At 37.9% G+C, this 72089-nt stretch overlaps 2 protein-coding genes, 1 long non-coding RNA gene and 2 pseudogenes across 4 annotated transcripts; 3 read left to right on the forward strand and 2 right to left on the reverse strand.

Annotated features, from left to right (window-relative positions):
• LOC104593309 (adenosylhomocysteinase pseudogene) overlaps nucleotides 1–1588 on the forward strand; it is a 3821-nt pseudogene extending 2233 nt beyond the window's left edge.
• Nucleotides 1589–8396: 6808 nt separating this feature from the next.
• On the forward strand, nucleotides 8397–24017 carry LOC104593310 (putative LRR receptor-like serine/threonine-protein kinase At4g37250; annotated as a pseudogene).
• A 5555-nt stretch (nucleotides 24018–29572) lies between these two features.
• On the forward strand, nucleotides 29573–32946 carry LOC104593150 (uncharacterized). 2 transcript variants are annotated; one of them, XR_016084186.1, is made up of 3 exons: nucleotides 30040–30185; nucleotides 30258–31879; nucleotides 32932–32946. It is a non-coding gene; the product is annotated as an uncharacterized LOC104593150 (long non-coding RNA). The 2 variants fall into 2 exon arrangements; XR_734541.3 differs by lacking the exon at nucleotides 32932–32946 and having other exon boundaries at nucleotides 29573–30185; nucleotides 30258–31764.
• Nucleotides 32947–37840: 4894 nt separating this feature from the next.
• On the reverse strand, nucleotides 37841–52096 carry TBL2 (trichome birefringence-like protein (DUF828)). The gene is made up of 5 exons (XM_010252869.3): nucleotides 50887–52096; nucleotides 50370–50562; nucleotides 50071–50261; nucleotides 49473–49631; nucleotides 37841–38559 (listed from the first exon to the last, which is right to left on the reverse strand). The coding sequence occupies exons 1-5, from the start codon at nucleotides 51849–51851 to the stop codon at nucleotides 38217–38219; spliced, it is 1851 nt and encodes a 616-aa protein (XP_010251171.1). The 5' UTR covers nucleotides 51852–52096; the 3' UTR covers nucleotides 37841–38216.
• Nucleotides 52097–65437: 13341 nt separating this feature from the next.
• On the reverse strand, nucleotides 65438–71539 carry NIK3 (NSP-interacting kinase 3). Its single transcript, XM_010252872.3, has 12 exons — nucleotides 70952–71539; nucleotides 70658–70857; nucleotides 70043–70175; nucleotides 69829–69900; nucleotides 69509–69652; nucleotides 69243–69314; nucleotides 69071–69130; nucleotides 68884–68981; nucleotides 68645–68794; nucleotides 67487–67828; nucleotides 66472–66863; nucleotides 65438–65993 (listed from the first exon to the last, which is right to left on the reverse strand). The coding sequence occupies exons 2-12, from the start codon at nucleotides 70761–70763 to the stop codon at nucleotides 65676–65678; spliced, it is 1887 nt and encodes a 628-aa protein (XP_010251174.1). The 5' UTR covers nucleotides 70764–70857; nucleotides 70952–71539; the 3' UTR covers nucleotides 65438–65675.
• Nucleotides 71540–72089: the final 550 nt, after the last annotated feature.

Below are 72089 nucleotides of genomic sequence, written 5' to 3' on the forward strand. Positions count from 1 at the left end.
TTGTATTTGTAATTCACTAATTTGTACCATTCAAATTTAAATGAATTAAAATTCCTATTTTTCTTCCAATTTGTTATTCTATCATTCTAATTTTAATTTGGTTAAATGTTTTTTTTTCATTTATGTGTTAAATAACTTTGATTTCTCATTTCTTATTTTTTAAATAGTTCCCAATTCCCAAAGTTCATAGGAAAGTTAAATATTTTAGTATTACAATTTTACTTAGAAAAGAAATCAAAAATTTCCAAAGAAAACAAAAAAAATAAAAAAAAAGTTCAGCCCGGTTCGGCCTAGGCCCAAGGCCCGCACTGTGGCCCAACCCAGCGACACAGCCTATAGCCTGGCCCAACCTAGTCCCGCGTACTGGCACGGCATAGGCCCGCCTGGGCTTGGGCCATGGGCCATGCCAGGCCAACCCCCAAAATTTCCACCGGGGAGGATGGCACGACCCACTTTACACCTCTACACCCTAATGGGTTGGCCCCTTATGACCATCCATATTTATTCTCCCCCTCTTCTAATTTACCTTAAGTTCCGGCCCCTTTCATGAAAATTTCATAGCTCTGCCCTTGCAATTCAGCATGGTTAAAAGATTCACATCTCCTATGGGCTTTCTAAAGATTGTGTTTGTTTGAGGTATAAACAAGAATCGGGATAAATTTTATATCCCGGTCAAATTTTACAAGCGTTTGGTAGAAGTGTTAATATACCTCGTAAATCAATGTAAAAGTCCATTATTGTCAAAATTTACATTGAAAATCAATGAAAAGTTTACATGGATAAACTTTATCTTATTTTTTGTCCAATGGTCTCCTCTCTATACGAACAAGAGCTTTTCTCCTCTTTGTCCTACAACAGTTTCCTGCATCCAACAACCAGAAGAAACACAAGCCGGTGATGGTTGCCAATGAAGCTGACAAAATGTCTGGTTCATTTCGCTCACACATATTCCTAGCCTCGACGAGAGAGTGTGAGAGAGAAAAGAAGAGACAATAAATCTCAACCTTAGATCTATGCAACCATGTCGTTGCTTGTCAAGAAGACCTCCTCTAATCGTCAATACAAGGTCAAAGGAGTTCGGCCTCCCTCAACCCTTCTCAACCTTTCGAGAGAACCAAGATCACTGGCTCGCTCTACATGACGATCTAGACTGTGATTTTGATCAAAACCCTCACCGCCTTCGATGCTGAGATACATGTGTGCTCCTGCAACATCTTCTCTACCCAGGACTACACCATTGTTGCCATTGCTCGCAACAGCGATTCCATATTCAAGTGGAAGGGGGAGACCCTTCTGGAGTACTAGTGTTGTACAGAGAGGGCACTCAATTGGGGTCATGGTGGCGGTCCTTATCTCATCGTCAACAATTGTTGTGATGCTACATTGCTCATCCATGAGGGTGTGAAGACAAAGGAAGAGTACACCAAGATCGGAAAATTGCCAAATTCATCATCAGTGGACAATGTCGAGTTCCAAATCGATAATCAGAGATGGGTTGAAGATGGATATGATGAAGTATCACAAGATGAAAGACAGATTGGTCGGTGTTTCTAAAGAGACAACCACCGGTGTCAGGAGGCTTTACTAGATCAATGACAGAGGGTTTCAAAGCAAAAAGCAAGAAACCTTTCACTTTAACACCGGAACAACCAAACAACTTGAGAGAAAAAGTCCAAAACACCTCGGTTCAATTTTCCATTGATCATGAAACCGGGGTCAAATTTTCTATTGGTATAAATTTGAATTTACACTTAAAAAAAATGCAGCCAAACACATTGAATAAGTACTCACAAAATTTTTGACATTGTGTTCCATAATTATTCTAAATCATCAAAACAAAAAATACAAAGAATCACAAAAATAAATTCTGTACATAAGATATAATGTTATATATAAAAAATAAAATATTTGGTACATATATAATATTATATATTTATTATATTAAACAAAAATAAATATTATACATAAGATATAATTTTATCAATAATGGAAATGTAATACAAATTTAATGCCAACCTAAAAATCAATTTTTTTTTTTTTTGCATCGTGGGTTAGTGATTTAGGTCAAATGGACTAATTGATGATATGATAGTTAAATAATAAATATTTAAAAAGTAATAAAAAAGTACAAATAATCAAAAGAATATATAAAAAATTACATATTAATTATGTCAAACAAAAATTAAGAGTGATAAGTAAAAATTATTTATATAATGTAGATTGAATATATAATTTAAATCTGATCCGAAAGCAAAGTTATTTTCTTATCTAAATGATGGGTCAATGGTCCAACTTTTCAAAGAAATTAATGATGTCATAATTGAATAATAAATATTTAAAAAAAATTGAACACAAAAAATAAAAAGTACATAGTTTTGTCAAAAACATTTCAGAGCATTTCTAATGTTATATAATCATCATATTAAATAAAAATTATTTTTATTTAAGACAGAAATGAAACACAAAATTTAGTAGTGTAGTAGTAGTAGTAACTATTATTATTATTACTACTACTACTATTATTATTGTAATTTAAAATTTTTGTACATGCACATTTAGTATAATATTTAAATTTATTTTTAATCATATTATCACTTTTATTAATTTTTAATTTATATTTTAACTATAATATATCTAAATTTTAAATAATTAATATAAAAAAATCATAAATACAACCCACATGCTTAATTACTAGTTCAACTAAAATGTCATTTTTCTAAAACGGACTTAACCCAGTTTATGATGTAGAAGTTAACTACTACCTGGTTAAGGATGTATGAGGCAGGACCCACTTGAACAGAACATGAACCCTGGAAAGCCCTACTGTCTTTCAAGTTTCAACCACAAATAGGGCTTTCCATTGAAGCTGCTTTTAATAGCGTCACCAAAGCAGCTCAATCCAAGCTTAGGCGCTCCCAAATGGGCCCTCTCTTTATGACAGCTAGGGGAAGCCTTCCATACGCCATAGACCTCACCAATGTTGAGATAGGTGCCCTTCAAATCCTGGAAAGTTCATACGCTAATCTCAAACTATCCCGGCCTGAGCCTAAGGCTGTGTTTGGTTGCTGTGCAATTTTATTTGTACAGTTGTATTAATACAAATACATAGATGTAAAAAATGTAAATTCTTGTTTAATTTTGTTTTATTCATGTCTTGATTTACTTCATTTGTACTACAATCAAACAAAATAGGCTAAAATTTTAAATAAAAATATGTTAGAATTTACACTCAAAATCATTTGCACTGCCATGATTTTTCTTCAGTGCAAATTTATTTGCATTGTATCCAAATACTTCCAAAGGATTAGTTCAGATAAATACAAATATGTAGGGTGTAAAACCTTGTATTTTATATTATTTTGTACAATGTTTTCAAAGTAAGACTAGACTAGATGGTCAGACAGGAAAAATCAGGAAATGGTCACCTAATTGGGTTCTGTTTTACCCTAGGACCACCTTTTGGTAAAAATCTGTTGATTTGGTCAACAAACTGCTGACTCGGGTGGTCAAACCATTCAAACGGTTTTTTACCATTTTTCATTTTTTTTATCAGAACAAGCCATTTATTTGACCCGGGAATCGGACCCTTAAACAATTTATTGTCCGATTTAATTTTAAAAATCTTGATTTTGCATATATTTTTACTATATATATATTATTATTTATACTGTCCAAACTGAAACAAAAGGGAAATTGAGGCCATAATCAGCATCATTTTGTTATCCGCAATCAATTAAAAAAAAGCTAGAAGTATTTATATCTATGTCTGAATCAAAAAACATGAACTAAAATAAGAAATGATTTAAGCATTCATAATTTAATTATGATATAAATGTCAAAACGGGATAAATATAACCAACCCCATATATATAATTGGGAGAAGACTTAGATGATGACAATAACGATATAATGTCCACCCCCAACCATAAAAAACTTGAAAAAAAAAAAATCAAATACGATAAGATGGTGAGAAAAAGTTTTCCATATCCTCACAAGATTAATGCATTCAACAACCATCTCAAGTTTTAAATGGGTCTTGTCTTGTCCTGTACATTTGGTGGTCGGTTGCTTATCGCCGGGGCAACCACTTCTCTTTTCCTCTTTGTACTCTTATCTTGTAATATGAATCGGTGATTTCAGAAAATTCCACCGAATCTATTTCTATCGGATGATAAGTCATTTCATGACCAGGTGTAAGTATTCAAAATGGAGAGTCCATAGTGAGGCAGCGCATGGGGCTCCTCTATTACTTGCACCAACGAGTAAATGACAATGAGCCGGTAGACTCTAAAAGGACGACAATTAATAGAGCATGGCAATCGAGCACTTGAATTTTTGATCGATCAAGCTGGAGTCTGCTTTCCTAGGTGATAAGGATGTAAATGGATCGGATTGGAGTCGATTTAAATCTGATCCGATAGCGTATATTCGAGGTTCAATTCGATCCAAATATCTGATCGGACCGGACCTTACAGTCGGATATCTGAATCTGATCTTATAAGAACTATGAAAATTAAAATAAAAAATATATATATATATTAGAAAAAACATAAAAATTTATATAAAAACAAAAAATATAATATAAATATATTAATATACATATTTTTTATAAATAAGTATATACATATATATATAAATTAGATGAGATCGGATTGGAGATGATCCGTTATCCAATCGAATCTGAAAATTCGGCAGACAACCCGAATCCGATAAAAAAAAAAAAAAAAAGATCGCCATTTGCAGTTTTGCACCGCTACTAGGTGGAGGACAAAGAACATGAAAGTATGGGTAGGAGTGGCAGCTCCATCAAAGTTTACTCCATTATGCATGCGATCGAGTCACTCCATGACTGAGACGTATGGGAATTGGATGGAAGTAAATAAACTTTTGAGTTCCTCGGGTTCCAATCTTTTCACATTCTCAGGATTAAATGAGTTGTCTTCCTCCATCGGACTCTTTTAGTTTACCACTAGAGGAACCCGTGCGATGCACTCATGCACGGGATTTGTTAAAAAAGCTAAATAATAAAATATGAGATTATATAATTGTTTTATATTTTTAATTTTTTAACTAATGATTAATTATTTAAATTTTATAATATTTTTAATATTTTTTTATAATATAAAAAATAACAATAATTTATTTTAGTTAAGTTTGTTCATCGAACTCATAAAATTAACCAATCCGACCAATTCGATCTGAATTGTTCAATTTCTAATATTTTCGGTTGAAATTGGGATCAATTTCACTGTGACCATTTGTAAATTGACCAGAATCGAATGACCCAATCATAGATATATATTGATATTTTTATATTTTAAGTATAATTTTTTTAATACGGGAAAGTGGGGAAATTCCCATATTTCTTAGTCTCAGATATTTTATATTATAAATTTATTTTTTAATAATGATAATGTAATTTTTAAAATTTAAAATTAAGTTTTCAATGTAATCTTTTAAATCAATTGAGCAAACTGAAAATCAACCCAAACCAACACAACCCGATTTAGTTGGAGTTCACTAATGGTCGATAGATTTCGAGTAACAAACTCCCTAACCTGACCATGTCGATTTGGTTGGCCAAATAGCCTACAACCGAACTAAACCAAGCCATGATCAACACTCCTAATTTCATCTAAATTAATGTTTTAATCTCTAATAAGTAAAAGTAATTTAATCTCCAATAGTTATTAAAAATTTATAGCGAAAATGCACAATAATTGAAAATGTATTGATAATGAAAACAAAATAAATAACTAATAAAAATAAAATAATTACAACAATTACAAAAATACTAAAAAATATATTAAGTTAGTCAATAAATTTTGTAATCTAAAAAATACAATAAATACAGTAAGTATAATAAATTAAATTTAAAAAGTTAAATAACAACAGTTTAGGGCTAGCCAACACACCTCGGACCTCGACGAGACATTTGGGGTACTAAGAAAGTACAACATGAAGTTGAACCCTATCAAATGCGTATTTGGGGTCACCTCGGGGAAATTCTTGGGTTTTGTAGTCACCCAACGAGGCATAGAGGCTAACCCTAAGAAGATACAAGTGATACTAGACATGGAGCCCCCTCCATCAATCAAATAAACCTAGAGACTCACCAATCGAGTCGTGGTTGGGGATGGGGTAGTTAGCTCATGAGGCCCCTCCCAGGAGAAACCTTATTCTTGTACCTCTCGGTTGGGGATGCGGCAGTTAGCTCGGTGTTGGTTCGGGATGACAAGGGAGTTCAGAGGCCAATATATAACGTCAACAAGGTGCTCCATGAAGTTGAGACCAGAGACCCAAAAGTAGAGAAAATGGCCTTTGCACTAGTGATCTCGGCTAGGTAACTAAGGCCTTACGTTCAAGCCCATCACATCTCAGTGTTGAGCAACCAGCCCCTCAAGTTGGTCCTTTCAAAGCCCGAGACCTCGAGTCGGCTAACCAAATGGGCCATTGAGTTGTCGGAGTTCTACCTGCACTATCAACTAAGGCATAAAGGCGCAAGCATTTATAGACTTCTTGGTTGATTTCACCTTCAACCACGACCACAACCAAGCCCTCGAGAATGAGGAGGAGTAGTTGTCGACTTGGACTTTGTTCGTAGATAGATCCTCCAATGCCAAGGGAAGCGGAGCTGGTCTCATACTTCTCACCTCAGATGATGACGTGTTGGAATGTGCACTGTGGTATGGTTTTCCAGCTTCCAACAAAAAAGCAGAGTACGAGGCCTTGCTAGTCGGCCTCCATCTTGCAAAAGACCTCAGAGGAAAGCACATTGTGGCCTTTGCAAAAGACTTCAGAGCTAACCAGCCACTTCTAGCACATCGCTCTAAACCAGGTCCCACGGGCCGAGAACACACGAGCAGACGCCCTGTCAATACTTGCAAGCTATTTAGGGTCGGCTCTCATCCGCACTTTGCACACCGAGAGCTTGACACATCCCAACATTGAAGAGGGGCAAGTGTGTTACGTCCAAATTGAACATTGTTGGATGGATCCCATTTTCGCCACTAGCAACATGAGCTGTTACCATTCGACAGGAATGAGACAAGGGGAGTCTAGCGACAGTTGGCACGGTATGCCGTACTTAAAGGCAAGTTATACAGAAGATCCTTCGCCCTACCTTACCTTAGATGCCTCCACCGAGAGGAAGACGAGTATGTGCTAAGAGAGATTCATGAAGGCATTTGTGGTAATCATCTAGGGGGGAGAGCCCTGGCATAGAAAGCACTCAAGCAAGGATACTTTTGGTCGACCATCCAAAAAGACACTATTGACTTGGTATAAAAGTACGATTGATGCCAAAGGCACTCCAACATCCTCCATTGGCCTATGATGACCCCCTCGGCCTTGAACAGCCCTTGACCCTTCACAAAGTGGGGAATGAACCTCCTTGTGCCTTTCTCCCTGGCCATCGAGAATAAGAGATACCTTGTCATGGCAGTAAACTACTTCACTAAGTGCGTCGAAACTGATGCCATGGCAACTATTACAGCCAAGACAATTCAAAACTTCTTCTGGAAAAGTATCATTTGTTGATTTGGCATCGCATACATGCTAGTCACCAACAATGGCTGACAGTTTGACGACTCCAACTTCAAAGAATGGTGTGGAAGCATAAGGATAAGGCAGCAGTACACCTCAATCGGCTACCCTCAAACTAGCGGGTTAGCTAAGGTCACCAATAGGACGATCCTAGACGGATTAAAGGCAATATTTGACAGAGCCAAAGGGCTTTGGGCAGATGGGTTGTACTGCATTCTATGGGCCTACCAAACGACATTTTGGACTGCCATGAGTGAAACTCCCTTCAACTTAACATACAGGACTAAGGCTATCATCCCAGCCAAGGTCGGCCAGTCGATACCTCGTACCGAGGCATACCAGGAAGTCGAGAACAGTGAAGAGTTAAGGAACAACCTCGACCTATTGGAAGTTGTTCGAGAGTAGGGGTGGAAAATGGGTGGGTTGGATTAGGTAAGGGTTGAATGCCAACTCGCCCATATTGACAAACCAACCCACCATGACCCATCATCAATGCTTCTTAAGGGGTCATAACCAACCCTAACCCAAGATCACCCAAACCCACCCATATTGTCCTACTTGACCCACCCCTATTGACCCTTACCCACCCTTAACTATACTAACCCACCTACCATCACCTATAAATACAGAAATGAGTGGGGTCAATCCACGTACCAAAAAAAAAAACTTTTGAGAGAACGAACTCTCTCGAGTCTACCACGTGCTATAAACGGGTCAGTTCGACCCGTAAACCCGAAAATAACATTTTTTAAAAGAATTATCTCTCAAGGCCGCCACGTGACATAAACAAATTGCTAGGAGTACCCTAGTTAGGGAGGTTATAAGCCTTACAACCAGAATCCGATGTTGACATGTTGGAGACAGGAACTCTTTACCCAAAGATGTTAGTTAAAGAGGGTCTAAGAGATTGGTTGTTTATAGCCAAGATGTCCTCAGTAGCTCTAAGGCAAAAGGTTTTGAGCAAATGGTGAAGAGTCGCTCAACCACCCCCCCTTTTTAAAGAAGAATGTACGACTCAGATCCAATTGATCCAACGACTGTGGACCTGCTAACTTGACAGCCCGAACCGATAGGCTCCACATGGCACCGACCTTGGGAGATAAAACAATGCCAAGAGGTGGGGTTAGTTCTCTCGTCGACTCCGGCTCAAGGATACACCAAACCGGGCCCCTGTGCCGTCTCGTATGGGGCACGGATAACGGACGCGGATAGCCTACACCTTCACGGGCCAAAGTCACATCCCCTCGATTTAGGATGGTCCTTTACTAACACAAAGGGTGAATAGAGGAGTAGTTGTCACACAACCGCTGAGAAGTGCTCTACAACTAAGACCGATGCCTCTACGCGTATCTACCATACTCTCTTCGGCCAAAGACGTGGCTTCCGTACAATTCGCCAACTGGCCTCGACCACTATGGCCTTGAAAGTGGGGGCAAGTGGTGTAGGAGTATCTGGCCAACTTGGGCATCTTGACACGTGGCATCAACTAGATGTATCTAGGTCATTCATCACCAACCACTGCCAACCGCCGCCACCTACTCTTCCTCTAAGGCAACTCCGAGAATAAAAAAGGGACTCCTACAATGAGATAAACATTCTCTGGAACTTAAACTCTAAGTCCCCTTTCTTGCTTGATCTGACCTCTCGTAGCCTTATGCTAATTTGACCGTTGGAGTCTTCGCCCCTGGGATAAGTCGTGGGACCTCTGACATCTTCTTTCTCTTAACAAATTGAACCCGTTGGCCTCAGATGCTAGAAATTACGTTGCTGCTCTCGACTCCATATTTGGCAGCAACAGCTTTAGACTAAAAGTAGCATCAATCGATGGATAAGTACAACTTTATTTATTTATTTATTTCCTCGTTGAAGCGTGAAAAAATATATTATATTAGAACTACGAAGTAACTTAGAAAATTAAGTAGGTTAAAATAATTAATGATTTTCCTGAAAAAGTGATTCTTTAGAAGAAGCCATTTGATAGTGGATATTGTTCATTTACACAGGGAAGATATGTGGAGGTTGAGGAGAATGCTCTAGTAGATTTTATTATGATAAGGGAGATGCTTGGAAATACATATTAAAAGTGCTTCTTATATATAAACCGATTGACATGTTTGAAAGTAGTGGGGATAGGAGTAGAATGTGGGTCAGATTAATCCAAATTCAACATGTAAAAGTAGGTTGGGTGGAGTAGGGTTGGAGTCCGATCAAGTTAGTAGGGTTGAAAAGAAATGATATAAAACAAAAGACCGTAACAGTCTTTGTAGTATATAAATAAGACAAATATCAGCGATCCCTTATCTTTAATATCCCTTTCAATATAGGATGCATCCATGCATCGTATATCATCCAAACATAAAAAATCCTCATTACTTATAAGTCATTTATTCCCCTTTGTTATTGTCTTAATTTGGCGATACAAGAGAGATAACTCGTACGTACGTTAAATTTGGTGGTGGTGGCGGTATAATTTATCTCCATATGCACGGAATTAAGTGGGATAAATTATAATTCTTCTGGGATGTTTAGACTTTGGTGGAATAAATTATTATTTAGTTGGATTTTCCCTTCACCGTAGTGTTTGGATGTATAAACTTACGCTGTAGGATGGAGTGTTCATCCAATTGTTGATCAGAGAAAGAGAAACTAGTAGCAGTAAAGCCCATTAAGTAGATTTGGGTGTGGGCGGAGGATAGCGGATCTGCTGGTGACAAATAATGCTATTGCTAACTCTGTGCCACTTGTCCATCATATATACTTTATACATCACAAATTGACAAATTGCATCTCATCAGAAACACATGGCATGTCATTTATAAGGGGTAATTTGTCATTTCCTCTCACTTTTGTATTTTGTAGCTTTCTGATAGTTGGTATAACCAACTTGTAACGTGTTTTCCTAAAATTAGAATCTACATATTCTTCTCATTCTACTAGTCTCATCAAAGCATTACATGAATCTTGATGATTATCATCTGATGATGCGCAATTCGGCCGGTCTTAGCTGTCAATGACTTTGCCTCTGAACTGAGTAGTGGGGAACCTGAAACGGAGGAGATGAGGAAACTCCGGGGAGAACCCGGAGTAAAGGCTCCGAAGTTTAAGTTAGAATTCTTTCAAAGGCAAGATAAAACCAGATAGTGCAAAGTTTGCATACCTCCTCTTTGAGGGGGTGGAGAGCCTTTTATAACTACCTCGCGCACTCACTCCTAGACTTCTATCAGGTCGGGAATGATTATTTCCGTGCTTCTGCCAGTTCGGGCGTCATTGCCTCTGCTGGGACAGAACCGCCACTGCTCTTTTTGTCGGAGCCGTCTCTGTAACTGGAGATGGCGGTGGCAGGTGACGGTGGCAGGTGGCCGTTGAAGTGTGGCCGTCAAGCGTCAGATCCCAGGTCAGTCAAGTGCGCTGCCCCTGGATACGGACTCCTTCGGTGTCAGGTACGGTGTGGTTCGTCCAGTTCAAGGCTCTGGAGGCGAAGTGCCTGGAGCGGTGCGTGAGGCGAAGTCTTGAGTTCGGATAGGGGGTGTCCCGAACTGTCATAAGACGGGCCAGTTCGGGTCTCTGCTTTGTGTGACTCGGTGCCAAAGGGAGGGTTCGGGCTCCTCGCAGGGAGTTCGAGCTCTAAGTAGGGAGTTCGGGCCCCTTGTAGGGAGTTTGGGCTCTAAGTAGGGAGTTCGGGTAGGTTCTTCACTTAGAGATTCTTATCTTGCTGTCTTTCTTGCTTTTTACTGATGGCAAACTTCTTTTCGTAGGTGTGATGGATTCTCGAGGGACCCGGGGTGGACACTTGTTCCAAGGCATGAAGAGGAGAAAGCGGGTTGCCAAGCGAAGTCGCGCTGAGATGCCCCGGGATGCGGAGCCCGAGGTGCCGGACTATCAGCCAGAAGATCTGCCCAGGGAACCCGAGATGGTCCCTCCAATGCAGGAGCCAGCAGGGGGCCCTTATGCTAAGACTACATACACAGGGGCTCCTACATACTTCGGTGCTCCTGCTTACTCCGGGTCTGCTTATACGCGAGCTGGGCCCTCGGGCTCGGGGGCCCCGAGGGATTTCAGGAGTGTGTTGTCGCCGACCCATGCTCTTCAAAAGAGTAAGGAGGCTATCTTCCCTGAGGAGTTGGCGGCATGGACTAATCTCCCCGTGCATCAAGTGGCCTGCCGTGCCGTTACCCATGCCATGGTGGTAAGTGTTCTCCCTTTTTTAGAGCTCTTTGCCTTTTGTTTTGTTGGTTCTTTTGATCACTCGGTTCCTTTTGGTAGGTGAATTCCTCTATTCACGCCTTGGCGGCTCAGGTGGAGAGGAGCTCGAGGCAGGCACGAGCTGCCGAAGAGGCTCGTCGTGCCGTCGAGGAGGCTGCTCGTGCTGCCGAAGAGACTGCTCGTTTTTCACTGATCAGGCAGGTGAGGTCTCAGAGAGATGCCAAGGCCATGGGAGTGGTGGTGAAGCACATGGCGGACTTGAGGCTGGGTCTGCAGCATCAGGTCGAGTATCTTCAGGAGGACATCAGGGAGAGGACGCAGATCTTTTCTCAAGGTATCGAAGATGCCAAGAAGAAGGCCGTCGATGAGTACATTGCTTCGTCGAGCTTTGATGATCTGATGGTGGATTCATATAGGAGGGGTTTTAAACTAAGCCGGTGGATGATCCGGAATACGTACCCCGAGCTCGGTGTTAGCGCCATATCCACTTCGCGCATAACTCAGGAGATGGCCAATGCTGCTGACGCCGAGCCAGACTCCGAGGGCGAGGCGGGGCCTTCGGGTATTGTTGAAGTGCCTTCTGATGGTGAAGAAATAGCTCCGGGCTTGTAAATATATATATATATATATATATATATATTTTATGTACTACCTTACTTTTGAAATGGAATGACTTTTGTTTAAGTGTTGGTTGTTCTTTCTCCCGAACTGAGCATATTTTCCGAACTAATCATGCGTCTGATCTGTTTCCTGTCCGGGCTACCGCACTTGCGTGCCCTGTTTTGGTGGTGATTTTATCCACTTTGCTCGGCGGTCTATAGGTAGTATCGCATTAGGTTGACAATGTTCCATGCTCGGGGTACTTGTTTTCTCTCTAGGGTTTCGAGCTCGTATGCCCCCCCGAGTGCTTTCTTTACTCTGTAGGGCCCTTCCCAATTTGGTCCGAGTTTTCCTACGCCGGGTTCGGGTACCATGATCTTACGGAGAACCAGGTCGCCGACGCGGAAGTTCCTCTTCTTTACTCTGGCGTTATAGTACCGAGCTACCTTTTGCTGGTAGGCCGCAGTTCGGATGTGCGCGAGGTCTCTCACCTCGTCCAGTAGGTCGAGGTTGGTGCGTAACTCATCTTCGTTTGCCTGCTCGTCGTATGCTTCTAGTCGCAGCGTAGGTACTTCGATTTCCGTCGGGATTACCGCTTCGGTGCCGTAGGTGAGGTTAAAGGGGGTCTCTCCTGTGGCGGTTTTTTTCGTGGTTCGGTGAGCCCATAGAACACTTGGTAGCTCGTCCGCCCACAACCCTTTAGCTCGGTCTAGTCGTGCTTTCGGTCCGCGGAGGATGGCTCTGTTCATTACTTCTGTTTGACCGTTTGCCTGCGGGTGTGCGACCGACGTGAAGTTCTGACTAATTCCCATACTTTGGCACAATTCTTTGAACTTGATATCCTCAAACTGTTTGCCGTTGTCGGAGATCAGTACCCGAGGTAGCCCGAAGCGACATACTATGTTCTTCCAAAAGAAGTTCTGTATGTTTCGAGCTGTAACTGTTGCTGGAGGTTCAGCTTCTATCCACTTTGTGAAGTAATCTACTGTCACCACTAGGAATTTTCTCTCACCTGTTGCTGGCGGGAATGACCCTAGAAGGTCGATGCCCCATTGTGCAATGGGCCATGGACTGGTGAGGTACTTGAGGTCGGCAGCAGGTTGATGGTGGATATTGGCATGCTTCTGACACTTGTCGCACTTTCTGACAAGCTCGACGGCCTCTGTCTTCATCGTTGGCCAGTAGTATCCTTGTCGAATTGCCTTTTGAGTGAGGGCTCTGCCCCCCAGGTGTCCGCCGCACAAGCCTTCATGAGTGTCGCGGAGTACGAGCTCGGCTTCGGCAGGTCGCAAGCATCGCAGGTAGGGGAGCGTGTAGGATCGTCGGTACAACCGTTCGTCTATTATGACGTATTTGGCTGCCTGGCGCTGTACCCTCTTGGTTGCATTGCAGTCCGCAGGGAGGGTTCCATCTAGCAAGAAGCTCGCGAGTGGGTCGATCCAGCTCGGCTCTGCTTCGGAGACGGGAGTGACCTCTTCTGCCCCATCGAGAATGCTGGGCCGAGGTAAGTCCTCTATGTACACGGTTCTCATGGCATTGTGACTCGTGCTGGCTAGCCGGGATAGGGCGTCGGCCTCAGTGTTCTCTGACCTCGGGATTTGCCTGATTAAGTGTGACTAGAAGTTGAGCAGAGCCTTCTTTACTTTTGCCAAATATGCAATCATAGTGAGCTCGCGTGCTTCGTACTTGCCTGTAACTTGGTTGACAACGAGCTGGGAATCACTGCAGATAACAACGTGCTTTGCTCCGACCTTCTGTGCTAGGTTCAGCCCAGCTATCAGTGCCTCGTACTCCGCCTCGTTGTTGGATGCCGCGAACTCAAAGCGTAGTGCGTATTCCAACTTTGTTCCGCTCGGGCCACGTAGCACTATTCCAGCCCCGCTGCCCTGCTGGTTTGAGGAGCCATCTACGTGAAGGATCCAGGGCTCCACATCCCAGTTCGCGTTTGGTCTAACCAGGAGAGATGCTACACTGGCTGCTACTTCACGGGGTTCAGATTCTATTGGCTAGGGAGCTTTGAGCTCGCCCGAACAGGGGATCTCGGGCTCGACCAACTCAGGGGCTTCGAGGCTAAACGTGCACTCGGCGATAAAATCTACCAAGGCTTGGGCCTTAATAGTGGTTCTTGGCTTGTACTGGAGGTCGTACTCTCTGAGTTCGATGGCCCATTTCGTCAGTCGACCGGAAACCTCGGGTTTGAGTAAAACTTGTCTCAGAGGTTTGTTAATCAGGACGATGACGATGTGAGCCTAGAAGTACGGGCGGAGTTTCCGAGCTGCTATCACCAGTGCGTATGCTAGCTTTTCTATTTGCGGGTACCTTGTCTCTGCTCCCTGCAAAATTTTACTAACATAATAGATGGGTCGTTGGACCCGGTTTGTTTCTTTTATTAGTACCGAACTGACCACCTCGTCGCTTGCCGAGAGGTACAATTCTAAGACCTCGCCCTCCTCTGGCCGGGCTAAGGTTGGCACACTAGCGAGGTAACCTTTTAGCTTGTCAAACGCGAGCTGGCAGTCTTGGGTCCACTCGAACCTTTTGCCTTTGATTGCTTTGAAGAAAGGTAGGCAGCGGTCTGCTGATTTGGACATGAAGTGGCTTAGAGCGGCTATGCGGCTGTTTAGCCTCTGAACTACTTTTACTTTCTGAGGTGGTCTCATATCTAGGGTGGCTTTTATCTTGTTCGGGTTGGCCTCAATACCGCGCCGATTGACAATGTAGCATAGGAATTTGCCCGAGGTGACGCCGAAGACACATTTGTTGGGGTTCAATTTAATGCTAAATTGATGCGGGATTTGGAAGACAGAATCTAAGTCTTGTATTAATTCTTGTGAAAACTGTGTCAAGACGACCATGTCGTCTCTTCCCTTTGGTGTTTGTACCCTCGGTACGCTGTTTTAAGTGCCGAGCTACTTATTTTTTGCCACGTGGCGTGACTTGTGAGGTCGGGCCAAATCTTCCTTCATCTGGTCATATTATTATTTTTTTAAATGTTTTAAAGTACTGATTCATTGGATGCCAATTTTTTATAGGATATCTTTCGGGTATCTTAGTGGAACGTTTTTTTTCTTAATAATGGCAAATGCGAAAACACTGTTAATTAATGAATGAAAAAAAAAATCAGATTTCTCACTTTTAGTGATGATGGTAGGACCCTTGAGCCATTACCCAAATTAAAAAGATCGACTTTGGTCAGAGTACTCACACCGTCCCCACAGCCTCTTTCAACCTTGTATTAGGAATATCACCCTATGAAATAAATCACATAAGTAAAGAGCTATTTTTAATGCAAGGCTGTAAAGATCGAAAGTTTTTATTGGACAACTCAATCACAGTATTGAGAACTAGCTTCCTTTTTTTTCCTTTTTTGAAGCTGATCTGATTTCAAATCAGCCGATGTATTAGAAGCATCTCCGGACGATGATATCATCATTTTTATATTATCATTAGGAGATATTCTCAATATGTGGTGGGAATGTGCTGCAGAACGTTATAGGGGACAATCCTATGGGGTACTGATTTGAGTTGAGCTGATCCAAGTATCACACCTCATTATTTCCTCGGTTTTGTATAATTGTATTCTTTCAAGCTAATAATATCGATCCAAAGAAAACTTTGATGAAAATGCTATGCAAGATTTAAAATATTGATATATTAACATGTATCGATCAATATATATCGGATTTTAAGATCCCGATACACTAAATACAATGATTTAAGACAAATGGCCATATCAACGGTAAATAGCCTTCCCAAAGATGGCCTGATCCAAAGCCTGTAACCTAAAACCTTTTTTATATGCATTTTGGCCCTTTTAAATCGCATGATACCAAAACATTGAATATCATATTATCGCATGGAAACATATCATAAAGTGATAAGAATCACTTATTTCTCAAATGCCCTTTTGCTAAGCAAATTTGGTTCGGTGCAAACATTTCGATTCGTTATGACAAATTCAGAAAGGAGTTTGCCGGGTTGGATCACAACCTAGATAAGGTTCTTTAAATCAAGGTGCACCAGTGATGTTGATTTACTAAAACTCATATTTCTTCTTTGACATATTTGGCTTGCAAGGAATGCGCTAATTTTTAAGGTTCTTTAAATCAAGGTGCACCAGTGATGTTGATTTACTAAAACTCATATTTCTTCTTTGACATATTTGGCTTGCAAGAAATGCGCTAATTTTTAAGAACAGGCCTGGGACTCCTCATTATATTTCTCATCATACCACCAATTTAGCTCATCATAACTTTTTGATCTTTTCTAATTATCATGATAACTTGATGGATCATGCAAGCAACATATTGGTGCAGCCAGTGCAAAGGACAAAACCCCCCAATGGCTTTTTAAAAATCAACTTTGATGGCCTAATTCCTCTCAAAAGTCAAGTGTGGGTTTTGTTGTGAGAGACCATACAGGTTCTATTCCTATCGATCTCTACCCTCCCATTGTTTCTAAAGCCACTACTCTTTTGGAAAGTACAGAATTCGCCATTTTCATTGGTTTTTCTCATACCATCTTTGAAAGTGATAATGAATCAATTAACAAGTTCTTGTTGGAGGAAAACTCTCATCCTCCTTGGAGTATTCTTACTCTTTTGTCTAGTTGCAGAAGTCTCCTCAATCACCATGGTGGTTCCTCAATTATTTTTACTCCGTGATCTAAGTAACTAGGTAACTCACCACATAGCCAAATTTGCTCTTACTTGTCACTTTACTCAAACCTGGTCCTCTACTCCTAAGTTTATTTCTTCTGTATTGATCAATGATGTAACTGAGATTGAAAGTTGAATGCAGTTGCCTAAGGGCTTTCAAAAAGAAAAAAAAGAAGCATGCCAATTCATTGGGAGGGGGGGGGTATCCAAAATTCGATTGGCATTAGGGATCTAAAATCTGGTTCTCATACTATCAAACTCAAATCAGATCCAATCAGGTGTTATTTATTAAAATTCATGGGTGGGTTTTAATTGGTCAAAACTCTTAGAATACCAGGTCTTTTCTACATCATAGATTTTTCCTATAAAATTATATATTTTTATATTTATATAATTATATAACATCATATTAGTATCTAATATAAAATAATTGGACTCCAATTTTAATAGATTGAATGGGATAAATGTACATCCAATTCAATTATTAATCATTGTAAAATCTGAATCTAATTGATTATGCAAATAGATCACCCAAATCCAAAATAATTGAATCAGGTTTTAGATTCTCCGAGTTCATTAAGGGATTAACAGCCCTAACGGGGTGTGAGTGGCTCATAATCATTTTCATATCATATGGGAAAAGCTTTTTTCCCACACACTGACATTTGCTGTTTGTTTTTAAACAGAAATAGTAGTAGAAGAAAACTCTTAGCCCCTATTTGGCATCAATTATAGAAAATTCTAAGAATTCATTACTTTCTAAAAAAAACGAATTCTTGGTTTTTCAATTTCTATATAAGCGTCTGGCACTTCAAGTTTTTTAGAATCTAGAAGCACCAAAAGGATCTTCTTCTTCTTCTTCTTCTTCTTCTTGTGAAACTCAATTGATTGGGGTCAGGGATCCCTATTAATCCCCACCCCCATCTTCAACCTTGAGGGTGTTGGTCTTCTCGGTGAGGGTTTTTCACAAATATCTACATCTTCATCCTCACAGGCATCTTCTTCTTTGTTTCTCCTCCCCCTCCTCTCTCAATCCTATTCTCAAATATTTTGTTGAGGAGGGATGAAGAGGAGAGTGGAGTGGTGGGTTTTAACTAGGGGTGGATTCGAGCTAAGTCGAGCTGAATACTTGGCTATTCGAGCTCGACTCACTAAAATTGTGTTAGGCTCGAGCTTAAGCTTGAGCTTGATTTGAGCTAGAGACTTGAACTGAAGCTCGAGTCGGTTTAAAGCTCGCAAGTTTGAGCTTGACTCGGTTCAAAGCTTGCAAGTTTGAGCTCGATTGCAAGCTAAGTTTTTTTTCTAAACAATAAAAATTATAAATATAAAAATATTTTTTATTTTACATATAAAATAATAAGAATTATAAAAATTATTTTCTTTTATATCTAACAAATAAAAATATTGTTATATATATAATAAACATTATTTATTATATATATATATTCATATATTTATATGCATATAATAAAAAGTATTTATTTATTATACTAGGCTCGCGAACCTCACGAGTTGAGCTTCACTGGGCTCGAACTCGGCTCGATTAGCAAATGATCATATATATCAGACTCTAGGTCAGTTTAAACCGACCCGAGCCAAACTTTTCATAAGCCAAAGTTCGAATAGCTTTATGAAAAGAGCATGGTCACCCCCAATTTTTTTTAATAATAAAAAATATCTTATAAATTTCCCAAAAAACTAAACTTTGAAAAAAAAAAGTATGTATCGACCGTTTCTAAGTACCGATACGTCGATACTTTGAACCTTGAGCAAGAGAAGAATAAGAACGATAATAATTTTTTGTCTTCTTCTAATTTTAAGTTGAAAAGACCTTACTACCCCTGCTCTCACGTGTACTTTGGGCACACGTGTTCATTAAATTAAAAGGACGTGGCGAGAATTGCCAAGATGAAAGAACCCTCCATCCTCATAAGTGAAGAAATGGGAATCTAGAGCGACTTTTTCATCCAGATGGAATGAAATTTCAAGAAAGAGCACCGCCAAATGGCATTCTCATCTGAAAAATCGCCCAAACCAATTTTCCGGAGTGATACCAAATGGGGCCTTAATTAACTTAAAATTAAAATATAATGAGAAAGGATAAAGGGAATGTTGTTCCTTAGAATCATGGTCAAATTACTTGCTTGATTATGCTCCTTGCTCCTTGTCTCTTGTCTCCAGTATTTATTTATTTTTTTGAAAAAGGGCAAAGAGAATCTGTCTTCTTTTGACTCTCAGAACAATATAAAGCATCAATGCTCCAAAGGAACTTCATATATATTTGGTTGCGTTTAAAGTTCCAAGGGATAACTTTTTCCAATTTAAGAGAAATATTACATTGAACACTGGAAACGCAAGTAATCAAACTTCGCACTGCTGTTCTGTAATGCATATGCTTGTGTAAAAATCATCGTCCATTTGGGTTATGTTTGGTTGGAATGTAATCAATTAATTTGCACTGATGCAAAATCATGGCAGTGAAAATGCTTTGAGTGTAAATTCTGACCTATTTTTTGTTTTAAATTTTAATTTAATTTTGTTTGGTTATAGTATAAATAAAGTAAATAAAATAAAATTTAAAACAAAATTAAACAAGGATTTGCACTCTCATATATTTGTAGTAGTGCAAATAAAATCGCACTGCAACGAAACACAGCCTTAGTGTAATGAAACCATACATTCAGATAAAGTTATTGCAATTCAAATTACGGAAATTGATTGTTCATTGCCAATATGAAGCAAGACCGAATCAGTCCCTCACAACACTGCTCCCCACGACATCGCACAGCACATCCCCGCTGTATATTAGGAACATTTCCTGATGATAACATTATTATTCTTGATATTATCATTGTGAGATATTCCTAATACATAGTGGAAATGTGCTGTGGGAAGTTGTGGAGCGGCTGATTTGAACTGATATGAAGCCTCCAAAAATATTTCTGAACGTTCTGTTTAATTTGCAATGCATAATTCGTTTGTACTAATACAAATGGATAGGAGTATGTGAGAATTTTGTGAAGCTTGTTTTGTTTCTGCTTTGGGTTTTACTTTAGTTTGCTTTGCCTGCACTGCAAACACGTATTTGCACTCATCCCGTAATTTGGAACGAAAGCGTGTTGAACACGTTAGGGATGAAGAAGTTTATTGACTTATTCGGTGTTGGCACTACTCCTGCCGTTAATTAGAGAGTATTAGGCTATTAACACCACTGCTGTTACAGAAACTTCAGCTTTTTTGTAAGGCATTGTACCGCGTCGTCAATATTGCTCAAGTACAATAAGGCCTTTGTGCGCAAAAACTAAAAAGGGATGACTGCTGGCTGCTGCACTGCACGTCGAGATGAGGCCCCTTGGACCTTGGTTTTCGTTTTCTTTCTGTTGTTTTTTTCTGCTTGTCCGAAGAAGAAGAAGAAGAAGAAGAAGAGTAAGAGTTGAACAGAGAGGGTGGGGGTTGCTCGGCCCAATGGGTCATTGGAGGTGTTTTGCTTCCCGTGGGCCAATGGAGGTGGCTACTTATTAGAGATATGGCATGCGTCCCAAAGCCAAAATATCAGTCATAACTGGTACTACTGAATCCTATTTGGCCGAAACTGTGCTTCATCAATTGCACAGAACTGACTTGCCACCTATCCCAATTTCCAAGAATCAGGACCAAACCATTACATGAATTTCCTCAATCAAAACTGTGGCTGTACCACAATCATCAGATTGATAGGGCAGGGTGATGAGTTTATCAGAGGAGGATTGATTAACTTTAACTTCTAGGCCATCTTTCTAAGTAGGGCCCATCAAAGTTTTGGGTTCTCTGATGTTCCAAAAACATGTGTCCCCAGAACCCAACTTTAGCAGTTTAGCAATAGCAAATAAATGGGTTTGCCACAAAAATAGAAATACTGAGCGGGCAAAGGGTTTTTGAAGCATGAGATGAAATTGATGGACATGGTTAGGTTGTGGATGTCCCCAAGGTGGCCCATCATCTTACATACTGAAGTAGGCCCAGATCCAAAACAAGACCCTCCTAGTCCTATGGAATGCCTTGAAATTCTGGAACAGCTACCATAAGTTTGGGGGGAACTGAGGTAGAATAGAAACTGAGAAAGAGCTCCCCCCAACTGACTCTAATACTACTTATATGAATCAACAACAGATTAGCTACTGACTTGGCGTCAGAAATGTCTTTTGCACTCGTGACTGCACTGCCGGAGTACACCAATTTTCTTTGTTTGTTTTTGATTGATTATCTATTTGTCCTCTAACACACGGGACCCATCTACGTTCATAACTCACGTGTCTGTTCGCTATTGGTCTACATTGAGTACTGTACTTGGAACACTAGTCGGTTTGCTAAAGAGTCGTGTCGTGAATGGCGTCGTCCTCTTTACTCTTTAGTCTTTACGAGGAGGACAACTGAAACTGAGGTTGTGAGCTTGTTTGGGTCGACCGACCTGTTTCCTGTTTGCATGCTTTTAGTGCATTCTCATGCTTTGGCTTTATTACAGTCACCACTGTTGTGTGTTAGACCCGATAAAGGGGGTTCGTATATCTTGTCCAATCCTACGTCTCACTTCTTTCTGTTTCTGGGTACTTCACAGTTCACACGAGGAAGAGGAAACCGACTATAGTCTCTAGTCTCAATCTAACGGTTCAACACATGCTATCAGCCTTTCAGATAAATGAAATCTCAATCCAACGGCCGTGGCATGACGCATGACCCACTGATATTACATATTTACATTTAAGTGTAGATTTTTATAAATAAACTATTACACTTTCATAGGGTAAAATACAAAAATTTCTCCTATAATTTTATTTTAGCAAAAAATTCCCCTTTATTTTTTATAAAATTAATAAATATCTTCCTATGACCAAGAGAGAAAATGTTAAAGAGAGGTTGTTTTTTTTTCAAAATACCTATTTTACCCTTTCTCGAACACTGTTCATCTTCTTCTCGATTCGAACCCAAAAGCAGAGGTAGCGGCGACACCCCTCTAAATCGGATCTCTTCCTCTTCGCTCATCTTCTTCGGCTTCTTCTTCTTTTCCGTTCTTCTTCTTCTTATTCTTCTGGCATTGTTCCATTCCATCGCCCTTTCCGCCATTCTCTCCCTCTCAATCTCTCTTTCCTATTACCCCTCTCCCCCTCAACATAAATCAATTGAAAATGCACTATTCCTCCCCTTCCCCGTTTGAACCCAGAATCCGAGCAACGGCGGCGACAACCCCTCTCAGCCACTCCCTTCCTCCCTCTCTCCCTTTCTCTCATTTTCTTCTTTTTCTTCTTCTAGTTAGTTGGAAATACGCCCTGTTCTTTCCAACAACGTAATTTCAGACGCATTACCGGAGAAATCGGAGGGCTGAAGAACCTTGAGTTTCTTAACCTTTCTGCTAATGCTTTGGTGGGAAGGATTCCTCAGAACCTCATTGCTCTTCGAAATCTTACTGTCGTTTCCTTGAGCAACAATTACTTATCTGGCGGTGTTCCAAGTGTGTTCGAAGCCGTTCAAGTTTTAGATCTGTCTTCCAATCTGATTAACGGGTCGTTGCCGCCAGATTTCGGTGGAGTCAGCCTTCGTTACTTGAACCTTTCGTACAATAGGCTCGTCAAAAGGATTCCACCGGAATTTGGGTAGCAAATTCTAGGGAATGTCACGCTTGACCTCTCGTTCAATAATCTCACAGGAGAAATCCCGGAAAACATAGCTTTTCTCAATCAGAAAATGGAATTGTTCGCTAGCAACCCGGATCTATGCAGGAAGCCACTGAAGAACCTGTGTGTCGTGACTTCCGTTCTTTCTGCTCCACCCAATGTCTCTGAAATTACTTCTCCTCCTGCATTTGCAGCTAATCCGAACACCATAGACTCGACACCTATAACTGGGTGATCTGGAACGATGAATGGGACTCAACAGCAAAGGCAGAGGGGTCTCAGACCAGGAACAATTGCAGGCATCATCTTAGGGGATTTGGCTAGTATCCGAGTTCTGGCTACGATATTCTGTTATGTTTACCAAGTAAGGAAGAGAAGGAAGAAGGTGGTCAGTAGTACAAGATGCGTAGAGAAGAAAGATGAAATGGACGGGAAAGATATCTGGCCTTTGTCATCAACGGAACCGAAAGGGTCGGCGTGTTGGTGCCTGGGAAAGAAAAATGACGACGGTGAAGAGATGTCCGAGACGATGAGCATTGATAGTGATGAAGATGAAGAGGAAAAGGTGGGTGATGAATAGCAAAAAAAGTATCAAGAACAGAAGGGAGGGTCTCTTGTAATTGTAGACAGAGAAATGTTGTTGGAGCTGGAGACTCTGCTGAAAGCATCGGCTTATATATTGGGAGCGACTAGTTCGAGCATAGTATACAAGGCTGTGCTGGAGGATAGGATGACGCTGGCGGTGCGAAGGATCGGTGAGAGTGGTATAGAGATATACGGAGATTTCGAGAATCAGGTCAGGCTTATAACTAATTGCGCCATCCCAATCTGGTGTGCATACGAGGGTTCTACTGGGGTTCCAAGGAGAAACTCGTCATCAACGATTACGTCCCTTGTGGCTGCCTCACCAACTTCAGTTACACCAAGTTCCTTCTCTTTCTCTCCTCGTCTGATTGTCTTTCTCAGTTTGTTTGGTGCATAGTAGCAAAAACCAGTAAGGTTGTACTAAAATGCACGGTAATGTTGGTTTCGCTGTGTAAAGGCGCAACCGTAGAACTGAGAAGTTATTCTCAATGCTCGGAAAGCCAACTGCCCGTGGTAGGCCGTTGGCCAGGCTTTGCAAAGCCTTCTGCGGCTAACAATAGTGAAAAGTTTATGATTATCAAAAAATGAAATGCAATGCCGCCCATTACAAGATAATCTGGGCTGATTGGTAATCTGTTCCGTTTTCATTGGAAATGCATTGCTCTTTCTCATGTCCTAATGGACCGCCATACCGCTGTCACTGGTGCCGCCGCTGCCCCTCTGCTTTTGGGTTTGAATGGAGAAGATGAATAGTGTTTAAGAATAAATAAAATAAGTATTTTAAAAAAAATTATCTTTTCTTTAACCTTTTCTGTCTTATTCATCAACAAAAGGAAGGTATTTGTTAATTTTATAAAAAATAGAGGAAAGATTTTTGCTAAAATAAAATTATAGGAAAGATTTTTATGTTTGTCAGAAACTCGAAGGGAGGTTTTTGTATTTTACCCTACTTTCATATAACATTGAAAACAAATAAGTCTACCGAGGATCCCAAAGTCGGTGAAGTGCATCCGGGCAACCCATAGTCGGATTGATAAAGATTTGTGTTTAAAACCCTTTTATTTTAATCAGAGGTTTTGCCACGTGTATTGAAAAGAAGCAGGCAAGCAGGCTGCTTGCCTGTATGATATTGATATGATAGTTGGACTATGGCTATCAGTTCGATTCCTTAACAGGTTAGAGCAGGCTAGACCCATTCAGTAATGGCCCAGTTAATATTAATAGTATTGGGTCTCAGAAATGGACCCAGAATGGACACATCAGAACAGGGATTTGTCCCAGACGCTACATGGTATGTGATATATTGTGGGATTGGATGGGGTCTACGAGTTCAATGATTCAATCCCATCGGTAGTCCTATTGACATGTGCTTTGTCCCAAAAATTATCATCAATGTCTTATACAACCGATACCTCTAAACTGGCACCAGTTGTGTTTGTCCCTACCATCGACTCAACTAGAGAGCAAGTTACACTGCTCAAAGTACTAACAACATTATTACACTCTCATGGTGCACATAATTTTATTTACCTGGGCAAGTTTATCAGGTAAAACTTGCCCTAGGAAGTGAGGTTTTGGTGTTCTTATACGTTACAAGTTATAGGGTAAAGAGAGCCATAAGAGGGAGAAAACATATCGGCTTACATATAAGTTGTTCACCCACCTTTTTAGGAGCGAGGGCATCAGTAGTTATCCGGGTAGCTATGCCAATGTTTTAAAATCCGGTCTGGAGGTCAAATCGTTTTTGCCTCCGGGTTGTGAGTCACCGGTTTGACCGGTTGGGTTTAAGGTTCTGACCATCTCACGTCATCGCATATATATGTCTGTGTATATATAAATATATATTTTAGCAATAAATAATGTATAAATATAGTTAGATATGTTATATGTATTATTTTATATTTAACTTATATTTTTTAATTTTTTATTCATAAAAATATTAAAAATTGCTATTTGAGACTAAAAAAGGCTTTTTTTTTTGCAAAAATTGCAGGGCAAGGCACCTATGGCTCCGCATAGATCTCGAAAAGTTACCCAAAAAAAATCACCCCAATCGAATATCGGAATGTAAAGTTATGGCCTCCAACAGTTTGTATGCATTGATTATGTAACTCGCAACCTGGTCACCAGATCGAATAGGTCAACAACCGAACCAACTAAGTCAATTGGTTCTTGACCAAGTCAACAGTTTTGACTGTTTGATAGGTCTTGACTGAACCTGACCTATAAACCTTGTTAGGTGATCAACCTAGAAAATAGAATCTTATATATATATATATATATATATATATATATATATATATTAATACGAAAAGGGTGGTCTCCCCTTTCGCCAAGTGGCAGTAATTAAATTACTGCCATTAATTACTGATTATATTAACATGGTTTTAATTACTGATTATGGAGTGGTTTCCCCTTTCGCCAAATGGTAGTAATTTAATTACTTCCATTACCGATTATTTAATTACTGATTATGATTAATTACCGATTATAATTATTAACCATTACTGATACTAACTATATAGTCAAACCTGATCTTATTTATAAACCCGGTTTAGATAAATACTATTATCTATTTATTTTAACCCGGTTTTAATAATTACTGATTATTACAGTAATTTAATAAATATATAATTAGTAATTATAATTAATAATTACTGTTATTATAAATATTGTTAATAAATAGATATTTACTTTAAATTAAAATTATAAATACTGTTAATAAATTTAGTAATTATTGTTATGTTAAAAATAATTAAAAATGTTATTAAAAGTATTGTTATTGATTATTTAATAAAATATTATAATTACTGACTATTACTGATATATAAATACTGTTAATTTAATTTAATTTTGGTAATTATTAATTTAATCAATATTGTTGACAAATCCTATTCATAAATTTAATAATTACTATTATATTAAAAATAACTAAATAATATTATAAAAACGATAATTACTGATTATTTGATAAAATATTATAATAACTTGCTATTATTGATAAACACTGTTAATAATTAAATATTTAATAAATAATGTTAACAAAAATCAGCAAAAATAAATGTTTGTCTTTTTGCTTATTGAATTTCTTTGGTTTAAATTTTTGGGTTTTGTGCTTTGAAGATTGTTACATAATGTTAGTTAAAAGTGCTATTTGCATTTAGCTCAATGAATTGCTTCAAGGTTCTAAATATCAACATGGGCTGATACACCCTGTGTTGGTGCTTTTTTTTTATGTTTTACATATTTTTTTTGAAACCGGTTCAGAGAGGTCGATTTAAGGCCTGGCTACCCTCTGAACTAGTGGCTGACCAATACAACCCCTATAGGGGCGTATCGGAAAGCCACCGGCACGATACGTATCGACCGATACGTGTCGATACTTTGAACCTTGAATTTTTTTGGTTTACATTTATAGATTTTGTGCTTTGAAGATTGTTACATATTGTAAGTTAAAAATATTGCTATTTGGTTTCTTTTTTGAAATTTGATAACTATTATACCTAAAAGTGTCAAATAATGTAACAATAACAAATGTCAAATAATTATAAAAATTATCAAATATAAATTAAAAGAAATTACCATCATTAGACATAAATTACCAATATTTATAAAAAAATTACTAAAAGTAAATCAAAAGAAATTATCACAAATTAGTAGACTTTAGGATGATAATTACTTGAAATTATCAAATAACATAATCCTAAATGCATTAAAATAATTTTCCAAAAATTATTATTAATTAGTAGAAATGTCCAAAAATAGCCACTAAATTCTATAAAATCGATAAATTACTATAATTTACCAATAAACTATCATATAATAAATATAATACATTAGTATATATTTACCAAGAAATTAGTATATAATAGAAATTACCAGAAATTAGTAGAAATTATATAATAGAACTAATTTCCACTAATTGACCAATAAACTGTCATATAATAAGTATATATTGACCAAGAATTCTCATAAATCAGTATAATAGAAATTACCAGAAAATAGTAGAACTTAGCCAAAAATAACCTCTAATTTCCATAAAATATTATATTTACCAAGAATTATCATAAATTATTATATAATATAAATTACCAGAAATTAGTAGAACTTAGGGAAAAATAATCACTAATTTCCATAAGGTATGATAAAATAGATGAAATTAGTATAGCTTTGTAAAAATAACCATTAAATTCCAAAAATTAGTAGAACTTAGAATGATAATTTATCAAATAATATGAATCTAAATAAATTACAATAGTTTGTCAAAAATTGCATTTCATTTTCCCGTGCATCGCATTGATCCCCGCTAATAACTTTGAACACGGTTTCTGGGTCAGCAATTCAACTATCTGGGTAAAACAGTTGAACATTTAAGCACAATATTTATTTTACGTCTTACCTTTGGATTGGAACATTTAAGCACAATACTTGTAGACAAAAAAGAAAAAGAAAAAACCATCGAATGGGATTAAAATAAATAACCCTTTATAATTTTTTTGTATTTTCTTTTAAATTTAAACGTGACCCACGAACCACTGATCAGGTTCGAACAGTTCAATGATTCAATTGTCCATGTGAATAGTTTTTTTTTGTGCAAACTGCAAAGCGTAATCGGATTCGAAAACATGACCAGTTATCAGTTTCGAATGATCCTACCGTCCAGAAATTGACCTGCTCACCTATAGCAGTAGTCCAGATCAGGTAGTCATACAATGCTGTGGGGAGCACACTGAGTAACCATTTACAAATTTTTTTGTCGCCTATCCCTTAAAATAGATATCCCCAGTCTATCCTTGAAAAAGATTAAAAATTACCTTTTTTTTTAATATAATTGTCAGAATATTTATTAAGTACTTATTGAAAGTGATTACAATGCACTCTTTTGAGGTCGAAATATAATTTAAATACTGCATGAACCAAAGGCATAGTAACATGCATGTTGATACATGAAGCATAAACTGCAAATAGGGTGCACTACTGCATTGACTCAAGATGGGTTGCCTTGGGTTGAGTTCAACCTTAGTCTAACCCCATGTGTCAAAACCTCAATCTTAAACCCTAGCCCAAGTTTCAAGCCTAACTCTAACCCAAATCCCTCAGTCTTACCATTACCAAAATTACAAATGCATGTATAAATGTATGTTGGTTAGATGGTTTTTAAAACTGAACCGGTCAAGAGTCCGGTTATCGGTTTGAACAGTTCAACCCGAACGGCTAGCCCCTTTTAAAAAAAATTAAAAAATAGTCAAAACGGTTCGAACGATTCACCAACCGGTTCAGTGGTTTGCTGAAAAACGGAATCAATCAAGTGACTGATTCCTGATTTTTTCAGTCTGACCATCCAATCCGGTCCGATTTTGAAAACCATGATTGGTTATACATGACTTAGACTTACAATAAACCACCTTTCCCTATCATTTCTCCCCTTTCCCTATCATTTCTCCCACCCCCCTCCCCCCACATGAATTCATAAATCGAAGTATAATATACAAGAATATATATAATTGCAAATGCAAATTAGAGTGATGCCAACATACCAGTATTTCCCAATAAGTTCAAGGCATCACATGAATTGATTTTTTATTTCTGATGTATTAGCATTCCATTGGGAGTGGCATCCAATGCAGCCTCGGGAAATGTTTTACAAGACATAATTGCAAATCTAGTCAACTTCATATCAGGAAGCCTAACCCAATCCCTTTCCCAACTCAAAGTTGCAACTCTAATTAAGATATTGTTAAAATGTAAAAACTATTTGGTACTCACATCAGCCAAAATCATTGCTATCACTTCTTTCACCAAGTTAGTGTGATTTTGTTGTTTTCTAAGAAAAGAAAGAAAGTTGTAGTGGTCACTGTGAGCTGAAGGGGTTAGAGGAACTTCAAGCTTTTTGACCAAGATCTTACTTATAGATTTTGAGTGGATGGCATGAATTAAAATTTTAGTTCGACTTAATTAAACCAAAAGAAGCACCGAGCCAGCTGAGTTTCACAACAACATAAGACTTTATTTTGATTTTTGACAACTCTATTGGAATAATCCAAACTTGAAATAAAAAAAGGTGGTGATGGACCTTCTTCTTAAAGTATTCTTGCAGTTGGTTTTATCTTCAACTTAAGGCGAATCTCTGGATATTTAGCAAGATTAATTCATGATTCGCTGCTCTTTGAATTTTTTAAACCGCACTACCTGATGCATTATCGTGAAAAGAAAAGAGGTCGTCTTTCTATATTGGGAATCGATGCTCCCTGTTCAATCTTTCTCTCTGCTTGTGATTTCTAACCAAATCTTATTATTGTTTCTACTAAAAGCTTGCAAGAAAGGATGGGTCCAATATATTGGAGGTACAGTGTACAAGTAACACAAATCTGAATTCTGAGAAGAGATTTGTAGTTTGTAGAGGATATTATTAACAAAAGGTACTGATGATGATCATGTCAAAGACGAATTGATGGTAATTGAATCAACTCATCAGCTATCTATCTCTAAAAATAAGGAATTCAAATGGGAAGCTAGCTAGAGTATTATGGGCATGCAGCTGTCTATACTATCTTGTGTTGTTAGCAATAATTGTAGTCTTTTTCACTATCATTTAATAGCGTTGGTGTCAACACCACACCAGGAGCTGGAGGATAAAAAAAAAAGAAAGAAAGAAACTAATAAACAATTGAGGCGAAGTGGGATTCCCTCAGGAAACATAGAAGTGATGGGCATTTGTTTGTTTGTTCCCACTGAAGAAAGCAAGAAAAGTAACACATGAGTGGATAGTCCAGTTGTTATAATTGGGTGCATTTCTGAGGAGGAGACCACTGCCATTCGTTTGTAGAGAAGAAGTGAAGAAGGAAAGTAGAAAGAGCAGTCTCGTTTAGAATTAAAAAAAAACCATGAAGTCATAAACTAGCATCCCCACTTTAGTGCAAATGGCCAGCCACATGGCTGGTTACTTGGTGAGACGCTTTTCTTTCTTTTGTTTATTTTTTTCTTCTTCTTCTATTTGAATTCCTTTTTTCTGTTTGCAGAAATGCCCCATGGAAGCTTCAAGAGGAAGAAATTATGTATGTGGAGGGGCTTATGTCTTTATGAGCTTGGTTGCACCATTGGGCTTGGCTTGGATCGACGAACCAGGCCAGTTAGCGTAGAACTGGATTTCAATAGCATCCAGACTCCAGAGAAATCTTGAAGCGGCAGTGGGCCTAAGCCGATCGATGTGCCTTGGACGGTTCAGCAAAGCGAGAGGGAAATGGGAATGCGTCAGCATATGGGATTAGTGGAGAATTAAGAAGAGTGTGGAGTAGAGAAATGTTGTTGATAAGGATGAGTTAGTGGATCCACTGATGCAAGGGCAAGGCTGAAAGGAAAGACGACTTCCAAAACCCAAAAAGTTAGTCATGCACCAGGAGAAAAGTTGTCTCTGCACCACCACCATTTGGTTCTCTTTTGCATTGACAATAGTACCCTAGTTGAGTACAAACTTTGTACTGAAATAAAATTTCTAAAGTTCTGGACTTGTCAAGTGGATGCTCACGCAAGTTGAGGCCATGATCATGATTGTCTTAATCTTGAGCTTGAAGTTAAGGTCTTCCTAGGTTTACTTGATTCCAGCAAATCGTTGGTAAATGGAAATCTGAGATGGAGCTAGAGTTGAGGTCTTCTTTTCAGTCGCCAACTATGATCCAGCATGGACATGGAATCTCAATGTGTGGAAAACAATTTTAAATTATCTGCTTTATTCAAGATATCAAACCTTTTTTTTTTTCTAGGGTGCCGTCTAGAGTAGCAAGATGAAGGGCATCATGGGGATATTGACATTTTTTTTTAAAGCTGATTTTCCTTCTCATCTCCAGTACCCAGCTGACACATTCATCAGCTATTTAAACACCACAACCAGAATCCAACTTCTCAAAGTTGCTGTTGTTGGATGGTTCATCCCATTGGGGAGAGGGTGGCCTGCGTGTTTATTGGCTTCTGGGAAGCTATGAAACTATTTTGGCAGGAATCTACACATGGGTCTTGAAAAGGAAGATAAATAAAGTATGGAGAGAGAGAGAGAGATATATATAGAGAGAGAGAGAGGCATTCAGATATCTCCTCCTCCAATCTATCATCAGTTTGTATATGCTGCTGGGCCATCAGCTTGCCTGCAGTCTAATTCCTTCTTTATCTTAAGCACCCACCTCAGCAAGCTTATTATGATGAAGTTTTCTAGAGCTAACAGCTGCAGCTTTTGGCTAAGGGCATAGCAAACCGGCAAGTCACAGAGAGGCTCAGAAGACTCGGAAAGGGTCTTTCTGGTTTTATTTCTTCCTTTTGTTATCGTTAATGTATTTCCTGCAAGAGAGAGTATGGGGAAATAATAAGCATTGGCGTTCTTGCTTTTGTAAGAAACTCCAGGTAGACATGGTGATTGATGTGTGAGAAATAATTAATCACTCGGTTGGCACTCAGTTGATTGGCAATGAAGTGCCAATCAGTACTCTGTTAATCGAGTAGCATATTATGAATGTAGCCACCAAGTTGCAGAATTAATTCTCTCTCTCTCTCTAGTGTATTTTGTTTGAATTCATGCTTCATGCAGAAGATGGCCATGGCCATATGTTTCGAGCCGATCAGCCAACGACGTAGTTAATTACTTAATTTTAAGGTAAGCAACTCTTTTGACAGTAGTATAAAGTAGGAACTAGGAAGTTGCAATTTCATCGAGGGCATCGACCAATTAAGCAAATCCAATATAGAAACCATACAAAACAAGAAATTCAGAGAAGCTGTTCAGTCAACCAGTGTGGTGTTGCGATGGTGCAAACTCAAACTTAAGTTTTCTGCAATTCCCATATATCTTCCTTTTCGGTTGCTTCCGTTCCAACTTCGTATATTTTCTTGAGTTTTGGGGTTCTCTGTTCTTTTCTCCTTGTTTTTTGGTAAATTATAAAGGCCCCCCGTAATATGGGTCAGTGACAAGGAACCCCTATACCTGGTGAGGGTGTCAATGGATCGGTTTTGGATTGGACCCCTTTCAGTTCAAAATTAATTTGGATGGATTGGACAAAAGACATATTGGATTGAATCAATCTGATCCAAAATATTTATTAGATTGGATTAGACCTAGTCCATTCATAATAAATTTATATTGGACTGGGATGGATTAAGCCAAATCTGATCCATTGATATAAGATAAGAATATAGGTGTCAATAGACCAGGTTTGGGTTGTAATCAATTTAAATCAAAATGAATTTGAACAGATTGAATGGTTCAGACATTGAATTGGAACGATTCAAAATAATCCAAAATATTCATTGGACCGGATTGGACCTCGTCCATTTATAATGGACTCACATTGGACTGGATCGGAATGAACCAAATCCAGTCCAATTGACACCCCTAGCCACTGGTTACGATTCTTGCATGTGTGTACCTGGGTCATGGATTTAAAGAATACAGACGAGAGGAGAGATGTAGAGATGATTGTGATGTTCCGTTTCTAATTTCTGGTCCTTTTAGTTTCTTGTTTCGTTTTGGTCCTTTTTTTTTTTTTCAAATCTTCAGTTCTAGAATTGCAAAGAAAAAGGAAAATCTTTTGAGGTTATGTGCTTGCACCACCTATTCTTCAGTTGTGATCAATACTCATTGTAAAGAGTATTAATGAGAATATGATGATAAACAAAAGAAATCTTCTGACTTTCTCACCTGTTCTGCAGTTCCGATCAATCGCAGTTTGGTTTGTTTCGAACATGTCCACATATGGCCTGGTCCTAGCATCTGGGTGTTCTGCAATTCTTACTTTCCTCCGACGATTAAAATCAGCCTATTCCTTCTGGCAAGAATTGATTAACAATGGGAAAAAAAGACTGTAAAGTCGTGATTAAAAGTATCCTATTCCTAACCGACAGATTTGATTTAAGATGGGATCTTGGTCGTAGGTGGGCTCAATTTGCTAGGAACAATGCTCCATTGACATCTGCATTTGAATAATTTTTCCTCGATTGAAATTGGGCTAGCAGGAGTTTGTCTTGGGGAGGCATAAATTCAGAAAGAAAGAAAAAAAATAAATAAAAGATTGATCGTTTCTTATCTCAGATTGTAACACTACGTTTCCGCCATTAAAACTCCGTAAGAAATATTCATCATAGATGGGAAGATTTTTATTGAATGGGGGGATTTTGAAAAATATACACAATGGATATCTGGCAAGAGGTGATGAAGGGTATTTATTGTTATTATTTAATATAAATATTAATAATAATAATAAAGCCATACAAGTTTAATTCAAAGAATGAAACGATCGATAAATTCGATAGTTGCAATGGTGTGAATCCTCCTTCAAATTGCTCACATTTGATTTCAGATTTCTTTCCTTTTTCTCCGTTCTTTTATTTTTTTATTTATTTTAAGGCTTGCTCAGCTTAGGTACTTGCTTTCTCAGCAACGTTAGTTCGGCTTGGACTTTGAACAAGAAGAATAGACTGTAGTGAAAATCAATTGTTACCGAAAAAAAAAAACAAAATATAATGTAAAGAAAGTAGTCAGATTTGGTTTTCTTTTTCGGCGAGATTGAAGTTATTTTGGGTCACTTAAGTTTTAACAGAGAATGACACGAAAAAGAAAATAGAGTAAGTTTAATAGGGTATTTTAGTAATTTAACGCTTTCCATTGTTACAAATTAAAGTATAACCCTATAATAAAAGGGGTTTTTGTAATTTACCTTTTTTTTTTGCCATTAATTTGTGATTTGTATAGGATAGGTAAGAATACTATCAAATGTCATCATTCAATCAAAAGACATGGTTAGCGGAGGTCGTTGTATATGAAAATGGGTTCCAAATGATGCCAAATTGATGACAACGACGAATAATTGAGAAAATAGCTTTGGCCTATATAATTTATTATTTTTACCCCAAAATAATAGAAGAATGTAAGATTGGGACTACTGGTCCGTAGTTTAGGAGTCAAAAGTCAAAGTCACCCAGAATCGTTACATGCATAAACCTGAGGGGTTTTTACCGTTCAGTCCACCCCTAGGTGAGCTATTAGTAGACTAGGGGTGGACTGAATCCTGCCTGTGATGCCAAATTCACGGGCAGGATACGGTTTATAGCATGGTTTTTAAAACTGGACTAGATCAGACAGTTGGACCGGAAAAATTGGGAATTAGTCAAGTGACTGATTTCAATTTTCCCCAAAATCGGGATTTCTTCAAAAACTATTGATTTGGTCAGCAAACCACTGATCCGAGTGGTTAATCATTTAAATGGTTTTGATTGTTTTTTATTTTTTTGTCAGGATGGGCCAACCGTTCAATTCGAACGATCGGACCCTTGACTGGTTCGGTTTTCGGGTCGGTTTTAAAAACCATGGTTTATAGGGGGGCTGCAAATCTAATTTCTGAGGGGGATTGCAGTCCAAAAATCCCTAAACTTAAAAGGACTAAAGGAGTTCTATTGATACTTCTTTCTCCACCTCCGGTTTTACAAATAAATTTCGGCCCAAAAATCTTGCCACTTGTTTAAAGTGATATTGGTTTCAGTCGGTGCAAACTCAGTGTTGGAACAGCTTTTACAGCCTTGCATTGGGAACATCTCTATACTTCTAACCTTTATTTTATGGAGAGATATTCCCAATGTAAGGCTATAAAGACTCTTTGAATGGGGCTTGCACTGATTGAATCCGATAGTAAGGCCGCATTGTGGGGTGGGGGGAGCTTCTATAACAGGCTTTTTGAGCTTTCTGCGTTTAAGAAGCCAAACCCAAAAGCCAAATTGAAACCATTTGGCATGTCAGCAGTAGCTTCTCCTTATGTAGGTGTTTGGCATCGGTATTGGGAACATCACACCATTTTCTTAGAAAAACAGTATTGGGCATGTGGAGTTGTAAGCACGGTTTATTTTTTGTTTGGAATCGGTGCTGCCACATAGGTGTTTTTTGAGAAAACAACACTGGTTTTGTTTCATTGTTTGGTACCAGTGTTGGTAGCAACATTTTCAACATTGATCTATATTGTTCAATGCCCAAGATAATGCCACATCATTGCATTGTTGGCAGCAATACACCGTTTTCCCAGAAAATATTAAATTTGGTGTTGCTCCAAACCACACTTTCCCGATTTCCAAGGCATGGTCTAGAGCAACGTTTTTTTCTAAAAAAATGGTACCAAACAAAAGGGTGTTGTTTGAAGCACCATTTTCTCTGATATGGCGTCTACATGGCACCGTTTTCTCAAGCATTGATGCCAAACATCGCCTAGGTATAATTTTAAAACATTTTTGGCGGAGAAGCAAAAGCTGTCTTTTATTGGCTTCTTGCCTCTGCTTATATATATTAAAGAATGGTTTTTAGGCTACAGCCCCCACCATTCAAACAAGTGAGCTTCTCATTTTCTAAAAAGCTAGACACGTGACAATTTATGAGAAATTCGTGCTAAAGCCCACAACCCACTAGTAGGCTACGGCCCCCCACCATTCTGGAAGACTAGACATGTGGCATTTTCTAAGAAGTTGCTACTAAAACCCACAACCCACTACCACCATTTTCAATCAATTCCTAAAAAAAATGCAAACAAATTCAAAAGTGGTTATCCACAACCACTTGCCTACATTAAAATATTTCTTGAAATTTTAATAATTATTTAAAATATTAATAAATATAAATTTAACATTACTAATTCATCGTACTTATAGAGTCATTCACTTGTTTATGTTTTAAACTACTATTTTTTTTTTACATTTTTAAATGTCTAAATTAACTCCCAGCTATGTAGAAAAGATATGATATAGAAAGAATTTTCCCATATCTTATCTTTTCTATATCATAGTCGAATAATACTTGAAAATGGGCTATCCTACTTGTTGAGGTTATACAAGTAGGATAGCCCATCCCCATACCTTCAACCCCTCCAAAGCCTGGTGGCTGCGGGATTTGATCCCGAGTCTCGGCTATAAACAGCCGAAGATCCATCAACTGAGCCATCATCAATTGGTTCAGTTGAATTTAAACAAATTGGATCTCATCCATGAGAGTTTTATCATTTTGAATCGAATTCAAATTGCAATTTGATATCATGGCCGAACGCTTAAATAATATATATTACAAATAAATGAATTAAATAATGTGTTGTTTCAATACCATTTGCAGCCCTAACAATACTGGTCCTTCTCTTCTTTACCTCACACTCACAGCACGTTTCTGTCGTGTATCTGAAATGTTTCCATATTTGTAAATTTTTACTCATAAGAAGATGTTCCCAATATACAGCTGAAACATGCTGTGAAGTCAGTGTGAGGCGTGCCTTGTGAGGAACAGATTTGGATTCTTGTTGGATGGGTCTAAAGTCCAAGCCCATTATAATTGAAGTTCCTCCATTTGGGCAACTGATGTATGCGGTGTAATCAAATTCGGTTTGCCGGACGGAAATTTTTAATCAATCTTAATTATTTTACAAATGTTTTCAATAAATGACTGATTCTGTATTGTTTCAAACTTTAAATATTAATACCAACATTCGGGCAAATATATGGCTGAAATTCTAAAATGTTGAAATCTCGGGCCAAACATGAAACAATTCATTCCATAATTTTTCATATTTTGTGTCTAGTCGTCGGTTTCAGTGTACCAAGTCCCTTAAACCTCCTCTGAGTTTTTTTGAAAAGGCCTTGAACCTCTCCTCAACTTTGACTTGTTCTTAAACCTCTCCACTCTTGGGGATTACTTGTAAGTGGACAAATACATTAAATGTCTATTATATCCATACTATATTCTTTCTGTCAAGTTAGTAAGTTTTTGTTAATTCCAGCTTTAGCCCTAAACTGTCGATACAAGTAAATTCGTTTTAGTATTTCATTTTTTATGATGTAAATAAACCCATTTTTGGGTAAAGAGAGGTTTAAGGGATTATTTTATTAAAGATTTAAAGGATTTTTTTTTTTTTGTTAAGAGCAAAATTGATATTATAATGCATTTAAATCCATGACATCAGCAGTTGATGTTAGATTTCTAAGCGTAGAGTAATAGAAGGGATGTATAGGCCCCTCTATCCCCAAGTCAAGGGAGATTTAAGGGCAAATCAAAATTGAGGAGAGGTTTAAGACCTCTATAGAAAACCCCAGGGGAGGTTGAAGGGATTTACCCTATTGAAAAAAAAAATCAACTATGATGCCAAAAAGAGTGATATCCGAAAAACTTATAACTAATCAACCATCATAAAAGTGATAATCAATTAAGCGTGTTTTCATCAGAAGTCTCAGGGGAGTTTGATTAAATTGGAATTTGCTCCTCACAAAGTGCATTCCTCCCTATCAATAAAAAACGGGGCGTGTTTTCATCATATCCCACTGTATATTGGGAACAAACATCTCCCAATGAATAAAAAACACAAGTATGTATTGTGAGGTGGGTGTAAGAGCAGTATCATGTCTTTAAAGCATTATAGATCTTTTCTTAAAAAGAAAAAACCATTATCCCATGAAGGTTAGATAAAATCATACGTATTAGCAAACACCCGTTAAATTGACATTGCAAAACCCTAAACCGTTTTTTAATGAACTTGTCAGAAAATGAGAACCCCACTATTAACCATTCAATGGGTCTCATTTGGAAGATCATACCAATTCACTAGTCACTCCAACCCACTACAGACTACAGCAGATTAACATTACTATCGACTCCGCACAAGTATTACTGTTAGTTTTGACAAATACACAGTTTTCACCATGATGATAGAATGTAATAATGAAACAACTTCAGCACATGTTGATATCACTCAAGTGTAGAATTTACAGATGAAAGGATTCAACTGAACATCTATGGCTAACACCCCACTCGCCATATCCATCTCTAGCCAGAAACCTCACACCCAGCACCGCACTTCTTGATCAATGTAGAAGCTTGAGAAGTAATTAGAGACGTAATATTACACACAGCGCAGCTCGATATATGTAAACCAACAAGAAAAATAACAAATTATGCAATAGGATTCATTGTAGATGGCTCTTCATGTTTTCCATGATCCTCGATCTGCCTTTAAGAGAGAAGCATAGAGTAATTCATTCCATGTATCTGGTACACCTGGCAAACACCAGTGACTGCAATCCTGAGATTTCTCAGCAGCAATCTGTTCCTCTACCGTTTTGTATACCTTTCTATAAATAGAAGGATGCCCGTCCTTTCTGTAATCCGTAAGCCTACTGATGTTCAGATATATCACAGGAGTGTGCATTTGTTGCAGCACATGATCTAGAGCTCTCATTTTTGAAGGGTACTTTCCCAAGTATGTCTCGTTAAAGATTGGCTCACTTTCCTTGTGACACTGCCCGCCTGAGTTCCATTGGCCACCTCTGCAAACGGATAAAACAACTCAGTAACAGCCATATTGTGCAAATATGAAAATGAAATAAAGAGAGTATCCTTTCTCTTGTTCTTTTTCTTTGCTTTATTCATTCTTCACCAGTAGCACATCAGAGACATAAAATAAATAAATTCTGTAACTTTGGTAGAATAGCATGCTGCTACAGGTGGTGGTTATAAGGGGGTACTTTCTGTAGGACTTCGACTCGATATTTGCCGAGAAATACTTGATCCAAACTGTATAAATGTGCAGAGCTATCCAATGGAAAAAGACTATTTTTACATGGACTATGGTTCCTATCATGGTGATCCATGTCAAAATCCAACAGTGTTGTGGAAAAGGTACAAGTATAAAGGCGCCACATTGGTAAAACCTTTCAGTTTCTGCTATGTTCTGAATTATAACATCATATGGAAATCTAAACTGTCATATATGCAACCAAGTTACATGCAATGGTTTGTATCAGTATATTGCCAGCACACAGAAGGTGGTCTTTTTGCTGGTTACATTTTTTCTTTTCAACTCAATATTTTAGGAGGGAGGTCGGCACAATCCACGAATTTGAGACTTTTACTTTGAATTTGGCGGTTGATCCCATTAGGCCATGCTAAAAGATTTCCTTGTATGCTGTTTACTGATCCTACCACTATTGTTTTGTTTTTCTTATATCTAATCCACAAACTGACAAAAGTCGGTTTTTTTTTTTTTGAAAATAAACTTTAAATTTTTAAAAGAAAAAGAACACAATACGAAGGTGATAAGAAATCACGAGAGAGAGAGACAGACAGACAGACACTGGACACTCAAAACACCTATCAAAAACAAAACAAACATACTAGACCTCCAACAACCAAAAACCAACAGACCGAAACAAAGGGCAACAAAAACAGCCTTTTGCCCCTGATTCAAAAGACTCCCGCACACCTCCACCTTTCTGGAACCGAACACTGATCACCACTAGCCCTCTCCTCAAACCTCCTCCTCAAGACCTTCCTCCTGACCTTTGTCTTATTCATTCCACGTTTCTCCCCCTCCCCCAATAACCACTTTCTTCAGCCTCTCTTCTCTCCTCTCAAACTCCTCAAAGGCTTTCCTAGCAAACCCCTCCCCACCCCAAAAAGATAGCCCAAGCTTCTTACCAGTTTCTACATCTCTCCACAATCTCTTCATTGGGCAAACTTCTTGCCCTATCCACCTTTTTGTCAGATTTCGGAACCAACACATCCTTGACAGAATCGGACTCTGCACCATTATTCTCCTCATCCTGCTGAACGTCCCCCACCTGAGGTTCAAAACTAACAAGAGTTTGAGCCTCAATCCCTCCTCCATCAACAGCAATCGTCCCAACTTTCTCCACACTTCTTCTCTTGTACACATTTTTTGAAATTCTTTGTAGGTCCTACCCCTACCAACCCAAGTTTCAGTCGAGAGAACACTTTAGTAATGTGAATCATTTGGGAATTTCTTGAACCCCAAGGTTTCTTTGTCACCACATCCATTGCAGCATCCAAAGCCTTCACATCAATCTTCCTCCTTCATCCTAGATCTACCTCAAACCTACCAATCACCACTTCTTCGAACTTAAGATAATCCTCCTTTCTCTCTAGCTGGTTGCAGTCCCTGCAAAACTGCAGTATCAATCGACCTGTCCTCTTACTTTCTTCCAACACTCTTCCCCCCTCCCCCTTAAATCCCTCTCGCAGCTTCCTTTTCCCCCTCCGTCAACCCAACCCTTACTTCCTTACAATCCTTCCCCTACAATCTTTACAGACTTCTTGTTAGAGTCAAAATCGATTTCCTGGGCTAATAAAGCTTCAGCCTCCTTATTTTCCTCTACTTCTGAGGCTAACTTGGGCCACCCACCATGCGATCGCAAAGATCAGGGGCTCCACTTGCAGCAAGATCGCTTCATGACTTCTCACCTTCAGGGATCACTGAACCAGTACTCAAAACAGTTTTCTTTCCTTTTGAATCGTATTTGAAGATCTCCCAAACCCATCTTTCTTCCTTCCTTTCTCGTTTCTTGTCCGAATTCCCTCTCGAAATCCCAAACTTATTCTTTTGTTGTTTGAAGCTGCAAAGAGACCATAGTTTTCAAGGTGCCAAGGCAAGGCTAGGCGACTGGGGGGCGCCTTGTCGCCTAGTCGCCTAGGCGCCCGCCTAGGCGGTGGATGTTTTTATGTTAAAAACATAGATCCTAGGGTAGTTCCCTAGGTACCATAACCATTTCTTTAATAATTATTCATGATTTTCATAAGAAAAGTATAAATTTCATATTAAAGTATAGAAAATCAACATATTCATGAGAAGAAAAGGAAGAATTAATGAAAGAAAGTGTTTAAAGTAGAATTAATGAAAGAAAGCAGAGCCTAGTGGAAGGGGTTTAGATTGTAAATTTGCAGATTTCAACAGCATAACCACAAAAACAAATATCATTGTCATTGTCATCTAAGCCTTCTCCCAACCATACAGGGTTGGCTACAGGAAGCCTGTTTTGCTATTCCATTCTGTTCAATGCCTTCTCCGTTGTTAAATTATGGGCACCTAAATCATTACTTTTATTAATTCCACCCAAGTCCTTTCTAGTTTTCCCCTAGCTCTTCTAGCCCCTTCAACCTGTAACAGACCACTTTTTCTAAAGGGTGCTGTAGATGATCTTTAACAATGGATATGGTTAAACAGAACAGAGTGGTGAAATAGGATTCATGTAGTAACGTCATATAAGTGGAAGAAGGTTTGGATGACAATGATGTGCTGTAGATGGTTTTTTATACTTGTGATAAACCATCTCAATCTACTTTCTCTCATTTCATCACCTATTGGAACTACTTCTAGGTTTCTTTGTATTTCTTCATTTCTAACTCTGTCCTTTCTAGACTTATCATTTATCCATCTAACCATTTGCATTTCTAATGCACTTATTTTTTGAACATGCTGTTTCTTAACTACCTACACTTTGCTCCACACAACATATCTGGCCTTACAACTGTCTCATAGAATTTTCCTTTTAGCCAAAGTGGTATTTGCCTATCATATAAGACTCCAGATGCACCCCTCCATTTTTACCCATCTTGCTCTAATTCTATGGGTGGTGTCTCCTCAATCTGTTCTTTGTTATGAATTATTGAACCAAGATAATGAAAATAAATGTAACAAAAGTATATTTTGTTCTCAGAGCAAAAGTAAGTGATCTTTTCCTTTCTTTCAATATCAGCAATGCACTGTACTGAATATGTGCCCCGCTGTTTACCAAATTGCCTATGATTAGATATAGCCATATAAATAGAACTATACTTTCAAAATATCAAGGTAATATAGAAAATATTTTAGATATATGAATGTTATATACTTGATTACAGCTATCACGTGGAAAAGAATAAATTCCTTGAAGTTCCTCTTATAATAATAAACTACATTTAAGCAACAAGTTATGGTAGAGAGACACTGGCCCATGGGCCCATCCAGGATTAACAGCACACTACTTTCTTTTTCCTTATCCTGTTTATTTATTTACATTTCCACAGGGGATGGGGGGCTTCGTTCCAAATGGAGGCATTTTACCTCATTCTGCTAAGGGCCCGCAAATAGGATCTCGTCACGGGTCGGTCCACGGGGAAAACCTCCTGTTTTCCCTTGTTCCTCCCTTTTCTTGAGGAACCTATCTTGGCGCCCTAATGGTGATTTGTCCAAGAGATCACCAACTCTCCTCTGTTCCTTCTTGACTGAAAATTTCGATGCCTTTATTGAATATCATCAGCTCCTTAAATAGGAGATTACAAGAAGATAAGAGTCCTACTTTTAGGAAGACTCCCTACTAATCTATACTACTGAACAGATAAGATAAGAACACTGAACAGATAAGACTCCCTACTAATCCATACTACTGGAAACAAATAAGATAAGAATACTGAACAGATAAGATAGAAATCTAGCTAGAATTAGATAAGATGAGAATCAGCAAATCTTGCACCCTTTATTGCTGCTGCCGGCGGCGATATTTCTTCCCAATAAAAGCGTCCACATCATTACTCCCCTCCTGGACTAAGAACTTGTCCTCAAGCTCGAAACCAGGATATGTGTCTTGAAACTCAGTCAAAGGGATCCAAGTAGCTTCGGCTGATGGTAAGCAGGCCCATTCCACCAGGACATCAAGAACACCCCGATTGATTCTGGAGCAAACAAGAGCCCGAGGTTGGGGAATGAGTTTGCCCTCTTTCAAGGGTGGTAAGGGGGGAACTCTGTTAGGAGGAATACCCTTAAACGGCTTGAGCAAGGAAATGTGGAAAACATCATGGATCCTACTGTGCTCTGGCAGTTCCAGCTGGTATGCAACCGTACCAATCCGCCGCAAAACCTTGAAAGGGTCCATAAAATTTAGGAGCTAATTTAGGAGCAGCCCTGTGACCCAAGGAGCGTTGTCGGTAGGGCTGAAGCTTCAACCAAACAAACTGTCCCGGTTCAAATGACAATTCCCGATGATGTTGGTCATAGGCATGCTTCATGCGTAGTTGTGCCTGTTGTAAGCGAAGAGAAACTTCAACTAGAAGGGCATCGCGCTCTCATAGGGAACGATCAATCTCCTCCAAACGAGTAGAACCGGGTTCATAGGATAACAAACGAGGAGGGTCACGGCCATAGACGACCCGGAAAGGTGTCATTCCTAGGGAAGAATGATAGGCAGTGTTATAACAATACTCGGCCCAAGGAAGCCAATCAACCCACCATCGCGGTTGATCTCCAACAAAACAACGGAGATACATTTCGATCGTTCGGTTCACTACCTCCGTTTGCCCGTCCGACTGAGGATGATATGCGGAAGAGAAAGCTAAGGTGGTACCATGTAACCAAAACAATTCCTTCCAGAAGGTACTAGTAAAAACTGGGTCCCTGTTGCTGACAATAGATTCCAGTAACCCATGTAGACGGAAAACATGAGTAAATAAAAACGTGGGCGACGGAAGTAGCACTGTACAGATGTGACAGAGGGATGAAATGGGCATACTTAGAGAAGCGATCCACCACCACGTAAAGAACTTATTTTCCTCCAACCTTGGGTAGTCCCTCTATGAAATCCATGGAGATATCAGCCCATATTTGTGCTGGAATCGAAAGGGGCTGGAGAAGGCCAGCCGGGTGCAGGTTTTCCCATTTGTGTTGTTGACAAGTGGAGCAGTTTTGAATAAAGTCCCTAATAGAAGCCTTCATACCTTGCCAATGGAAATCAGCTTGGACGCGATGCAGTGTCTTTTGAATGCCTTCATGGGTGGAGTTATGAATACTGGAGATGATGGAGGAAATTAAACAGGAATCTACTGGAAGATGTACCCGACCTTTATACATCACAAGCCCGTCATGAAGGGACCAATTGGAGTCGGCGGCTCCAAACTGAATTTTCTAAACAAGGGTCGTCCACTCTGGTGAGTGTGGCATCACCTTCTTGATGTCGTCTAACAAGGTGACTCGAGGATGGGAGATCCCACAAAGAAGCATAGTGTCCTCGTCGCGCCTAGACAATGCATGCGCGGCGCGATTTAAGGATCCCGCTTTGTAGTCTACTCGGAAATCAAAACCAAGCAGCTTGCTAACCCAATGTTGTTGAGGAGAAGTGGTAAGTCGCTGCTCCAACAAGTACTTGAGGCTATAGTGATCAGTTTTGACGACGAATGACCTTCCCCACAAGTACGGTCTCCATTGTTGGACTGCTCTAGCTAATCCAATCAATTCGCGTTCATAGGCAGGTAATTTTAAATGACGGTCAGCAAGTTTACGGCTGAAGAAGGCAATCGGGTGTCCTTGTTGCTGTAATACGGATCCAATCCCTATTCCGGATGAATCGCACTCAATTGTAAATTCGAGATCAAAGTTCGGTAATTGCAGAACTGGAGTGGAGAGGGCATTTCGTAAATTTGCAAAAGCCACATCGGCTGCGTCGTCCCAATGAAAGGCATTCTTCTTTAGCAGGTTGGTTAATGGAGCAGCCAACAGGCCATAATTCTGTACAAACTTGCGGTAATATCCTGTCAAACCGAGGAACCCGCGGAGAGCCTTGGCGGATTGGGGCTTGGGCCATTCCTTGATTGCCTGAATTTTGGAACTGTCCACCGTTACACCTTGCCCGTTGATGACATGACCCAAGTAAAGAACCTGGCGCTCCCCAAAAGAGCACTTGGACCGTTTAAGGAAGAGCTTGTGTTGGTGCAGGAGCTCAAAAACAGTCCTCAGATGATGCACATGTTCTATCCATGATTTACTGTAAACTAAAATGTCGTCAAAGAACACTAAAACAAATTTGTGAAGGTGGGACTGAAATACCTCATTCATTAAGGACTGGAATGTGGATGGGGCGTTTGTGAGACCGAACAGCATAACTAAAAACTCAAAGTGGCCATGATGAGTTCTGAAGGCAATTTTCTCAACGTCTCCGGAAGCCATTTGGACCTGAAAGTATCCCGACATGAGATCTAATTTGGAGAAGTACTGGGCACCATGAAGTTCTTCCAACAACTCGTCCACAATGGGAATAGGGAATTTATCCTTGACAATCCGGTTATTGAGCTCTCTGTAGTCAACACAAAATCTCCAAGTACCATCCCGCTTTGCCACCAACAGGACTAGCGAGGAGAAGGGAGAACGGCTAAGGCAGATGATCCCCTGTTTCATCATTTCAGCACATTGCTTCTCTATCTCGTCTTTCTGCAGATGTGGGTAGCGATAGGGTCAGACGACGACTGGTTCTGAACCCGTCACCGGAGGGATCCGGTGATCGCAAGCTCAGGAAGGAGGAAGTCCCTTGGGTTCTTGAACCACATCTGAAAAATCGGCGAGGAGCCTTTCCATAGTCGTTGCATGTGTCGTTTCGCCTTGGAGCGCATGAACCTGTGGTTTTTTTGCCTTTACCCTGCCAAGTAACTTGCTTCCCATTCAAGCGGAATGTCATCATTAGGGCGCTGAAATCCCATAGGATTGGGCCTAGGGTGATCAACCATTTTACCCCAAGAACTATATCAAATCCATCCAAGGATAGCACAAACAAATCAGCAAAGAAGGATTCAGATTCGACTTGTATTTGGACGTCCTTACAGATTCCCGGACTATGAACTCTTTCACCGTTTGCTACGGCTACTTGCAATCTTGGTCTGATTTCCATTGGCAGCTCCAACTGAAGGGCAGCTTGCTCACTTACAAAATTGTGTGTGCTTCCCGAATCAATGAGGATCCGTACTGGTCTTCCCGCAACTCGTGCCTGCAACTGCATAATCTGAGAGGTTTTTATTCCTGTGATTGCGTGGAGAGAAATCTCGGGTTCAAACGATGAGGGTTCATCCTCGTCTTCCTCTTGTTCATCCACCAAGAGGCAAAAAAGTCTCTTGCACCTATGTCCCGCCGAATAAAGATCGTCACAGTTGAAACACTGTCCCCTCGCCCGGCGTTCTACCACGCTGCTTCCCACACTGGATGCCGACCTCGGAACGTTGCTCGTATGAGGCTTCTGTTCTCGGTTGGCTGCAAAAGATGGGGCCATTCCGGGTGTTTTCGGGGATGCCCATGTTGTTGGCGGCCGCCCTATACTGAAAGTTTTGTGGCTGAGTTGCAGCTTGCGTTCAAAAGCGCGAGCTAGATTCATGGCCGTAACCAGGTTGGGGGGATTTTGCATCTCCACATCCACCCTTAAAGGTTCTGCTAACCCTACGATGAACATGTCTACCTGCTGGTCTGGCTGTACCGATGCTGCTCTGGCAAGGAGGGTTTGGAACTGGTGCTGATATTCAGCCACCGTTCCCGTCTGTTTGAGGTTGATCAGTTCGCCTAATGGGTGCTTGTTAATGGGGGCCCAAACCTGAGAAGGCAATAGGATTTGAATTGGGTCCAACTGAGCCTGGGTTCCTCCTGTTCCAATCGATAGAACCAGAGTTGCGCCTCCTCCGTCAAGTGGAATGCGGCTAGGCTTACCTTGTCTCTGTCCTCTGTCCGTTGGTTGTGGAAGAACTGCTCACATCAGTAAAGCCACCCCAAGGGATCTCCAGCGTCATTGTAAGAAGGGAACTCCCTGTTCTCCACGAACTTGTGCTCCAGTTCATGCACCCTGGACGTCAACTGCTCCAGGTCACCCATGACGCCTTGCTCTGATACCAGATTGCTAAGGGCCCGCGAATAGGATCTCGTCACGGGTCGGTCCATGGGGAAAACCTTCTGTTTCCCCTTGTTCCTCCATTTTCTTGAGGAACCTATCTTGGCGCCCTAATGGTGATTTGTCCAAGAGATCACCAACTCTCATTTGTTCCTTCTTGACTGAAAATTTTGATGCCTTTATTGAATATCATCAGCTCCTTAAATAGGAGATTACAAGAAGATAAGAGTCCTACTTTTAGGAAGATTCCCTACTAATCTATACTACTGAACAGATAAGACTCCCTACTAATCCATACTACTAGAAACAGATAAGATAAGAATACTGAACAAATAAGATAGAAATCTAGCTAGAATTAGATAAGATGAGAATCAACAAATCTTGCACCCTTTACTGTTGCTGCCGGCGGCGATATTTCTTCCCAATAAAAGCGTCCACATCACATTCAACCTACGTCCTAAAAGATTATGTTCCAACCAGTGGCTCAAGTTCTACCAAAACAAGTTTCACACACTAGTTGAGCAAAGCTTCAAAACTCCCTTTTTCCATTTGTAGGTGAGATGGCCAATTGAGATCCAAATCCAGTCCAAGGATCCCAACAATTTCAAACATCAAAATAATCAACTTGCAAAACAAAGGAATGAGGTTTGTAAGCCTTGTCATTTAGTGGGATGGTGGAAACGAGAGGTCTCGTCATTTAGTAAGGTGGAATCAGGTTTGTAAGCCTAAGGAAGGTGGTGGTTTAGGAACTAGCCATATTAAAGAGAGGAATGCCTTACTCGGGAAATGGTTGTGGAGATTCCCCATTGAGTTGGGAACCACTTGGACTTCCATCAGCAACAGCAAGTATGGGAGAAACTCGAATGGATGGAATAGTAAGGTCCACTTGAACCGAGTGACAGCAAACAGCCCCTAGAAAGGTATTTCTTCAACCTACGACTCATTCTTTTCTTTTATTAGATATATGGTGGGAAACAGAAATCAGATTAGATTCTGGACTGACCTTTGGTGGGGAGATAGACCCTTAGCTAGGGCTTTCCCTCGTGTCTTCAACCTATCCCGATCCAAAGAAGCCACAATTGCCTCTTGCCTTACACCTTCATCCTCCAGCTTTAATTGGAACCTAAATCTAGGACGACCTCTGAGAGAAGTAGAGAAATAGCCAAGCTTGGAAACCTGTTACATTACGTTAGAGATGTCTATCTTTCACCAAATACCCCTGATCAAAGAGTTTGGTCCCTTAACCCTGCTGGAAAATTCTCTACAAATTCCTTTTTCAAGGCTCTAGTGTCGAGTGAACATGACTCTAGTTTCCCTTTCAAGAAACTGTGGTGTTCCCAAATTCCTTTAAAAGTTTCCTTCTTTGTGTGGGAGGCTTGCCTAAAGAAAATAAATACTTGTGACACCTTATAGAAAAAGTTCAAAGGCAAGTGGTGCATTTCCCCGAATGCTTGTCCTCTGTGCCTAAATGATGGGGAATCAGCAGAACATCTTCTTCTACATTGTCCTGTAACCAGGAAGATTTGGTATCATTTTCTCAGAATGGTTGGTCTCAGGTGGGTGTTTCCTAAGCAGGTAGTAGAGTTTTATGTGGCAATGGCAAGGTACAGGATTAGGTAGAAGAGACAAGCTGTATTGGAGGTTGGTAGCTCAAGCTGTTATGTGGGGTGTGTGGGAAGAAAGAAACAACAGGATTTTTGAGAATAAAGCTAGAATGGTAGAACATCTGATCTCCTCTATTATTTTCCTTTGCAACCTATGGCTAGTAAATTCAGGACAATTTGCTGGCTTCTCTTAGAAACACACAGAAATACATTTTCTTTTTTAGTTTTTTTTTCAAATTTTGGTTTTGGGGGAGCTAAAAATGGGTTTTTTTATTAAAAAAGGGTGGGGTCCTGAAACACCTATAAACAGGTGTTTCGGGACCCAAAAGATACGATACGATATGCCCAATACGGGGCATATCGTATCGATTTTTTGAACCTTGGGGAGGAAAGGATGATGAGATTAAGCTATGATGGGAGTGCTCAAGGATCTTCTGGTCTAGCAGGGGTTGGAGATATAATCCAGGAAAGAGACGGGAATATTTGTTGGGCTTTTAGTGGCCCAATTGGTTTTGCTAACTCTACAAAGGCAGAAATAGTGGTGGCCCTCACAGGTCTTCGTTGTGCTAAAATGTTAGGAATTTCCTCTCTAGCTATTGAGGGTGATTCAGCTAATACAATAAGATGGCTAAAAGAAGAAGACAGCGGGCCTTGGAGTTGTCTCATTTTTTGGCAGAAGCTAGAGACATATTGGACTCAATGCAGGTTAAGCTAAACTGGATTCCCAGGGAATTGAACATTGTAGCAGACGGGTTAGTTAAATCTGGTGCTCATAGAGATTGTTTATTTAGTGACAGTGCTCTTTCATTTGAAGGGCTACACAACAGGGGTAGCCCATCCCCCAACCCAGGTGCAGGCAGGATTTGATCCCAAGTCTCTGCTACAACCAGCAGGAGACCTTACCAACCAGCTGGTTGGGACCTTGCAAGTAACAGTGCTCTGCCTTTGTAATCTTTTTTCTTTGTTTTGCTTTTGATATATAACTTCCCATGTACCTCCCTTTTTAATATAATCTCAGTTACTTTTTGCTCAAAAAAAGAGACCACATGTCAATACTAATTGGATATTTATCCTGCCCACTTAGAGCCACGTGAGGTGAGATAAAGATAATAAACAAAAACTGCTGGAGTAAAGATAAAAAACAAAAGGGAAGAAAATCCAGTATCTTACTTGAAATGGGTTACTGAATATCCTCTGAAGAAGACCTGAGTTCTGCTGGCATTGATATTCTTGTCGACCCATCTTGCCCAAGTGGTGAGTGCCTTCTTGTATGCTTCCATGACCTTGAGTTTTGGGTGCACGTAGTTACCTTCTTGGTAATAGTCTTCCCTGTACAAACCACAGAAGAAAGGATTATAAACTATAGGACTTAATATTCTGGATAACAAATAAAGATGAACTCTGAAGCTCTTCCTCCTTTTCTTTTTGGGTAATAAGTTAATAACTGACTAAAGAAGTTAAATTTTACAACAGTTGTCAATTTTTTCTTTTCCTTTTCCAGCTTTCAGACTCAGGCCATTAGTCATTTACTGAAATTTTAGCTTGATTTCTACGTGCAATCTGCAGCCTCATAAAAGGAATTCAGATTTGCTCCTCACAGAGCGCTGCCCACACCATATTGCAGCCATGTATTGGGAACATCTCCCCATGAATGACAAAATACATGTATGGGAGATATTCCCAATTCACGGCTGAATATATTGTAAGGTTGGTTTGAGGAGCAAATCCGGTCTCCAATAAAAGGGAACGAATATATAACAATAGTTACCCTCGAGAGGTTTTCTCATGAGTCCACCAATGGCCTGTATTGAAGACTACAATATCAGCTTCACGATACAGTGATGTTGTCGTATCCATCAAATCCAGTCTTAGAGTCTCAATTGATCCATTTTTCCTCTTATTCGATGATTCCCTGACAAGAAATGGACAGCTCACAAAATCCAAGGAACAGTTGTAGTCCTATAAAATAGAAATCCATACATAAAGATGCTAATTAGAAATACAAACAGAAAGAAGCTTAAAAACAAATATTCCTACCATAAGAAAGTAAAAACCTGGAAAACTTGCCTCATATCTGAACGCATAAAAGCCTTTTGTTTTGAATTCTTTTCTCCCTGAAATCTCGAGCACTCTGCTTTTGTCTGGGAGACCATGCCGAAGGATACATACCAGAGACTCCCACATATTCCGATTCAACGAGTCCCCCACAAAAACCAGCCTCTTCCCTCTCATTCTCTCCAGAAAATCAGTTGCGTTCAAGCTGTTGAATAGCTATATCAGTACGCCAAGCAAGTTTAGCTTTTGTAGGTGAAGAGAATAGTAGTAATGCAATTGGAGAAAATGTTCCATAAATGGATGAAAAGTTACTTATTGCCACTAACAGAGTTCAAAGATCTAACATAGTCCATTGAATTCGCTTCTCTAGTGTTGTCCCTTCACTTCACTTCTCTAATGTACATCATTTTACTGGATCTAATATTCATAATCTAGAATTCCTTTTCTCGAGTTCCAATCGAAAATAATCTAGAAATATTTAATGGACTCTGTAATATCCAAGAAAAAGAAATTCAGAGTGAGATCTCACCTGGGAATGTCACACCTATTTGGTTGCCATCTCCATCTTAAGAAAGCATCATCCGGCCTTCCGTTGAGGTGACAGTCGAAATCCCTATCAATATAAGGACAAGAACCAGCGGGATAATATGGTTTTCCATCATCTCTCACCCATTTGCCGTCAAAAATATCACAATTATCAAAAGAACTGTCGACCCTCTTTACAAGTCCAGAATCATTGTAGGAGCTCTTGTCGCTATCGGTCACAGGCAAATTTGTTTCTTGAAATCTCGCCGACACCATTTTTTCTCCACCAAGGGACTTCACGTTCTCGCGGTTGTTTGAATCATTAACGATACTGGTCTCATTAGTAACCATATCTTTCCCTTTAGATTTGCCAACCAAGCTTTCATAGGCATGTCCCTCAGCGGTGTTTCCTTCACGTTTCTCATTCACAATCGCTTCTTCTGCACCGAAAAAGGTTGCAGTGTTATCTTTCATTGACAAATTACAGTGATGGATTCTGTCATCAATCCTTCCTTGTTCGTGAAAAAAGCATTCGTTTTTCTCACTCTCGGAGGAATTCCTCTCGCGGGTTTTGTCTATAAACACTTCGACCCTGCTGGAGCCCAAAACGTTTGCATTGTTCGATTTCTCTGAGGCATTCATTTTATAGATTTCCTCTCCACCCGTCTGCAATACATCAGTGGAGTTTCGGATGCCTGAAGAAGAAGAAGAAGAAGAAGAAGAAGAAAGAGTAGGAACGTTTGAAAACGAGAATGGCCACGAAACAAGAGAAGAATTACCCGTAATGCTGTTAAACCCTTGAAACATTGGGTTGAACAGAGAACCCTTAATAAATGGGTTGCTGAGCAAAATAATCGAAAGAACAAAGAGTGAAACCCCTATACCCAAACCAAAACCAAAAATTATCTTTCTCCGTGAAGAGATAGCATGAGAAAACTGCTCCGAAAATACAAGCTTTTTCAAATCCATAACTGAGGAAAATCATAACCCCCAAAACAACAGCAATGAGACTATGAGAGTAAAGTGAAATCCCACTAGACTAACAAAGAATAGAGAGAGAGAGAAGCAGATAGAGTTTTCTCCTATTTTCGGAAGAACAGAAGAAATTCCAGTGCAGTGCAGTGCAGTATCCCAAAGAACAACAACAAAGAGGCAATGGTGAGTGAGAAGAAGCAAGTAGAAGTTCTTTAAAAAGTTTCTCCGTCGAAGAGAATATAGAGATCAGAGAAGCCAGCCAAGCAGGAAGCCCAAAAGGAGGGAACTGTAAATCAAACGAAATTACGGAAACACCCGTATCAATTAATAGAAGAAATAATAATTGATTTTAAATGATTCAGGACATGACGTAGTTGGAGACAAATATACCCTTGGGTTCCATCGGATTTACATGTACCAATCCTCTAAGTCTCAGGTCAGGAAGACCGTCAAGCGATCCGTGATCATTTTTCTTTTGGAAATGGACGACAAAACGCACCCGTGCCCTGGAGCCCTGGCCCCTGGAGAGTGGAGACACTCATGAGTCATGACTCCTGGCACCAAAATTGCAGGAATAATACATACAGTAAATCAACACAGCATATCTATGTCTACCGTTCCGAATAAGATTCAATCTGGTCCGCCGAACCAGGAGACCATGATCAAACAGCCAAACCCAAGTTTTTTCCTACCTGGGATGTGAATCATGTGATGTGATGTGATGTGATGTATAGCAATTAGCATATAGAATCGTTCCTCCCCAGACCCCAGTTAGAGGATAGGGGTATATTGGTCATTTGCGATGTAAGGATGGTCGGAAATGAACTCATTGCAGGAGGAGGAAGGGATAGTTTGGTCATTCGGTTGGAATGATAGTGGTTGGATTAACTGTCAACTGAGTGAAACGAACTAAGGTTGTGGCGTGCGACAGGCACTCGGTGCTGATTGCTGAAGAATTCTCATCAGGATGCCGACACATTTCAGAATTCAGAACACGAGTCTAGTTTTCAACTTGGTTAAAACTTGAAACTTGAAAGGGTTGGTTGTGTCTTGTGATTGTGAGGACCAAATCCGATTTCTGAGGGTTTGGGAAGTCTCCACAGCTCCACTCTCCTATCCAATTCCAATAGTTTCCACTATCGGTATCGTATTCGTATCATTCATGTCCAGATCTGACATCCAATAGTTTCGTCTATCGGTATCGTATCATTTATATCTGGATCAGAGACATTAGTTATATGGATGTATCCTATTTTATTTAAATATCCAAAATTTTAATTTAAATACCTACTTCTTAACTAATTAAAGTCTTTGCAGAAAAATAAAAATAAAAATTTGAAATCCGAATTTTCATATAATAAATTGAAGGGCCCATAAACGATGAATTCACATCTACGCATAGAATGTGCCCAAAAACGTCTCACATGCATATCCTTCCATATTTATTATTGGAAGATGTTTTTAATACACAGTTGACATATTCTCAATATACGGTTGGATGTGTGGTGAACGTTTTGACACGATATTTATGCCCTACAACACATCCCATTGTGTATTGGAAATATCTCCCGATAATGTACTAGAATTAATGATGTTATCATCGAAAGATACTCTTAATAAACGGCGGGGATGTGTTGTGGGGCGGAAATGTGAACTAGAACGTTTTTGGAATGTGATAAATAGGAGAGATTTTCAATTATATAATGCAGCCATTTTGTCATTCAATGCTCCTTGGTAATTGAGAAGAATTAGCGTCGCAGCAAGCAGATCTACCCCTTTTTCCCTGTACAAGTGATTGGTCAGTGCTAATGTCTCTGTCGACTTGTTCTTGAACTCTCCAAGTTTAGACGTAAATTGGGCGGGCACCGCACACTATGGGCTGTGTTTCCTCCCCCGAGTATAGGTGTAAATTGGGTCGTGCCTGTATGCGGCCCATAAATAGTGCAGGTCATGTTGTGTCAGCCCATGGGTCGAATTAGGCCGTTCTTCCCTCCCCTAAGATATTTTGGGGTGTTGGGCCAGCATGGCCCATGGCCGGAGCCCATACAGGCCCATGTCGTGTCGCAGGCTGAGCCTTAAGCCAAGTCGGGCCAAGCCAAGTTTTTTAAAATTTTTAATGAAAATTTTAACATAAATTAATAAAAAATGTACAAAAATTAAAAAAGATTTAAAATTTTATTTTATATGAATTTTGATGTATACAATTTGTTTATATATGCAATAATAAAATAAAATTATATATATTAATATATTATATTATATATAAAATATATATATGGGTCGCGTCGGCACGCAGGCCACGGGCGACACGGCCCGCTCGGTCATGTCATGCCATATCAGCCCATGGACCTAAAACCCTAGGCCCAGCACGGCCCATATGATTGTGTCATGCCAGCACACGTGCTGCAGGCAGTACGACCAATACGATCGTGTCATGCCTAGCACAACCCGTAATTCGTCGTGTCGGTCCAATATGACCCACGGCTTGAGCCCATGCAGATTTGTGTCATGTTGTGCCGTGTTACATGTCAAGTTGGTTCATGGGTCGAGTCTTAGGCCAGGTCGAGCCACATACTGGGTCAAGCCATGAGAGGTATATTTAAAAAAAATGAAAAATTTAAAGTAAATTAACAAAATAGACAAAAAAAATTAAAAAGTCATAAAACTTTATTTTATATGAATTTTGATGTATACAATTATTTATATATGCAATAATAAAATAAAATATTATGATAAAATTGAAAATAAAATTTTATATTAATATATTTTATATTCTATTATATTATTCATATTATTTTATATGGAGTGTGTAATTATTATATATAATAATAAAATGTATATTAATTTATATTTTATATCTTATATTATTATATATAATTATTATAAATATATATGGGTCATGTTGGGCCATGCCGGTACGCGGGCTGCGAGCAGCATAGCCCAATTTACACCTCTACCCAAGTCTCATGTATTTTTATGATTTTTTTATTTTTTATCAATTTGTGTATATTAATTCTCATATTCATATACGACATTTGTTATCTTCATCACTGTTTTCTTTCTCTTTTTTTTATTGACTCCAAATCCTATCAGCTAATTAGGTATGAAAGTATCGAAAATGTAAAATATATCATGAAACATCTAATATAAAGTAATGATTTCAGGCCAAAGCCCCTTATAGTTAGATAGACATGTGGCTCATTTACATTCAACACCTGTCATTCCAAAGATTTAAACAAAATGGACACGTGTTAAATTCTAATTAGAGGTAGTTCAAGAACAGAACCCACTTGACGTATCAAATTCTAATTAGTGGTACTTCAAGAAAAGATCCCACTAACATGGGGAGTGGAGCCTACCACCATGTAGAGTTGTGAGAAGTGGAAAGCTCCCAATTTAAATCATTTCCTAAAAAAAAAAGGAAACTGTGTTATTAATTAATGTTAACTACTAAACTAATTAATTAATTCCAGCTATTGATTACTAATAATAATTACTATTAACTACTCTTAATTAATTAATTACAACTATTAATCTATAATAATAATTATTGTTAATTACTAATTAATTACTGATAACCACTTCTAATTAATTAATTCCAGCTATTAATTACTAATAATAATTAATTACTGAAAATTAATTCTTATAATAATTACTACTAATACTTAATTACTGATAATTTATTACTCACAATATTGCTCATTACTAATTCGAAATAATGATTAATTAATGATAATTAATAAATATTTTCGTAATGGTAATTAATAATTCGATAATAGATATTTGTATTAACTCATACTAATTATTTTAAAAATAAATATTTAATGTTAATTATTTATATTATAATTATTATCAGAAATTAAAATCCATACATTTATATGACATAATTAATTATATTATTATAAGTAATTATAATTAATAATATTATATTAGTTAATATAATAATATTATTATTATTATTATCAATAATTATAATTAATTATTACTAATACTAATGATGATAATTATTATTTCGGAATGTTAATTAATTAATGATAATTAATAAGTATTTTAATAATGTTAATTATTAATTGGGATATAATCATTTTATATTAATATTAATTCATATTAATTATTTTACTAATAAACATATTTATAACAAATTAATTACTTGATAAAAATAAAAATAAAATAATAATGATTAATTATTACTAATTTCAAAATCAATACACACATAATAAGAATATATTATTAGTTAATAATAATAATATACTTATAATTATTACTGAATTCATAACTATTAATATATTAATAATACTGATTATTATTAAAAAATGTTAATAGCAAAATTTAATTACTTAAAATTATTTGCTGAAATTACCCATTTTAATTCGGATAGATAATTAATTAATAATTTTAATTTCTTAAAATTATTATTTACTGAATAATTTTAAATACTCTTTGATTAACGACCTTATTTTTGTATAATTGGTTTTTTATGTTCAATAATGCTTTTTGCAAAAATCCAAATAATTTTTCATTTGCAATGCTAACCATTTTATTTTTCTCTTATTCGGTTTATCAAAAGATAAAAAATGAATTAATGTTATTTACCTATTTTTATCAAATTATGTATTTATCAAGTTGTTGACATTGATGATGTCAGTGATAATGAGTCAACTTTTTGAAAGAGAGGAGTACTAATAATAATTAACGACTTCTAATTAATTAATTTCAGCTATTAATTACTAACAATAATAACTCATTGATATTAATTAATTACTGATAATAATTTCTTATAATAATTACAGCTAATACTTAATTATTGATATTAAATAATTATTGATAATATTTCTCATCATTAATTCGGAATGACAATTAATAACGATTTTCATCATGGTAATTAATAATTTGAAAATAATTATTTTATATTTATATTAACTCATATTAATTATTTTGAAAATAAATATTTAATGTTAATTATTTATATTAGAATTATTATCAGAAATTATAATTCATACATTTATATGAAATAATTAATTATATTATTATTATCATTAATTATAATTAATACTTATATTACTTAATATAATTATATACTTAATTATTATTATCAATAATTATAATTAATTTTTACTAATAATAATGATTCCTGATAAAATTTAATTATTGATTATAATTACTTACCAATAATTAATTCCTTAATTATAACAATGATAATTATTACTTTGGAATTTTAATTAATTAATGATAATTAATAAGTATTTTAATAATATTAATTATTAATTGGGATAAAATCATTTTATATTTATATTAATTCCGATTAATTATTTTATAAATATATAATTAGTGCTACTTATTTACATTATTGTTATTATAAGTAATTATAATTAATACTATTATTATTCTCCAATAAATATTTCATTTGGTTAAAGTTAAATTATTAACTTACAATTATCCATTATTGTTAAACTAAAAGAAATATAAAAGCAATTATTATTTCAGGAATTAACTAAAAATCATAATTATAACAAGTTAATTATTTCATAATAATAATAATAATAATTTAATATTAATGATTTCAAAATCAGTACACACATAGTAAGAATATATTATTAGTAAATAATAGTAATAATAAAATACTTATTATTATTATTATTGATTTCATAATTATTAATTTATTATTAATCTATATTAACTCAATAAAGACATGGAATAAAAAAAATGTTCAAATTGCTACTAAATGAATGAACTAAAAATCTATGAGTATTCTAATTGACTTGAATTTGACACATCAACATGCCCAAAATTATAATTTCAACCTACATTTCCTATTTCTATCTCTCAATTCCCATGATTCAAACATACCATTATGTTATGTACATGTTTTCCTACCTTTTTCCTAAAGATAAATTCTAGCCAGTCTATGTGCACTGTGGGGAGCTTAGACTTAAAATCTGTAACCATGATCGACCAAAAGAAGCATTGCCACCTAACTTGGAGGTGACTTCCATACTTAGGATGGTTCCATTATTCTCCTTTCTTTCATGTTTCCTCTATTGGATGGGCTTTGAAATCTTGATTAAATTATTAATTGATTGTAGACATACATGATTATTTGATTGTAGACATACATGATGATTTTAAAATGGAATAATTATTTTAGTAATTAAAATTTATGAATTTGCATGTGATATGTATCAATTAAAATTCTAGTGGATATATAAATTATTAATTAATATTTTAATTTGCAATAAATAACAACATATTTATTTATAGAAATAAAAAAGATTATTTAGAAAATATTTAACAATCTAAGATTAAGTTGACACATTTTTTGTTAATATGCAAAAGTAAAAATAATGAAATCAGGGACGGAGACAGGAATTTTTTATAAGGGGGGTCAAAACTTATGGATGGGGGAACCATTAGGTGGAAAGTGGGGGGAGGGAAGGAAACTAGCATGAAAAAATTTACTATGTGTGGATATTTCTAAACCATAGGTAGGGATGGCAATTTTCCCCATTTCCCCCACGGGGACGGGGATGGGAAAATTTTCATCCCCGTTAGCGGGGACGGGCCGCGGAACCCTGATCCCCGCCTCGTGGGATCCCCACTAATATATATGTATATATGTATGCATACGTTATATATGTATATATATACACATACATCCATATATTAATATTTTTAAAAATATGGTTGAATATTTTTGGATTGTAAATTTTAATTATTTGATTTTTATTTTTTTAAATAAAATAAAAAACAAAAATAAAATGGTTAACATTATAAAAAATCATGGGGAATGGGGATCCCCGTGGGGACGAGGATGGAGATAACCTTGTCCCCGTTAGCGGGGATGGGGATGGGGATTTTTGCAGAGATGGGGACTAGGAGCCTCTCCCTGTCCCCGCCCCGCCCCGTTGCCATTCCTAACCATGGGGGGCCATGGCTCCCCTAGGTCCCCCTTGACTTCACCCCTGAATGAAATGAAAAATAATCGATTTAGTAGTCAAAATAATAGTTGCATACGATTTGTGTCTTGGATCTTCTACATTCTCCTGAATCTAATATATTTTTCAGATTAATTATATATTCATGTAATTATTAATTAAAAATTTAACTTAAATAAATATTAGCATATTAATGGTCATGCACTAATTCAAAAAACTCAAAAGCATGTGTATTGGGCTATTGATTAATGCATTCATTAACAATAAAGTTGTGTAGTGTATTGATATTAATTTATTTCTTGATATAAACTATTAAAGTATGCATTTATTATATGTTTATACGGTATTTTATAGTTATTTGGAACTGCTATTAATATATTTGTGAGATTTGTGGAATTTTCCTAATATATACAAGTATATCGATGTATGTCCATTAATATGATTATATCCAAACTTACTGTTATAGGCTACCCATATTTTGTACCTTGGGATTAGTTTGAAAAGAGTATAAATACAAATATATACAGTATAAATGCATACAAAATATAACGTTTCACACTCTATATATTTGCATTTGTACTCCTTCTAAACTAAGTTTTAATTGCACATTTGCACCTGAATTGGCAAGGGTGATGTTTAAATATTATGAGATTCAAAGTCTGAGTTTGTTACATTTATCCTGCACGTCCATCTAAAGAAATAATATTATTTTTTCACAAATAGATACAATGCATTCTAATCCACTTAATCAGATGAGTTTGAAATTCAATTTAGGCAAGAGGAGTCAGAGGCCAGAACGGTTCCGATTGCAGGTTGGTTTTTAAAACCTTTGGTCCAAAGTATTTATTGGATTGGATTGGACTTGGTCCATCCATAATGGATTTATGTTGAATTGGGCTGGATTGAATCAATATCCCTATCATTGCTTAAAGATAAGAATATTAGTGTCAATCGACCAGGTTTTGGATTAGAACCAATTTAAATTAGGGTAAATTTCTTAAACTACCTTTATGGTTTAGTTAATTGACTAACTAGATGTGTAAATTGGGTCGGGTTGCCTGCGGCCCAGCACGAAAATGGACCGACCCATCACGGTATGACACGACACCCCATGGGCCGTGCCAAGCTCGGTACGATGGTCTATGTCGTTTTGGGTCAAGAGTTCATAGTCCACGGGCCGGCATGGCACGACACGACTGTTCGTGTCATGCTGCCTACAGCCCAGCCCTTAGTACGGCCCGTAGCGAGCCACGCTCAGCCCGTCCTAAAACCAGTCGTTGTCCCCCCTCCCCCAACGGCTAGTTTCAGCTTTTTGGGGGTTTTTTTACATAAATACCCCCCTAACAGCTATATAGGGGGTATTTATGTATTTTGCTTATAAAGTGGAGAAAAAATGACATAAATGCCTCCCCAACAACTATATAACAACTAGTTTAAGGGGGCTTTTTGGGTAAACTTATAAATAACTTTATAATAACCAAAAAACCCCTCCTAACAACTAAAAAATAGCTAGTTTTTAGGGTATTTTGGGCAATTGAATTATGTTCAATTCCTATAAATAGCTCTATCCTTCACCAATCTCATCACACCAATTCAACAATTGTCTTAATCTCTTCTCTCTCTCTCTCTCTCTCTCTCTCTCTCTTATACTCATACATTCTCAATTCTCTACAATCTGAATAACTCTGATTGGTTGATTGTCTAATTCTCTAATTCTCAATTCTCAATTTTATTGAAATTTCAACAAAAAATAATGCTTGCTCAACTAGCTCAAGTATCTCAATTTGGGAAGCTTGGATGTTAAAAAGCTTTAACCATTGAAATCAAGTTGGGATTCTAAACCAGCAATCCAGGTAAGTCTAATTAAATTAATTTTTATCTTTGTAGAACTAAAAAAAATGGCCAGCTCTTCCCAAAACGGATTCCCCAGCATGTTCATTGTTGACGATATTCAATCGCATCATGATAGTGTTAGCACTAATGCTATTGATATCGATGGAAGTGCAACTTTCACCCCTAGTACAGATACTAAGGGAAAGAAAAAAAGGGCCTCTAAGTTGAGTAGCCCGGTTTGAAAAATTTTTAAAGTAGAGGATATTGAGGGGAAGGGAAAAAGAGCAGTTTGCCAAAAATGTAGAAAATACTTTAGCTATTGTAGCAAGGGTGGTACGGGTCATTTGACTAGACATTTGCTCACACATGAGAAGGAAGAAGAAAAAGAGGAATAAGGGAGAGAAACAACACAAACACAAATTGGGAGGAGGAGTTTTGATACATTTAAATATTCACAAGAAAAGATGAGACAAGAATTAGTAAAGTATATTGTACATGCAGAACAACCATTTATATTAGCTGAAGATACTAAACTTGAAAAAGGGTTACGTAATTCTATAAATCCACAATATAAAAAAGCTTTTAGGAATACTATTAGATCGGATGCTTTAAAAATTTTTTATTCATATAAACAAAATTTAATTTATTTGTTATCAAATATTAATTCTAAAGTTGCAATTATTTCTGATGCTTGAACATCTAAGTTTAACATAAGTTATATTTGTGTTACCAACCATTTTATTGATGAAAATTAGCTTTTAAATAAAAGAATTTTAAGTTTTACTAGACTTGAATGGCCACATATTGGCCCAACTATTGCTGCAAGCATTTTAAATACTTTACATGCTTATGGATATTTTCTATTAGTTTTGATAATGCCAGCAATAATGATTCTATAATAAATATTTTAAAATCTCAATCAAAACCATGTTTAAATGGTAATTATTTCATATCAGATGTGCATGTCACATCTTAAATTTATGTATTCAAGATGCCTTGAATATTATTTCTACTCATATTTCTAAAATTAGAAAATGTATTATATATATTAAAAGTTTAGGGGCAAGAAAACAAGAATTTAAATATTTATGTCAAAATAATGGTTTAAAATATAAATATTTTATATTAGATGTAAAACATAGGTGAAATTCTACCTAATGCTAGAAAGTTGTATTTCTCATAAACAAATTCTTACTGATTTTTATAATGCAAAAATGCCTAATGATATTATATTTGAGGAAGAATGAGAAATGGCAATTTGTATTTGAGATTGTTTAAAACATTTTTTATGATGCAACTAAAGAATTATCAGGTATTTATTATCCAACTAGTTGTAATTTACCTTATCAATTAATGGTAATTAATGATTGTTTTGCAAAATATAGAAATAATCCTCAATTTAAATGTATTGTTGAAATAATGGAAAATAAATTTAAAAAATATTGGGAGAACATTTCTCCCCTTTATTGTTTTGTTACAATATTAGACCCTAGGATTAGGAAATATGGTTTAGATATTTTACTTGAAACATATTGTGAAAATATGAATATTGAAATTGGAAATAAAAAGAATAAATTAATAATTTGTTATTTGAAACGTACAGTTTATATGAATTTGAAACAGTAAGAAATATTCCTACAACTTGTACAACATCTTCTACTTCTGATCTTGAGCCTAATAGTAGAAGAGAAAAAATTTTTTATTTAATAAGTAGAAGGTAGAAATATGCTACTTCTACAACAAGTTCATTTACTGAAATTAATTTTTATTTATAAGAAAATTTTTTTAGTTTAGGTGAGGGAACAAATAATTTTGATATTTTAACCTGGTGGAGTGAACATTCAAAAAATTATCCAGTTTTCGCCACCATGGCACGTGATCTACTAACCCCTCCGGTGTCTATAATTTCATCAGAGTCTTGTTTTAGTGCAAGTACCAGGGTATTGGACAACAAGAGAAGCTGCATGAACGATGAAAGTATAGAGATGTGCATCTACTTTAAGAATTGGCTAGATATAGTAGATACATTACAAGACAAAGGAGTGCATGATACTACACCGGATATTTTACCTAAAGTAGATGATGAAAGTCATGATTTATGAAGTTGACTATTGGTATAATTTTTTTTTTCAAATTATTGTAAAATTTTTTAAGTTTATTTAATTTATTTGCTATTTTTTATTTTTTAACAATGTAATTTTGTATTTTCAATTTGTAACTATATTGTATTTTTTATATTTTATTAATTTATTCCATTTTCATATTTCATTCATCCAAGTATCCAATGATCCAATCATTGTATTTGTAATTTGTATCATTCAAATTTAAATGAAATAAAATTCCTATTTTTCTTCCAATTTGTTATTCCATCATTCTTATTTGGTTAAGTTTTTTTTTTTTTTTTTTTTTTTTGTGTGTGTTAGATAACTTAGACTTCTCATTTCTTAATTTTTCAAATAGTTCCCAAAGTTCAAAGGAAAGTTGGATATTTTAGTTTTACATGTTTACTTAGAAAAGAAATCAAAATTTTCAAAAAAAAAATGTAAAAAAAAGCAATCTAGCCCGGTTCGGCCCAGGCCCAAGGCTTGCCCTGTGGCCCAACTCGGCATGGCCTGCAATCCAACCCAGCCCAAGCCCGCGGCACGGCACGGGCCTGGGCCGTGCCAGGCCAGCCCCCAAAATTTTCACCGGGGAGGGAGACACGCCCATGATGGCTCACGGGCCAGTACGGCACGGCCCGCACTTTGTGCGGACCCGCACAACACGATGCGCTTTACACCTCTATGACTAACTCTACCCTTATGTTTGCATATTTTCTTAAGATACCCCTAAATTTTCTAACGAAGAAATCCTTCACTGTTGGGGAGATGAGGGTTTCGGAGCAGATGGACGCCAAAATTAGGAGGGCTTTGTTGAGAACTGATGTTGGGCAAGTAAGCTTTGGTTTCCTATTTTTGGGTTTTGTCTTTTTACTTTTGTAGAGATGAGATTTGCCATCAGAGAGAAAGGATTTCCTTAAATTCCTATACGCCGAGAATGGAACGATGCTAGGTTGATTTAATCTTCTTTATGCAGCGGCTTCATTTAAAAACCACCGCTGCTTTACAAATTGTAGAGCGTAAGGTAGGTCTTGGGAGCAGTTGGGTGTTTGAAGCGGAACGGGATCTGCTCCTCATACTTGGGCGCCTCACATGCACATCCACGGTACATTGGGAACATTTCCTATCAGAACATTCTATTATTAAAATCGATGGAATAAATTAACAGAAGCACCCTTCAAACTGATCCGGCAGAACTTTGTAAAGAATGCATTGCTGTAATGCCGGTAATGGCATCTAGTGAATAAGAAACAGGGCATTGGCTGGAGAGTGGGTTTACTCGGAACTGATCAATCGGTTTCTCCAAAGAGCAAGTAGCCATCGAATGACGAGGAAACCATCCATGCTGGTCCAAGAGACAGTGACAGAACAGTTGATTGCAACAGCGGTGGTGCTCAATAATGGAGACAAATGGATGAACGACTTATCCCCAAGAGCGGTGGTGCTCAAGAATGGAGACTGGGTTTTGGGAGCAACTGGGCGTTTGAAGGACTTGGGCGAAGATCCCTCACCGATGAGGGAGATGGAGATGTAGATGGAGTGGACTTAGACGAAAGGGTATTTGAAGAAATTTTGGAAAATATATCAATTAGGTGATGGAACATGACAGAAAGTTAATGGTAAGGGAGCCTAAAGGTACTCTTAGACAATATGTAAACAGTAAGGGTAGAGTGTCAATTAACTAAACCATAAGGATAGTTTAAGAAATTTACTCTTTTAAGTTAAAACCAATTTGAATAGATTGAACAGTCCAGACCATGGTTTTTGAACCGCTGTTGACCCGGATGGTTGGACCTAGGAACCATCCAAGCAATCGGTTTTGTTTTACCCCAAACCCAATCCTTGGCCAAAAACTATTGAATCGGTCAATAACCTGTTGACTCGAACGATCGAACCGCTGATGTGTTCAACGGTTTTTGGACATTTTTATTTTTAATTTTTTTGTCAGAACAGGCCATCCATTCAAAACAGACAGTCAAATCATCAACCCAAAAACCGATAGCTAAAATGATTTCATTTCCGAGTCGTTCTTTAAAACCATGGTCCAGAAATTGATTGGACTGATCCAAATTATTCATCGGATTAGATTGAATCTGGATAAAATGTAATGGACTCATATTGGACCAAATCCGAATGTCATGGCCTCGTGGGCTCATGGATCAATATTTTTAGGGCCTCAACAACACTAGCGTCCAAAGAAGAAAACTCACAAAGAAGAAAACCCACAATCTAGATGAGACATGAAAATGATTCTGGGATCCAGATGATAATCAAGATGGGACCCATGGAATCGTGGGTGATGCAAATACGGGACAGATTGACAACTTATCGGGGCCAAGACCCAAGCCACTGCCATTTCCTTGGTTTGGTCTATTCCGTGAAATAGTCTTTACAGAGGTCTGTGACCCGCAAAAGGACATTCCTGAGCCGTCCTTTTTGCTCTCCCCGCCCTTATTTTAACAGAGAAAAACAAAGAGGGACACCTCATCCATGGCTGTCCAATGTCCAGTGTCGAGGCCCATCCATGCTTGCCACGAAGCTCCAATCAATATTCATGGCAAAGTAGTCTTCCTGTACTTTCCACCCTTTTCAACAAACTTTGGCAGACATCAAGCAGTGTGCTTTGTTTAAATTTTTTCAAATCGTCATAGACAAACCCATGAAACCGTGCGGTAGTGGCAATGGGGAGAGAGAGAGAAAGAGATCAAACCAGTAATTAAGAGTTACTTCACAATATGCAACACCAAAATTTTCTAGCAAAAAGCTCAACCAGCCCAACCCAGTTTTCTGAGAAGAGGACGGGATGGATGCTAGTACAAAAGATGGAGTATTCCTTTTTGTACAGATGAATACAAGCACTCTCAACAGCTATGAACACCAATCATATATTTGCATTTGAATAACTCTTCAATTTGTGATACACAACGGATGCGTTCATAACAAATTGACACGTGTCACCTCGGACCAGAGAGCTCCATTGCTTCTACAACAAGTGAGGATTCCTCTATGAAGTCTGAGTATCTCTGAGGCATGGTTTCAGACGACCGGAATCTCGGTGTCTCAACCTTCTGCGAGGCTTCCCACTTCTCTGCTAGGCCATCGCCTTCCAACATCCTTAACACTTCACACATTTTTGGACGCTGCGAAGGATGGAACTGCGTACACAAAAGAGCCACCTGAACCATCTCCTCTAACTCAACTCTATCAAAATTGTTATTCAGACACTTATCTACCATTTGATTGAGCTTTCCCTCTTGATGAAGCTTCTTCACCTGTGGAACATATAGACAACACTGTTTGAGAGGACATTAATGAAGACAAAGCAATAGCCTATATGCTCAGGTCTTTTGATGCGTTTGGAAAGTTTTGAAAATTCCTCAAATTCACACGTCTTCAAAGTCCAAGTCTCCAACATTAAGGAACTCTAATTAGTCCACTTGGGGCTGCTCTGCAGCATCTAAATTTACTCAGATTGTTCAACCTGAGGCACATTTTTTGAAAAGTTTAGATGCTAAGGACCATAATCCTCAGAACCCCTCAGTCACTAATAAAAGGTTGCACATTCTAGGGACGTGAGATCAGCCATTCATTAGAATCCAGCTTTAAGACCCCAAAAATATTTTGGCTCAAAAAAATGCAGTACAATAATGTATAGGATAATTTTCCATGGCGATGAGGCAGCCAACAAGATAGATTCATATATATATATATATATAGAGAGAGAGAGAGAGAGAGAGAGAGAGAGAGTACCCAATCAAGCATTACTCCTTTCTGGTTTGCCACCCGTCCAAAATCCAAAGCCTTCTGACCTGTAATAAGCTCAAGGAGCAAGATGCCAAAACCAAATACATCTGTTTTTTCTGATGACTGGCCTGTTGATAAGTACTCAGGAGCTATGTGACCAACAGTGCCACGGACAGCTGTGGTAACATGAGAATCCCGGTGATCCAAGAGCTTTGCCAACCCAAAATCTCCAACAACTGCTTCAAAGTCTTCATCAAGCAGAATGTTAGCTGCCTTCACATCACGGTGAATAATTTTTGGGTCACACTGTTCATGCAAATACAGTAGCCCCCTTGCAGTCCCTAGTGCTATCCTCTTTCGTCTTGACCAGTCCAAAGCTGGCTTTCCATTGATGTGATCTGGGATGGGAAAAGAACATACATTACATACAATCAAAGAGAATTTAAATAATTTGTTAAAAGTACAGATAAGGCTCGTTAGTAAGGATTACTGAAAATAGAAGGTTGAGAAACTGAATATTCACTCTAGCAATAAAGATATTGAAATGATGCAATCAGAAATCAGCCACTGTTTAGCTACAAAAATTTTGCATAGCTACTTAGTTTACCAGGGTAAATCACAAGTTTAGTAAACAATAAAATAATTACATGTATTTATAGAAAATAAATAAATTGTCAGAAAGAGGTATGAAGTATATTCTTTTAAGAATGCAGTTGAGTTTGGACCTTTTCTTTCATTTTTTTTTGGTTAATGAGTTGAGACCTTTTCTTAAATGCAGAGACTGTTTTTTATCCAAGGAGGTGTGTATAACACACTCAAACCAAAAGTTGTCAAAAAGCCAAATTTTACCACCATGACACACAAAAACAGTTGGCCCCATCTGAGTAGGAGGACAAACTTGATAAATAGCAAATGACCAATGTCATTTGATGTTGCAGATCTTGTAGCAATTTGAAGGTTCAAGCATAAGACTGAGGAAGACACCAAGTAATGCAAACTCCAAGATGCCAAATTTGCTCACCTCTTAATCGAGAAGCAACACTTCCATTTGGCATATAAGGATAGACGAGAAGCCTTTCATTCTGTGTCATACAGAACCCACAAAGTCGAAGGAGATTCCGATGGACAGCCAGGCTTATCATCTCAACTTCTGTCTGGAATTGGACTTCACCACCAGCTGTATTGTAGTCTTTCAATCTTTTGACAGCCACAAGAGTCCCATCTTGCAAGCAACCCTTGTAAACAATTCCAGAGCCACCCCTTCCTAGAATGTTCTTTGAGTTGAAATGGTCAGTTGCTGATCGGAGTTCCTTAAACGAGTACCTCTTCAAGTGGCCCAAACAAACCTCTGGATCATATTGATCTGCCATGAAACATTTTAGCTGAGAAATGCAGGCACAATGTGCACAGATATACACAGAGAAAAGTAAGTTCTTAAGATAAATAAAGTCTTATCAGCATGGTTGAAGAGTTGGCCATTGAAAAAATAAATAAATAAAATCTTATATGAGAAGACATCAAATACTAAGCCATGCACACTTTATGTATCAAGTAGCCATCAAATAGGTACAGGACAAGATCCCCTGGATCAAAATCAGCATCCTATCCACCACTCATTTAAAAGACCTAAAAAACCACAACAAAGGTTTTGAAATTGCCCCATGATATGTTGCTTCATTCTTGATCACTATATATTTCTGGCCTACAAGATGTTTATGTGAAATCTAGAATTTTATATATCTATCAAAAAAAATCTACAATTTTATATCCCTGTGTTGGTACTTCCATGCACAACTCCTGTATTGTCATGTGGCACATCAAGGATCAGCTTCCTTAATGGACTCCACACCACTTTTTTAATGACTTTATCTTTTAATTGGTCAACCACCTAATGGTGCAAATATAGCTAAAATGCAAACCAATCAGAAGAACCCCAATTTCCAAATTTATGGTCCAAACTATAGTTTAAAAAACTCAGCCAATGATTAAAACAAGGGTTCATAGATCAGTCAGAGCATGTCTAGGGATATGACCCTATCAGCAATGTAACTCACCAACTGAAATACTAGAATCCACTAAGAAAGATTAACTAGCTTCAATACCTTCTAACTATCGTATCTACATGCAGATAGAAGAAATCATCCTGGAAATAGTATCCTGAATAGGAAGAGGTACTAACCATTAACATCAAAGAAAATCTGCTGGTTGTGTCTGTGCCGCCACCAGAGAAGCAACCCAACAGCAATGATGATAAGAGAAACTGACCCAGTGCTTGCCCCAAATGCAATAGCCACATGGTGGCTTTTTGCTCCTCCAGGTTCTGATTGAGCTGGGAAACCCAACATGCCTATAGCTTAGATATTCATCCTATTCAAGTGATCAAAGTAATCTTAACTAGTTGATTAGGTACATATATACCTCTTAGAGCATCTGGTGGAAATGAAAGTGGCTCTGGTGACACAGCAGAACAGTTGTTTTCAGCGTTTGGTCCACAAATTAAAGGGTTCCCAATAATTCTAAAGAAGGATATAAATTGATAACGTTAAAAATCAAACATAACTCCAAAAATGGAAAAATCAAGAGAATGAGAAAAAGAAAATCATACTTGAAAGTTCTGGCGGATATTTTTGGCAAGGAACCACTTAGATTGTTATAGGAAAGGTCCCTACAGTCAGAGTTCACTTAAACCAGTAAATTTACAGGTTTATGAATAAATATAAAAACAATTAATTGTTAACTTAGAGAAAACAAGAACAAGTGAGAGGATATAGACATACACGAGGGTGAGACCTTCCACATTGGACAGAGACTCAGGGCAGGATCCAGAAAGACTGTTATTATTCAACCGCCTGACTTGTTTAAAAGGCCAGAAAACACAAGTGACCATTAGCTTGTCTCTAAGAAAAAGAATTAGCAAGAAGGAAAAAAAAGATAGCTTTAATCTAAAAAGAGTTTAGAAAATAAGTCAAACATAAAACAGTTTCACTGATTAGAATTCAGAAAATGGAAATAAGATTAAAGACAGACTGTTCTCCAAACTTACAGATAATTAAGGTTCTTAAGGTTCCCCAAAGAACTTGGTATTACACCACTGAACTTATTGTTTGAGAGATCAAGTGTTTGTAGCTTCTCCAGCTTTCCTATATCAGCAGGAATGGGGCCAGATATGGCATTGTTCTGCAGCAACCTGCATAAAATGTTCAAAATTCTTTCATAAATAAGTGAATGCCACCACCCCACCACCATCTTTACCAACCAATGACCAATAAACCACCCAACTATCCTATCATATATATATATACATATATATATATATATATATATATATATATATGTATATAGAAGAAGGCAGCTTCAACTTACACAGTTTGCAGGTTACTAAGATTTCCAATTCCTGGAGATAATGTCCCGGACAAGCTTTGACTAGGTAGTCCTCTGATTGAAAAATTAAAAGAAGTTGAAACGAATGAGTTATGAACCGAAAAGGGGTTAATGTCAATGGTTATCATTTCTAGTTAATACTCAGAGGTTACATATTTAAACCATGTAAGAGATAAAAGGGCTAAAAGAATCTTACAGAGCGGACACATAGCCATCAGCAGAGCAGGTAACCATCCTCCAACTACAAGGATCTACCGAGTTAATATCCCAGTTCTCCAATACGTTGTATGGGTCATTTAGATCATTTTTAATGGCCATCAAGGCTACAACTGCATTTGGATCAAAAGAAGAAAAAGGTAAGAGCAGATTAGGATGATTCATTGTTCCTTCTATTTTCTTTTACTATATCTATTTTTATACCCCCTGATCAAAGGACGAGTAATAGAAAGCTTCACCGGTATTAAAGCAGGTAATAAAGTACGGTGGATGTTTCTGGGTAAAACATTCACAAGACTCTAAAACTGCTAAAATGTAGTCATTTCCAGAATCCGGATAGGTTTGCTTGTCAATGGGCTACCAGAAAGAAAGGTAAATCAGAGATATTTACAAGAAGGCAAATAATATTAAGAAATGAAACGCAAAGAAGTCTTTTTAGTTTTCACCGAATAAATCCGGTTGGCTCCTGTTACTCCATTTCTTTGATCGATTATTATTTTTAGTAGCTATTCTGTTCACTGGCAGAGAAGAACAATTTACTAGAGGGATTAAAAAATAAAAAACAAAAAACAAAAGAAGGCCAAGATCTACAGACCTTCATAGTTTACACCAGACGGAGAAAGAGTAGCAGCGGACCCCTCCATCCATGCCAGGACTAGGAGTACTAAACCAACTCCCCAGAAAACTAAATTCCTTTCCATGCTCTGTTTTCAGCGCTGAGATACACTCACACTCTTCTCACAACCAGAACTGATATGGAAAAACCACCAAAACCAACTAAAGAAGCCATGTCACCTGAAATTAGATCCATAGAACAACCATAACATCAGCACAAAGCGAACAAGCACCATGAAAGAGATCTCAATCCGAACGCAGATGCAAAACCCACATTTCTATAAAAGGAAAATATCCTCTTCGCCTTTTTTTCTTCAAACGTGTTCTGTCACCATCCTATCACGGTCGACACCCCTGTGCCAGAACCTCCGTTACTCGCATAAGAATTCGTAACCGGGACGAAATTCACTCCCAAAACCACCATTTCAGTAGGGAGCAGACGAAAAGAAAAATAACTTTCCCAAAGAAACTCTGCCAGAAACAGCTCCAGATCAGAGCCGAGATGCCAAAAGCACAGTCCCAAGAAATTCCGAGGTCAGATACGAAGAAACGAGTAAGAAACATTGATTGCAATCAAACTCCTCAGTCTCAGCACCATTTCGACAGAAACAAAGGAGAAAAGAAAGAGAATTTTTTAGAGAGAAGGAAGGTAGCAACGAAGCAAGCAAAGCGCCCATCATCTGTGAAATTCTGAAATCCTAGAGATTGGAGAATGCTGGGTGTGATTTCTATCCATTTTAACCGATCCCCACGTATTCCTTGTGAGTATATTGTTGGTTTTAATCCCTGCCCTGTTCATCTTCTGCGATTCTCCCATATCCTCTTCTCTCATCCCATCAGAGAAAAGCGAAAAACGCACACTACCAAACACGGAAAAGCCAATACAAAAGGCCAAAATCGACACAGACACAGATGCGGTACAAGCGAAAAAATTAAAAAGAAAGAGATAAAAATCTCTCAAATTTTAATTTCAAAATTAATAAAAAATAGAATGCGGGATTCCTTATTTCCTTTAAATTTTCTTCCTTTTTAGTTTCTGATTTTCGTTAATCTTTTCTAAAATCTTGCCAGAGAGTGATTGGACTGAAAGACAGAGAGAAAGGAAGTTTGTCCAAAAAACAGAGAGAGAGAGAGAAAAAAGGAGGCAGGTAATTTCTTCGACAGGTCACGTGCTTGGGTTGTCTCAGCTTTTGTTGGCTTTTTGCCCTCGGAAAATTATTATTTAAAAACTCATATCCTCACTTTAACATGCGCCGGATGTTAAAGAGAGAGACCGAGGCTGAGGCCACATACATGGCAGGCACATGCCTCTCCTGCTGTCTGTAATTTCAGTTATAAGATAATAAATATATATATATATATACATCTAAATTCTAAAGTGGTTGATCTGATTCTGATCGATCCCCGGATAC

Source organism: Nelumbo nucifera, chromosome 3 (genome assembly GCF_055504915.1).
Source record: "Nelumbo nucifera cultivar China Antique chromosome 3, China Antique-T2T, whole genome shotgun sequence".
NCBI lineage: Eukaryota > Viridiplantae > Streptophyta > Magnoliopsida > Proteales > Nelumbonaceae > Nelumbo > Nelumbo nucifera.

Excerpts from the sequence above, each read along its gene's own strand:
- NIK3 (XM_010252872.3), bottom strand. The coding sequence starts at position 70,763 with ATGGAAAGGAATTTAGTTTTCTGGGGAGTTGGTTTAGTACTCCTAGTC. Across the intron at positions 69,901-70,042 it reads GATGGCTATGTGTCCGCTCT|AGGACTACCTAGTCAAAGCT; the intron begins GTAAGATTCTTT and ends TTTTTCAATCAG. Across the intron at positions 69,315-69,508 it reads CTTAAGAACCTTAATTATCT|GCGGTTGAATAATAACAGTC; the intron begins GTAAGTTTGGAG and ends TAAACAAGTCAG.
- TBL2 (XM_010252869.3), bottom strand. The coding sequence starts at position 51,851 with ATGGATTTGAAAAAGCTTGTATTTTCGGAGCAGTTTTCTCATGCTATC. Across the intron at positions 49,632-50,070 it reads CATGAGAAAACCTCTCGAGG|GGAAGACTATTACCAAGAAG; the intron begins GTAACTATTGTT and ends TGGTTTGTACAG. Across the intron at positions 38,560-49,472 it reads TATTCAGTAACCCATTTCAA|AGGTGGCCAATGGAACTCAG; the intron begins GTAAGATACTGG and ends ATCCGTTTGCAG.